Here is a 72,089-nt window from a genome sequence, read left to right as displayed (position 1 = left end):
ATGCACGCGTCAGCACAGTGTGCGCGTCCGCGCGCCTAAGCTGCATGCCAACTCTGGTATAAAAACCAGAGAGTTATGCTAACTCTGTGCCAGAGGCATGTCTGTGCTTGCGCGAACGCGTGAAGGACGCGCTCACGTCCCTTGATCTCTCTTTATTCGCGCGTCAGCGCACTATGCGCGCATGCGCAGGTTGTGCGAATCAGCTTTAAAGCTTCGCACCCTGCCTCTTTCTCTCCCTTCTATCTTCTTTCTTTACTCCTTCTTCTTCTTTCTCCATCACCTCTCTTACCCTCCTCTCTCATACTCCACCACCATTGTCTCCGGTTACTCACCGACAACCACCACCTTCTCCGGTGGCACTAAATCTCTTCCATCTCTTTCTTATCTTCAACAAGAATATCACCATTGTTCTTTTACATTTCTCAAGGTTCTACCTCTTCCCTATGTCATCCATTGTTTTCTCTGCATTATTTCTTTTTCTAGTTAGATTTTTCTTGTTGACTTGCTTAGTTTCTCTTCTAGTTGCTTGTTATACTACTTGCTTTTTACTTGTTTGCTTTTCTTCTTTTTGTTTTGCCATGGATGTTGAATTTGAACTTTGATTACTTTGATGGATCTTCTTGATTGATATTGTTATCTTTGTGATGATGTTGTGTGATGATTACTGCTTCATTTTGGACTTCTAATTGGTTGAGCATCTCTTAAAATGTTCATTGCTTGTTAATTGCACGCCAAGTGTTCGAAAAAATGCACATATGCCATTTTGGGTTATAATCATATATCTTCAATTTAGTGCTTCCTCCTCATTCACTTGCTCTCTTCTAAGTGCATTGAACACATTCTACTTGTTACTTGCCAATTAGATACCCATTGAATATGACTTGCTCTTTGTTTTGGATGCTTGAGATCATTCCTCTCATGCCATATCGCATGCTTTACTTTCTCATGCATCCCATGCCAAATGTTGTGACCCATGCTTATATGATTACTTTGTTACACTATCTCTTTTGGGCACACATTCCACTTACATGTTTATTAAGTTGATACTTTGGGTTTGACAATTTCCTTCTTTCCCTTCCCTTTCAGAATGGCCACTGATAAACGAAATTTTAGCTTACCCTAGGGAAATCTAGCTTTAGTGCACTCCAAGTCAATTAGCAATTTCCAATTCCAAATCAACAATTGACATAAGCTATTCAACTCTTTCTCATGATCCAAACCCTATGCCAAGTAAGAAACTTTTACTCCATAACTAGTGTTGGCATTTTATCAAACAATTGATGAGCAAGGATGAAAGGCATAGTAAGAATGAGAAGAAATTAGAATTAAAAGTGTTTCAACACAAGAAATTAACAACAATCAACAAAGAACAACAATGGAAATGAACTTCTCAAGAAATTGATAGAATCCAAAACTACAAAGTGGAATCTAGGATCTATGAGAATTGAGCAATTACAAGCACTAATTGAGATTAGAGAAGAAGATTTATAACATGAACAAAGTAAATTGAGAATTGCAATAGATCTCACCAAAGAGTGATTGAGAATTCAGAAATGGAAGAAGATGAACCCTAATGAGAGCTTGGAATTTTCTCTCTCTACCCCCAAGAGTGTAACTACCAATAGAAAAAATATCTAGAACAATCTAAAATGAACCAAAAGTCCTTTAACCCTTCAACCCCTGGTCTTCTTAAGCTCTTCCTGCCAAGGCACTTCCCCAAGATGGGATCTCCAACTGTCTCCACTCCCAGATCACGTGACTTCTAAAATAAAATCATATTCGTGCATCAGCGCACACGCGCAAAGCACGTGTGCGCGCCACTGGGGTATCTTGCAATGCGAGCGGAGGCGCAACGTACGCGTGCGCGCCCATGGGGATTATGGCCTAGCCGCTACACATGCCGGCTCGTGGCTTGGCTTCTGGCTTTGACTTCTAGCTGCGCAATCCACGCGGGCGCGCCAAGTGCGCGCACGCGCCCTTGCTGAAGTTCCCAAAGCTCAATTTCTCATGCTCCTTTCCTTTGTGCCCATTCTCCTTCTCTCTTCCGGTTCATCCCTGCCCTATACTCTGAAACCACTTAACACACAGGTCACGGCATCGAATGGCACCAAGAGAAGATTAGAAATATATCTAATTTAGTGCAAAATAAGCATGTTTTCATTCATGAGGCAAAAATTAGGAAAGGAACACAAAAGCTTGTATTTTCATATGAAAAGTGTGTGGAATCATTGATAAAACCACTGAAATCAATACAGGATAAACCCTCAAAATGGGGTTTATCAGCCACCGAGAAAGGCAAGGAGATAGCTTCAAGGAAACCAGCCGCAAAGAGGGCACCCCCAAAGTCACGCTCTAAGGCGCACTCTTCATTATGAGCCAAACCTCTATCTAAAAAGGCGAAAGCAGCCGCTCCTATTGATGATAATGAAAAGAGCAAACCAGAAAAAGACACTTCAAGGTTCCCCAACCGCTTCTGTGAACTTATGTTCCCCTTCATGGTTGAGAGGAACTATCATGCTGAGCATCTACTTGCTCCACCGAATAAATTTGCTCCTTACATTCTACCCCGCATTGAATAGCGAGGATGGGAGTTTCTTCTGAGAAAACCACAAGAGGTCAACCTCTCATGGGTGGTAGAGTTCTACACTAATTACCATCTTCCCTCTCTTTAATTGGTATATGTGCGCCGGAAGCAAGTCTCGGTGTCAAAAGAGGCTATTCAGCAAGTGCTTAATGTCCTACCGGTACCAAGTGGCATGGTTGTACCAAGAGGTCTTATGTCAGCGGGAGAAGTTTGGATTTAATTGGAACTCAATCCTCCAAGTCATTGCTGAACCAGAAGCATCTTGGACCCATGGTCAACTGCGGATGCGACCCAAGTGTATTGATGCACATTACCTCACTGTGGAAGCTAGGGCTTGGGCTCAGATCCTATTTCACTATGTCCTACCTAGCACCCATAAGTCATCCTTCATGGCAGATCTCGCCTTGCTTGTTTGGTGTGTTCTCACTGGGAGACCGGTGAACATTCCGCTTCTTGCCAAGCAAGCGATGGGTCAAATCCACGACCGGGGCAATTTGCCATTTCCAGCTTTGGTATCTAATTTAGTTGCTGCTGCGGGTGTTCCCTGGGAGGCCATGGATGTGAAAGCTATAATTCCGGCTAAGGGCGATGTGGTCCCTACTGGAAAATATTTACACCTTCCCATGAACAACCCAGGCCTTGGCATAGCTCCACCGCCTATTGTTCCTCCCATCTCATCATCACCACCACAGCAAAGATCCACTCATCAAAGGATAGAAGATCTACACCGGAAGATTGATAGATATGAGCGGCACAACCAACGCCGATACACTCACATCAAGAAGCTTCTGTGTTGTGATACCCTTAGCATGGAAGAACCTGAAATATCCACATCTACCTCCAACCCAAGTGATGAGTGCTCTGAGGAAGAGGATAGTGAAGGTTCCAGTTCCGACCATCCCTTGCGCATTCTTAGTAGCACGGAGGACCGTGCTAAATTTTAAGTGTGGGGAGGTCGTTCGACCGATCTCCATGGGTAACACTCCCTTCTTTTCAATACCCATGGATTTAATTCTTGCTTAGTAGTTAGTACATTGCATGTGTAGTTAGTTTGCGTGTAAATATTCCTTGCATGATAGTTAGTCTCTATAGAGTTGCTTGGTCAAATAATAACTTCTTTTCCAAGAAATTGTATTTTGGGGTATCCTACCCTACCAAAAATTTTTTTTGTGATGAACTTGCTTTAAGAATGTATTTTGGAACATAGTGATTGAGTTAAGAACGCAAGCATGTAAGTTTTGAGCCTATTGTATGGTTACATCTGTTAACCATTAATTCCCATTCTTGTGTGCATTATTCTCTCTCTATGATTGCAATCCTTGCTTTGTCTGATTCTATATGTCCATTACTTCGTATATGAATGCATTTAAATGATTGAGGCCATCATTTCAATAGTCACTCTTCCCAAACGGCCTTAACACTTTTATTTACCATTGCTAACCAATTTTGAGCCTATGATAAACCCCCTTGTTTCTAAAAAGAGCACATCAACAACCCTAAGCGAAAAACAATGAATGTCCTTATATTTGGATCCTTGATTAGCTTAGGAGAGTTAGGATATGTGTCATGTAATTGGGAGGGTATACATGGGGACTTGGGTAGATATAAAGGTGTATTGTAATTAAGAATTCTAGGATTTGGAAACATACTCATGTAGTGCATGATTGAACCATATGCATTGAACTTTTTGTACATGAACCCCAAGAAAAAGGGGACAAAAAAAAAGAGGAGAAAAAGGAAATTCCATATGTGTATGTATGAAGGTCTATGAAAAAGAAAAGAAAAGAAAGAATATATATATATATGAAGGGAAAAAAAAGAAGAAGAAGAAAGACAATAAAAAGGGACAAAAAAAATGCCCTAAGACAAAGTAGTGAAAACAATGCATATGGAATATGAATTGGAAGGAATGCATAAGTGTGCAAAAAGTGAGACTCAAGGGTAGCTAGGTAATGTATCATAGTTATATAGGTTGTTTTGTGTGTCTAGTGAGATTCTAGGTTAATCAAGGACTCAAATTTTAAGCTCACTTGACCATATGCATCCTTACCCTTACCCTAGCCACGTTACAACCCATAGATAAGACCTCATGATACTTGTAAGCATGCATTAAGTAATTGTCGATTGTTAGATGAAAGACAAATCTTGGAAAGCATGAATAGGAGAGGATTGAGTGATGAACCCTATACACTTTAGCGCATAGAGCGGATACACATCCGGTAAGGGTTCGATGCTCAACTCCTTATTCCCGGCTTTCACAAGCATTTGTTAGCAAGCCATATGCACTTCATAATGATATTCAATTTGGTAGGATTCATGAATTACATCATTTTTACCCCATATACTCACATGTGTTCTTGGAAGATGGATTCACCCTTGACCAAGTAGATAGACAAGTTTACATTAGTCGCATACATTCGCTTAGATAGTTTGCATTTTGTAAACCCTTTCTCACCATGAACTTTGGTCTTTTTATTTTAAGCATGAGGATATGCTTGGTTTAAGTGTGGGGAGATTTGATAAACCCCGATTTTGTGGTTTATCTTGTGCCTATTTTGGGGTTTTTTATTAACATTTCTCACACTTATTCATAAGAAATGCATGGTTTTGTGTTCACTTTCCAATGTTGCTCCATTGTAGAAAACATGCTTATTTTGCCTTAGAATTGCTATATTTTGATTCTCTTTATTGCCATTCGATGCCGTGACGTATTTGTTTAGTGATTTCAGAATTAGTAGGGTAAGAATGACCTAGAAGAGAGAAGGCAAGCATGCACAAGAGGAAGGAACATGAAGAATTGGATTTCGGGAATTGTAGTATCCGCGCGCACGCGCATATCACGCACAAGCGTGGAGGAGGATGGCTGGAAGTGGCGTGCAAGGATGGACGCATCCGCGCATGCCAAAAAATTTCCACTGACGCACACGTGCAACTGGCGCGCTAGCGTGGATCACAAAATCAATCGGCGCAGGCGCACACATGGCGCACACGCGCGGGAAGCTGCACGTGACCTCATTAAAAGAAATCGTGTCTGGTGATTTCTGAGGCTGAATGGGCCTAAATTCAGGCTGCTTCTGCATGGAAAAGACCCAAGGATGCTAGGGAGAAAGGGAGGATCAATCATTTTACACTAAAATACAATTTTTCTAGTTTTTTAGGTTCTTTGTTCTCTAGAGGAAGAAACCCTTGTTCTTCTCTAGATCTAGCTTTAATTTGATCTTCCCTTGTTAATTCTGGATTGGGTTTTGTTAATTGCTACTCTTGTTGCTTATTGAATTTCTTAGTATATTTTCACTTATATCTTGTGTTAGTTTATGAGTTTTGTTAATTGTCACTTTAAACCCAATTCATGAATGTTATGAATCTTGACTTGTTGATGTTTGATTGATGATTTTTGATGTGTGGAGAACGATCCAACACCAAACTCACCGGCAAGTGTACCGGGTCGCATCAAGTAATAATAACTCACATGAGTGAGGTCGATCCCACAGGGATTGAAGGATTGAGCAATTTTAGTTTAGTGGGTGATTTAGTCAAGCGAATCAAGTTTTGGTTGAGTGATTTGTGTTTAACAGAAAGTAAATGACAGTAAATGTGCAGTAAATTGAAGAACAGAATTGTAAATTTGCAGAATCTTAAAGAGCAAGAAAGTAAATGACTGAAACTTAAAGTGCAAGAAACTTAAATTGCAGTAACTTAAATGACAAGAAAGATAAATGGCTTGAATATAAAAGGGAACTGAGGAATGGGATTGCAAGATCTAAACAAAGAGGAAGTAAAGTGCAACAATTAAGGTAGCAGAATTTGAATTAGGAGCAATGGGAATTTAAACAGCAAAGAAATTAAATGCAGCAGAGGTTCCAAGAGGAACCAAGTAAAATTTGGGTCTCAGGTCTCAAGAGACTAGGTAGCAGAGCCTAGATCTCTATTTTCCTTCCTAGATCCAAGTAAACAAAGCGATTGACAGAAAATTAAAGAAGAAATAATAGATGAACAGAATTTGAATTGAATTATGTAGAAAACAAAGTGCAAAGAGCTTGAATGGGAATTGGGACAGAATTTCCCCAATTTCACACACCCAATACTCAGAGACAAAAGAGTAAAACTGCTAAGGCAAGAATGAGGGAGAAGAGAGATCAATTCCCTCCCCAATTCTCAGAAATCTCCAAAGGAAAACTCAAAGTGAAAATTTCAAAGTAAAGATCAAAGTGAAATTGGCAAAAAAAAGGGTTTTAATTACATCAAACTAACTACTATTTATACACTTTCTATTCTTGGATTTTGGGATTTGGATGGGCTTTTGATTTGGTGAAGAAATGAATTAAAATGGGAATTTAATTTGATTTTTCGGCCCATTAGATTCACTCCCAGGAGGCTGCCCTGCCCTTGTGGAGGGCAGGGCAGAAAAATGAAGCTTGGTGCGGCCATGGTGCGCCAAGGAAGAAATTTGGTGCGCGCGTTGGTCGAGTCTGGCGCGGCAATGGTGCGCATGAGGCTGCCCTGCCCGCGCCAAGGGCAGGGCAGAAAAGTTGATGCGCCAAACATGAGGAGTGCGCGCGCTTGGTGCTGCCAGAAAGAAATTTGGTGCGCCAGGGACGAGCGTGATGCGCCAGGAATGCCAAACGCTGCCCTGCCCGCGCCAAGGGCAGGGCAGGAACGGTTTGGTGCTGCCAGGGGATGTTGGTGCGCGCGGTTGGTGCTGCCAAGGGAAATTTGGTGCGCGCGTTTCGCTTCTTGGTGCGCCAAGTCCATGCACCATTTCAAATGCTGCCCTGCCCGCGCCAAGGGCAGGGCAAGGTTCCCACTCTTCATGGCCCGTGTTCGAACCTGGTGGCTAGCAAACACGCTACTTTTTCTTTTGATTTCTTGGCACGCTAGTGGGTCTTAGAGCTTGGCTTCCTCATGGTTCTTTGTTCGAACCTTGTGGCTTGCATAGTTGATATTTTTACATTGATTTTCTTCCTCATGGAGCCCGATCCTGCCCTCCACAAGGGCAGGGCAATGTTCTCTTCTCTTGGCTCCAAGGCACCATTTTGTGCTCTGCCCTTGGAGTGGGCAGGGCAAGGTTGCCTTTTCTTGTTTGGTCACCTAATGTTGCCCTCCTAGAGGGCATTCTGCCCTTGAGGAGGGCAATGTTGCTTCCCCCACCTCAATGCGGCACGCTTCTCTCCTCCTTGGCCACGCTTTCCTTTTCTTGCGTCACGCTTTTTAGGCCACGCTTTTCATTTTCTTTTCTTTTCTTCACCTAAAATAAACCAAACAACCACTCAAAGTATCACTAAATTCAAGAGGCTTATAAATCAATTAAAATTCAATTAAAATGAGCTCAAACCTCAATGATTAACATTAAATTCATGGTGGTTGCTTGATTTAAAGAAGTTATGCATTTTCACTCCAAATCACTTACTTAGGATGCAAGAAAGTGCATAAATGCTAACAAAACAAGTGAAATTAGCTTGAAAAATGGGTATATGATGACTTGTCATCACAACACCAAACTTAAACCTTGCTTGTCCCCAAGCAAGCATCAAAACTAAGAGTAAATGAAATGAACAAGAAAAGAATACACATCCTTATTATGCAGATAGCAGAACTTCAATTTATGGGGCATTTATGCAGACAATGATACTCACTTATTGTTGCTGCTACATAATACATATCTTTCTTCAAAGGCTTGCTAAACTTGCTGTTATAAGACTCACCTTTTGATTCCTCCCTTGCTAACTTTTCTTGGTTTACAATGTTTTAACAAGCTTTTTATTCTTTTAGAGGTTGGGTGTCAAATGCTGCAGCATAGCCTTTGGCTTTATTTTCTTTTCTTTTGCTCAACATCTTTCCACCACAGACACTTAGCTCACTAATTCTTCCTAGGATCATTGATGCCCAGCATCTCTTTGGATCACTAAGTGCTTTGTTTCTAAGTTGCTCTTTATTGTGGATTTTCAATTGGCCATCCCAAATCAGTTGATCTAAGTGACCGGGTTTCAAAAGACCCCTTAGAATTTACTCATCCAAGCAGATCTCAGTACAAGAACACCACAGGCATTTGTCCTAAGGTTCAAGCCATTGGTGTCCAACCTTTATTCTTTGTTTTTCTTGCCATTTTGGCTTTTTCTTTCCCTTTTCTTTCTGTTTTTGTTACCAAGGGTTGTTTCATTTCTTGATAGGAGTTTTTATAACAGTAAGCTAACTCACAATTGAATGAGAATGATATTATGCAACACTTATTTCATGAGTCATGCATTTAATCTAACACATATGCCACCACCAACTTCCATTCATACTTATGCAACATTGGATATTTTACTTTTCAATTCAAACCAAACTCTTTTATTTAAGCATATGGGAAACAAAGCAATATTTAAAGCTAAGTGATGGATACAAGCATTATGCAGACTTGGCATTTTTAACAAACAATTTCACTTGTAGCTAAATGAACACTTTAGCAAGAAATACACTGGCTTCCAGATTCGAAACATCACACAGCAGCCAGGATTAAGTTTAGATACAACCTTTGAAGTTGCAGCCTTTTGAATTTTCTTTCTGCTGTGTTCCCTTTTGAGTCAAAATGCATAGTGTCTTCAATTGTTGATTCATGTCCTGCACAATCCTCAAAGTTGCTTGCTTCTCAAGCCTTTAATTATGTGGTCAGTAAGCATAATACTGAGTGTGGCTCCTGGATTGATTTTGGTGTGTGAACACCAAACTTAATTGTTTTGCCAATGTCCCAGATGTAACAAGTTAACCATATTTGAAACCATATGTTCTTGCTAAAGGTTAATGGAATAAAAGCTAGAAAATAATTCAACAGTTGAATAATGTGTTTGATTACTTGGAGCTAGAATCATGCAAGAGGTGAGAATGTATTAAATGATCTTTTTGGTGGAACACCAAACTTAGAAGTTTTCATTCTCCCTCAAATTGTTTTGGTGTGCAACATTGATCTCACCTCCATGCAAGATGCAGTACGTCAAGAGAGCTCGTTTGATTGTGACCCAAGAGGCATTTCCAGTAGGAAGAATAGATCTCCTCACTATTTCAAACCATCCTTTAGCCACTGGAGTCAGATTTATCCTCCTTATGTGACTTGGAATCCCCTTTGAATCTCTTTCCCAATCTGTATTTTCCATGCATATCCCTTGCAGAATTTCGTCAGGATTATTTTCCCTTTGCAATCTAGCCTCATAACTAAGCTCTGGATAGGTTATGGTTCTCAACTTGAGAGCTCTTGTGATGGCAGCTGGGCTAAAACTCACTTCAACCCCTCTGACATAGCTTGTGTAAGGAGCACTATTTTTGTTTTCTTTTGCAGCATTTGCATAGAACTCCCTAATCATTACTGCACTGATGTCAGTCAGAGGAGCACACAAGAGTTCCCACCTTCTTTCGTTAGTGATTTGCCTCATAATGGGGTATTCTCCTTCCCTCAAATCAAAGCCTTTCTCATAGATGACATTCTTTGCCTTCATGAACCTATGATATCTCCCTTCATGGAATTAGGATCTAAATTTGGTTGCATCAAAGGTTGAAGGTTCGGTTATCATAGGCTCTTTTCCCGGCCTTCTTTGTGAGCTTGATGAGGCCATTGAGATTAAAGTGAAAAGAAGGAAGAAGTGAGAGTAGAAGAAAAATGTGTTGTGTTTGGGGTGGACTTTGGTTCGGTTTTGATGTGTGAGACAAGGGAATTATGTTGGTTTTGGAAGTGGAACAGAGTGTGGTTTCATATGAAAGTGGCTTGAATGGGAATGTGTATGCCTTGTTGGTGCAACGGCTATTTATAGGCCATGTTTCCAAGCTTTTCAACAAAACCACAATGAATGAATGAAGAAGGAACCGTTAGTGTTCATGAAGGGCTGAGATTGAGTTGGTCATCTCAAGGACTCATGGAATGGACGGTCTGCATGCATGGTTGAGGCTTGACGAGGATCCTCCTCCCATTGGCTGCATGCACTTCGGTGTCCAATGTTGCATGCATGCAAATTTTGTTCCCCATGAGCACGTTCTCCTAGGCACATGTGACCTCCCTCACATAGCTCCTCCTAGCCGTGACCCTTCCTTGAGTTTTGTCTTAATCTTTTTCTCCTGCAAGAATCAAGATAGCTAGCCTTAGATCATTAATATGGCCGTTGGCAATTAATTCGTATTTAATAGGAAAAGAATTATTTTGTTTTGTTTATTATTATTTAAAATAAATTTTTTTGGTCAATTATGCCCCTTAATTAAAGATGTTAAAAGTTGGTGAACACCAAACTTATCCTTTATTTAGGGGATGGCTTAGCAATTGCAAACCAATCTCACAATTGATGTATTTTTTTTTTTAAAAAAATATTGATGTATGACCCCTTGTCTATATGGTTTTGAGTTCATGATTGGGAAATAATCCTCTGAACATTGTTGCACATGCAGACACCAAACTTAGTGTTTGGTCATATGCTTCATTAAAAGAATTATGCATATGTTCTAAAAGACAATCCTCTTTTTTGAACAATGAACGTGGGTGTACCTTAAGGTACACCAAACTTAGAAGTTTGCCATGTGCTTCAAAATGATATATGCATTTACCAGGCATGAAAATTCAAGATCATATTCAGAGGGATCATAGCTTATTAAGTAAGAGAAAACAGAAATCTTAAACCATGGGTTGCCTCCCATGAAGCGCTCTTTATTGTCATTAGCTTGACATTAACCTCCCTTTAAGGTGGTTGATGTTGGTGATGTCTCAATTTGTCACCTCTCACTGTCAGCTTTCTCTGTGTGCTTTGATGCTCAATTTCCATATGCTCAAGAGACAGTATTTGGTTGACAGTGTAATAATCTTTTGCTCCTTGCTGTTGGTATACTAGTTGCACCTTATCACCCTTAGAGAATCCTTCAGTTGGGATTTTCTTGTTCTTCCACCCTTTGTGAGCCTTTTTCTTATTCTTCACCTTTTTCTTGCTTGTTGATCTTCCTTTCTTGACAGTTACTTGAGTTGTGATGCCTTCCTTCTTGCTGATCACCCCTGCTTCCTTGTGAATCCCTTTTTCTTCTTGCATCTGTTTGTTTTTCTGTTCCACTTCCTTTTCAGTGGATTGTTTTGGAGGGAGATCATTACTCATTTTGCCTGTTTCTTCATCCTTTTGTTCTTCTGGAAAGACTTTTAGGATGATGCTCTCCTCATGCATCCTGAGGGTTAACTCTCCTTGCTCTATGTCCACAATGGCTCTAGCAGTGGCCAAAAATGGTCGACCAAGTATTATGGAGTCATTTCCATTTTCTGAAGAATCCAGGATCACAAAGTCTGCCGGATAGATGAACTTGCCAACCTTAACTAAAAGGTTCTCAATCAGCCCCTTAGGATAGACTATTGATTGATCCACCAATTCCAAAGTCATCTCTGTTGGTTTTACCTCCTCTATGCCAAGCTTTTTCACTAGAGAATATGGAATTAGATTTATGCTTGCTCCTAGATCGCACATCCCTTTGTTAATGAATAGGTTCCCAATAGTGCATGGTAAGAAGAAACCTCCAGGGTCTTCAAGCTTGGGAGGGAGTCCCTTTTTAATGAGTGCACTACATTCCTCACTAAGCATTACAGTTTCCTTCTCATTCCAATCTCTCTTCTTGTTAATGAGCTCCTTTAGAAACTTAGCATACAGGGGCATTTGCTCCAAAGCCTCTTCCAAAGGTATGTTAATCTCCAACTTCTTGAAAGTCTCAAGAAACTTGTGGAAGTGCTGGTCCTTTGTTTCCTTGTGAAATCTCTGTGGATAAGGTAGTGGTGGTGTTGAGCTCTTCTCCACTTGATGCTGTTTTGGAATTGGTTCTTCCATGATTTTCTTTCCTTTCTTCAAATTCTGTGGCTCACTGTCTTCCTCTGTGAGCTTTTCTGGAGCACTCTTGCTTATTGTGTCTTTGTTGATGGCTTCATCATTCTTTGTTGGCTCAGTGTCATTCTCCATAAGCTTATTTGTTGCTCCTTGGCTACCATCTGTTAACACTCTTCCACTTCTTAGTTGCACCACCTTGCATTCTTCCTTTGGGTTGGGAATGGTGTCACTAGGTAGTGAACTTGATGGCTTCTCAACAGATATCTTCTTAGAGATTTGCCCAATCTGCCTCTCTAGGTTCTTCATGGTAGCTTCTTGATTCTTGTTTGTCAATTCCTGGCTCTTCATTAGTTTCTCCATGAGTAGCTCTAGATTGGTGATTCTCTGTGAATCTTGTGAGATGGGTTGGTTTTGGGGTGTTGAGGGATGATGATAAGTGTTTTGGTTAGTTGGTTGGCTATTAGGTGGGTATTGGTTAGAATTTGGGTAGTTGTTTTGTGGTTTTCTGTATGTATTTTGGTTAGTGTTTGGCTGGGGGTTATGGTTTGTGTTTTTCCAATTGTTTTGGCTTGTGTTTCTTTGCCATGGTTGTTGGTTTTGATTATGGTTGTCTCCCCATCTGAGGTTGGGATGGTTCTTCCAAGATGGATTGTAGGTATCTCCATAGACTTCATTTGTTCCAGGATTTTGGTTGTGCATGTATTGAACTTGCTCTTGTTGTTGCTCCTCTTGAGTTTCTTCATTTTGTACCCAAGTGGTTGGAGGTTGGCTTGTGGTGCTCACTGCTGCCAATTGCAAGCCATCAATTCTCTTAGCCATTTGCTCAAATTGTTGTTGAATCTGTTGCTGCATCATCTTGTTTTGAGCTAAGATTGAATCAACTCCTTCCAACTCCATGACTCCTCTTCTCTGTGATGGTTGGCGTTGTCTTTGATGAGCAAAGAAATATTGGTTGTTGGCCACCATATCAATGAGGTTTCGAGCTTCTTCTGTGGTTTTCATGAGTTGTAGAGAGCCTTCGGCAGAGTGATCAAGAGCTTCTTGAGCTTTAAGAGTGAATCCCTCATAGAAGTTTTGCAACTTATCCCACTCAGTGAACATCTCTGGTGGACATTTCCTCAATAGAACCTTATATCTTTCCCATGCTTCATATAAGCTCTCGGCCTCCATTTGAGTGAATGTTTGAACCTCTGTCTTCAACCTTAGGACTCTTTGAGGTGGATAGAATTTGGCAAGGAACTTGCTCACCAAGTCATCCCAAGTGTTGATGCTTTCTTTTGGAAAGGTCTCTAGCCATTGAGTTGCTTTATCCCTGAGAGAGAATGGGAAGAGAAGCAACTTATAGCTATCAGGAGGTACACCATTTGTCTTCACTGTGTCACAAATTCTCAAGAAAGTAGACAAATGTTGGTTTGGATCCTCCAAAGGCCCTCCTCCAAAAGAACAATTGTTTTGCACCAGAGTGATGAGTTGTGGCTTGAGTTCAAAGTTGTTTGCATTGACATTGGGGGGAAGAATGCTACTCCCACAATGCCTAGCATTTGCAAATGTGTATGAGGCCAAGACTCTTCTCTGTTGGTTATTGTTGGCTCCTCCTCCTGGTTGACTGGTATCTCCTTCCATATCTTGGAATTCCTCCTCAGATTCTTCTTCTTCTCCAACAATGTTCTTCCCTCTTTCAGCTCTTCTTATTCTCCGAAGAGTTCTTGGATCAATTTCAGAGATGATAGGAGAGGATCTCCCTATACCTGACATACAAACACACAGCAATAAACACACAAACCCAGAAAGCCAATGAAACTTCAATCTATAGCTAGAATGAAGGTTTAGTTAGTTTAAGCAAAGATTCAAACAGTTAGTGTGTTAGTAAGAGTTAGAATAACAGAAAAGAAAAAGTGCTTAATCTAGACCTCCACTTCACTTAATCATTGTCAATCTATTTCAATCCCCGGCAACGGCGCCAAAAACTTGATGTGTGGAGAACGATCCAACACGAAACTCACCGGCAAGTGTACCGGGTCGCATCAAGTAATAATAACTCACATGAGTGAGGTCGATCCCACAGGGATTGAAGGATTGAGCAATTTTAGTTTAGTGGGTGATTTAGTCAAGCGAATCAAGTTTTGGTTGAGTGATTTGTGTTTAACAGAAAGTAAATGACAGTAAATGTGCAGTAAATTGAAGAACAGAATTGTAAATTTGCAGAATCTTAAAGAGCAAGAAAGTAAATGACTGAAACTTAAAGTGCAAGAAACTTAAATTGCAGTAACTTAAATGACAAGAAAGATAAATGGCTTGAATATAAAAGGGAACTGAGGAATGGGATTGCAAGATCTAAACAAAGAGGAAGTAAAGTGCAACAATTAAGGTAGCAGAATTTGAATTAGGAGCAATGGGAATTTAAACAGCAAAGAAATTAAATGCAGCAGAGGTTCCAAGAGGAACCAAGTAAAATTTGGGTCTCAGGTCTCAAGAGACTAGGTAGCAGAGCCTAGATCTCTATTTGCCTTCCTAGATCCAAGTAAACAAAGCGATTGACAGAAAATTAAAGAAGAAATAATAGATGAACAGAATTTGAATTGAATTATGTAGAAAACAAAGTGCAAAGAGCTTGAATGGGAATTGGGACAGAATTTCCCCAATTTCACACACCCAATACTCAGAGACAAAAGAGTAAAACTGCTAAGGCAAGAATGAGGGAGAAGAGAGATCAATTCCCTCCCCAATTCTCAGAAATCTCCAAAGGAAAACTCAAAGTGAAAATTTCAAAGTAAAGATCAAAGTGAAATTGGCAAAAAAAAGGGTTTTAATTACATCAAACTAACTACTATTTATACACTTTCTATTCTTGGATTTTGGGATTTGGATGGGCTTTTGATTTGGTGAAGAAATGAATTAAAATGGGAATTTAATTTGATTTTTCGGCCCATTAGATTCACTCCCAGGAGGCTGCCCTGCCCTTGTGGAGGGCAGGGCAGAAAAATGAAGCTTGGTGCGGCCATGGTGCGCCAAGGAAGAAATTTGGTGCGCGCGTTGGTCGAGTCTGGCGCGGCAATGGTGCGCATGAGGCTGCCCTGCCCGCGCCAAGGGCAGGGCAGAAAAGTTGATGCGCCAAACATGAGGAGTGCGCGCGCTTGGTGCTGCCAGAAAGAAATTTGGTGCGCCAGGGACGAGCGTGATGCGCCAGGAATGCCAAATGCTGCCCTGCCCGCACCAAGGGCAGGGCAGGAACGGTTTGGTGCTGCCAGGGGATGTTGGTGCGCGCGGTTGGTGCTGCCAAGGGAAATTTGGTGCGCGCGTTTCGCTTCTTGGTGCGCCAAGTCCATGCACCATTTCAAATGCTGCCCTGCCCGCGCCAAGGGCAGGGCAAGGTTCCCACTCTTCATGGCCCGTGTTCGAACCTGGTGGCTTGCAAACACGCTACTTTTTCTTTTGATTTCTTGGCACGCTAGTGGGTCTTAGAGCTTGGCTTCCTCATGGTTCTTTGTTCGAACCTTGTGGCTTGCATAGTTGATATTTTTACATTGATTTTCTTCCTCATGGAGCCCGATCCTGCCCTCCACAAGGGCAGGGCAATGTTCTCTTCTCTTGGCTCCAAGGCACTATTTTGTGCTCTGCCCTTGGAGTGGGCAGGGCAAGGTTGCCTTTTCTTGTTTGGTCACCTAATGTTGCCCTCCTAGAGGGCATTCTGCCCTTGAGGAGGGCAATGTTGCTTCCCCCACCTCAATGCGGCACGCTTCTCTCCTCCTTGGCCACGCTTTCCTTTTCTTGCGTCACGCTTCTTATGTAACGACCCAACTTCTAGAACGTCATGATCGTACCAAAAGTAAGGCGTTACCAACCGGCTTTCCTTTATTAACTATTTAGTATTCAAAATCCAACCCTTCAATACCCCTCAAAACCAATTCCAAATCAACCACCTACCAAGCTCATTAGCATTACAATATACCAAATAATAGCTCAACAGCAACAAATCCAACATAACCCATTAAAATTCAGTAATTCCCAACAATACGTCATCAAACTATTCCCAATCTACATAATCAATCGATATCACCAATCAACAATTCCAAATCACAATCTCAACCGTTTCAATCACAATTTCAGCCACAATTCAATATTCACACAACCCATCAATGTCACTATCAATAATTCCGATTTACACTTCACAAGCACAACTTAGCATTCATATCATCAATTAATCACTCAGCAACAATTAAGACTATTAGCAATTTACTCAATAAACCTTGCGGGCATTCTTAAATTGAAATCATTTTAAACCCCCTACCTCGATTTATCGAAATCCACAGAATTTTGGGATGCAGCAACCATCAATTTCTAACCCGCAGCAGTAAAACTCTTGCAGCTAGCTACAGCATAACAGCAGCAGCATCAACGACCTCAACACCAATTGTGATTTCTCAGGAGATAAATTGACAACTAGAACAAAGCCATATGCTACTATAATTAGGACAGAGTATAACGGATGAACAAAATGATAGAAGAGTAAGGAAGAAAAGGTTACAGGTTTAAGAAACAGAAAATTGGCATTGGGACTGGAACAAAGAGGATGATGCTGGCCAGATTGAAAGATGGTGGCAGCAAATTGTTTTCTCTGATAGCCAGCTCCAACCACGGCAGCTCCAACGGATATGGCACGACAAGGTACATCAAAGGCAGAGACATGGTTGACCCAAAGTAACAAAGCCACGGTGATGGCGGCTCCGGCAGCTAGGACGCGACCTAGTCCGTCACCAACAGCAGTAGCGACCACGAACCCCAGTCACGGCGACGACACCAGCGGCGATCCCCACCAACATCGCCTCTTCTTTTCCTGGCAACGAGCCCATAACAGAGCTCCCTTTCCGCTTTCAAATTCGCGCTCCTCTCCCCTGTTCTGTTCAACGTCAGTGACAACCTACCAGAGACAATAGCGATCCTCCTTCCTCTCTTCTTACTCTGTTCCATCACACTCTCTCCCTGTTCTCCGTTTCCCCCCTCGAGCTCCCCCTGTTCCCTTTCTTTCCTTTCTGTGTTTGTGTTTATTTGTGAAATTAGGGTATCAATTAGGAATTTAGTGAAATTAGGATTTTATAAAGAAATAAGGATAGATATGAATAGATATTTTGATAAAATTGAAGAATAGAGTAATTTTAAAATCAAATATACTCTCTTAAAAATATATAAGAACATTATTTATCAACATATTGCTAAGTTCAATTAATTATTTATAGTGTAAATTATAAAATAAGCATATTAATCACATTTTTATAAAATATAGTTTAAACTCAATACCAATTATTCAAATTAAATGATATAACTTTTTATTATTTTTCTATCACCGAAACTTTAATTTCAATTTACAAAATATCTAATTATAATAAAATTACTTAAACTTTAAGTATTTATAAATATCAATCTAATCATTTCTAATAAAATAATTTCTAGGAGTTCAAATTAATAACATAATTCATTCAAAATAGGATTTATTTAAATTAAATTATACAATGCTTTCTCATTTTTCAATTACCAAAATTATAATTTCAATTATACCAAATATCTAGTAAAGATTATATAAGAATTCTAATTAATTTAAACTCCAATTATGATGAAACTCCATTTAATTACCTTTAGTAAAATAATTTCCTTAAAATAAATCACAAATAACTAATTATTTGATTTTCAGAAACTAGGGTTGTTACATTCTACCCACCTTAGAAAAATTTTCGTCCTCGAAAATTGCTAGAATAAAATAAGTTCAAACTAAAATCAAAGAAAACAGAATATACGAACCGAAGTATAGGCATTGTCAAGGATGGATATTCAAGGAGTTACATAAGCAATCAGATTCATAGGCAAGCAAAGGTATACAAGAATGACAAAGTATGGTTGGGAAACAAGCAAATCACATTCTAAGAAGGAAATTCAAACATGAGAATTCCAATGAAAGCAACGAAGAAAAAGATAGCACGAGTTCATGTGGCACGAATAAAGATTATACGTCGAATCGAAGCTAACTTCATAACCTCTAACGCTCCTAAACCCCGTGAATCGCATTACCTATTCTTCTATTTCGTCTATGATAATCTATTAGTGTTCCCATACACATAAATCATTAGTATTAAGTTGGCCAGACCTAATACCATGAGGCATGCAATGGTAAACCAACAGTGTTAATCATCAGACAGTCATGCAAATAAAACACAAACTCTTGTTATCAGAACAAGTCACAAAGCATGACAGACACTCAGAGTATGCAGTGAAGCATAGTCAGTCCATTTCCAAGGCTCTAACAGGAACGAACTGCTCTGATACCATATTGTAACGACCCAACTTCTAGAACGTCATGATCGTACCAAAAGTAAGGCGTTACCAACCGGCTTTCCTTTATTAACTATTTAGTATTCAAAATCCAACCCTTCAATACCCCTCAAAACCAATTCCAAATCAACCACCTACCAAGCTCATTAGCATTACAATATACCAAATAATAGCTCAACAGCAACAAATCCAACATAACCCATTAAAATTCAGTAATTCCCAACAATACGTCATCAAACTATTCCCAATCTACATAATCAATCGATATCACCAATCAACAATTCCAAATCACAATCTCAACCGTTTCAATCACAATTTCAGCCACAATTCAATATTCACACAACCCATCAATGTCACTATCAATAATTCCGATTTACACTTCACAAGCACAACTTAGCATTCATATCATCAATTAATCACTCAGCAACAATTAAGACTATTAGCAATTTACTCAATAAACCTTGCGGGCATTCTTAAATTGAAATCATTTTAAACCCCCTACCTCGATTTATCGAAATCCACAGAATTTTGGGATGCAGCAACCATCAATTTCTAACCCGCAGCAGTAAAACTCTTGCAGCTAGCTACAGCATAACAGCAGCAGCATCAACGACCTCAACACCAATTGTGATTTCTCAGGAGATAAATTGACAACTAGAACAAAGCCATATGCTACTATAATTAGGACAGAGTATAACGGATGAACAAAATGATAGAAGAGTAAGGAAGAAAAGGTTACAGGTTTAAGAAACAGAAAATTGGCATTGGGACTGGAACAAAGAGGATGATGCTGGCCAGATTGAAAGATGGTGGCAGCAAATTGTTTTCTCTGATAGCCAGCTCCAACCACGGCAGCTCCAACGGATATGGCACGACAAGGTACATCAAAGGCAGAGACATGGTTGACCCAAAGTAACAAAGCCACGGTGATGGCGGCTCCGGCAGCTAGGACGCGACCTAGTCCGTCACCAACAGCAGTAGCGACCACGAACCCCAGTCACGGCGACGACACCAGCGGCGATCCCCACCAACATCGCCTCTTCTTTTCCTGGCAACGAGCCCATAACAGAGCTCCCTTTCCGCTTTCAAATTCGCGCTCCTCTCCCCTGTTCTGTTCAACGTCAGTGACAACCTACCAGAGACAATAGCGATCCTCCTTCCTCTCTTCTTACTCTGTTCCATCACACTCTCTCCCTGTTCTCCGTTTCCCCCCTCGAGCTCCCCCTGTTCCCTTTCTTTCCTTTCTGTGTTTGTGTTTATTTGTGAAATTAGGGTATCAATTAGGAATTTAGTGAAATTAGGATTTTATAAAGAAATAAGGATAGATATGAATAGATATTTTGATAAAATTGAAGAATAGAGTAATTTTAAAATCAAATATACTCTCTTAAAAATATATAAGAACATTATTTATCAACATATTGCTAAGTTCAATTAATTATTTATAGTGTAAATTATAAAATAAGCATATTAATCACATTTTTATAAAATATAGTTTAAACTCAATACCAATTATTCAAATTAAATGATATAACTTTTTATTATTTTTCTATCACCGAAACTTTAATTTCAATTTACAAAATATCTAATTATAATAAAATTACTTAAACTTTAAGTATTTATAAATATCAATCTAATCATTTCTAATAAAATAATTTCTAGGAGTTCAAATTAATAACATAATTCATTCAAAATAGGATTTATTTAAATTAAATTATACAATGCTTTCTCATTTTTCAATTACCAAAATTATAATTTCAATTATACCAAATATCTAGTAAAGATTATATAAGAATTCTAATTAATTTAAACTCCAATTATGATGAAACTCCATTTAATTACCTTTAGTAAAATAATTTCCTTAAAATAAATCACAAATAACTAATTATTTGATTTTCAGAAACTAGGGTTGTTACATCTTAGGCCACGCTTTTCATTTTCTTTTCTTTTCTTCACCTAAAATAAACCAAACAACCACTCAAAGTATCACTAAATTCAAGAGGCTTATAAATCAATTAAAATTCAATTAAAATGAGCTCAAACCTCAATGATTAACATTAAATTCATGGTGGTTGCTTGATTTAAAGAAGTTATGCATTTTCACTCCAAATCACTTACTTAGGATGCAAGAAAGTGCATAAATGCTAACAAAACAAGTGAAATTAGCTTGAAAAATGGGTATATGATGACTTGTCATCAATTTTCATGCTACATTGTGTTGTTTGAGCTATTGTAAGTTGATATTTGTTAGTGGGTATTTGTTAATTTCAATTCAATTGCAATTTAAACATGTCTTTTGTTAATGCTTACCAAGTGTTTGATGAATTGTTTACTTTGATTATGGAGTAGTTCCTTTTACTCTTGGTTTAGGCCAAGGGAATTGGGTAAACTTGAGTCATTGGGTCTAATGAAATTGATGATTTGAGAGTCCTTAGTGGTCAATTTGATACCCATTAACACTATCCTACTACTAGGTTAATTAGTAGTGAGGTGAGGCCTTATGGGTTGATGTTGACCAAACCATTTGACGTACTTCAAGTTTGGAAGTAGACTTAATGAGTTCGGCTCCTCATAATTGTCAAGATATGGTTGTTAGACAAGGATAGTGACCCCAATTCCCATGTCTAACCAAGAGTTGCTTTTATCATTCATATTTGAAAACCAATTTCTCAATTGTCTTGCTTAGTTGTAGCTATTGTTTAGTCAAGAGTAGAATTAGATTGAATATTATTTCCTTAGTTTGAAATCATTCACATCTTGCTCATTGTTTGAATTAGTTTCTTGCATTTTAGATTGTTTGTTTGCTAAGATTCTCAATTTACTTCCTTGTTAATGAATCACAACCCCGGATTTCCAACCAATGTTGAAGCACATGTTTGCCCATTCTTCGTGAGACGACCCGAGGTTTAAATACTTCGGTTATTTTCATTGGGGTTGAACTTGTGACAACCAATTCCACTCTAAATTTGATCCGCGAGAATTATTGTTAGTAGAGCTATACTTACAACACAACTTCCATTGAGAAAATCTCTTCCAATACGGTTCCCGCGTGCCTATCAGTATTCCGAGTAGGATCTGGGAAGGAATGACTATGAAGAGCTTCAAACTTGTGAATGTTGGGCGTAGTGATAGTGTACAAAAGGATAGAGAGATCCTATGATACTAGCAAGAACTGACAGATGATTAGCCATGCGGTAGCTGTGCCTGGTATTTTTCATCCGAGACGAGAAATCCAACAGTTGATTAGCCGTACAGAAACTGTAGAGGACCATTTTCACTGAGAGGATCATACAGCTTGCCATGGAAGGGAGTGCGCATGATTGGATGGAGGCAATAGGAAAGCAGAGGTTCAAAAGCAACAAAGCATCTCCAAACGCTTATCTGAAATTCCCACCAATGAGTTACATAAGTATCTCTATCTTATTTTATGTTATTTATCTTTTATTTACTAAAACTTCATAACCATTTGAATCTGCCCGACTGAGATCAACAAGATGACCAAAGCTTGCTTCAAGCCGACAATCTCTGAGGGATCGACCCTTACTCACGTAAGGTATTACTTGGACGACCCAGTGCACTTGCTGGTTAGTTGTATCGGAGTTGTGAATAACAATTTAGTGCGACCAAGTTTTTGGCGCCATTGCCAAGTAACGAACAATTCCGCGCAGCACTCCTGCAAGAGTTTGATATAGAAATTAAAGGCAGAAAAGGGACAAAAAATCAGGTGGCTGATCACTTGTCCCGGAATGAGCCAGTAGCAGGGACTTCTTCTCCTTCCACTGACATATCCGAATCCTTTCCAGATGAGCAGCTCTATGCCATTCAGACAGTACCTTGGTTTGCAAACATTACAAACTACAAGGCTATATAGTTCATTCCCAAGGAATTTACCAGGCAGCAAACCCAAAAACTCATGCATGATGCAAAATATTACCTATGGGATGAGCTATATCTCTTTATGAGATGCTTGGATGGAATAATCCGACGCTGTGTGTCTGAAGAAGAGGCACAGAGAATTCTATGGCATTGCCATGGCTCTGACTTTGGAGGACACATTGGAGGTGAGCGGACAGCCACTAAGGTACTCCAACGTGGCTTTTACTGGCCTACTCTCTTTAAGGATTCTAGAGAGTTCGTTCATAACTGTGATAGTTGCCAGAGGGCTGGCAATCTTCCTCATGGTCATAGCATGCCTCAGCAAAGAATCTTAGAGATTGAGTTATTTGATGTATGAGGCATAGATTTCATGGGACCATTCCCGTTTCATACTCAAACACCTACATACTTGTGGCAGTAGATTATGTGTCTAAATGAGTTGAAGCAATAGCAACACCCACTAATGTCACAAAAGTAGTAACGAAGTTCCTCTAGAAGAACACCTTTAGCAGATTTGGTGCTCCTAAGACACTAATTAGTGATGGAGGTACTCATTTCTGCAATAGACAGCAGGATTCTATCTTAAGCCGTTACGGAGTTCGCCATAAAGTGGCAACACCGTATCATCCCCAAACGAATGGGCAAGCTGAAGTCTCGAATAGAGAACTAAAGCGAATCCTAGATAGGATAGTAAGTGCCTCTAGAAAGGATTGGACTAGAAAGCTTGATAATGCTCTGTGGGCATACAGAACAGCTTTCAAAACCCACATTAGAACTTCACCATATCAGTTAGTATATAGGAAGTCATGTCATTTGCCAGTGGAACTAGAACACAAAGCCTATTGGGCTACTAGATTTCTCAACCTTGATACCAAAGCAGCAAGGGAAAATGGCTACTCCAACTAAATGAGTTGGAAGAATTCCGCTTAGAAGCATTTGAAAATGCAAAGATCTATAAGAAAAAGGCAAAAAGGTGGCATGACAGGAAGCTAGCTTCCAGAGTCTTTGAACCAGGACAGAAAGTCCTACTCTTCAACTAAAAGCTCAGATTATTCCCTAGGAAACTCAAATTCTGCTGGAAGGGACCGTATGTGATTACAAAAGTATCACCCTACGGACACATAGAACTTCAAGGAAAAGATCCTGAAACCAAGTTCACTGTCAACGGACAGAGGGTCAAACATTACCTTGAAGGAGATATAGAGCCAGGAGGCTCAACACTGTTACTAAGTTGAGTACAGTGAAGTCCAGCTAAAGACATTAAAGAAGCGCTTGTTGGGAGGCAACCCAACCTTACTCAACCATATTTTCTTTTTTTTCTTTCAGTTGTCAGAGTCATGATCATGTGCATCAGTCAAGAGACATAATTCATAGCAGTGAAAACAAAACACTCTGGATGGAGTGTCAAAGTTGAATGCCAGTGAGGAAGCCCTCCGTGGGCATTCAATGGCCTAAGAGGGAAGCATTGCTGGCGTTGCACGCCAGCCAAGGAGCAGCCCCTAAGCGTTCAAACGCCAATGTAGAGAAGCAGGGAATCTGGAATTTCCTAGCCTCTCAGGACCAAGAGGTCCCACAGAAGCTCCACCTACCCCACCTTCTTCTTCCCTATTGATCATATTTTCTCGAGGGCGAGCAAAACTCTTAAGTTTGGTGTTGCAAAAGCTCTACTTTGTGAATTCTACCATTCTTAAGTATAGAAGAAAAGGATGGAGCAAACTAGAGAGCATGCACATAAGCCTATGCAGCCGCCTCAACAAAGACAAAGGAGTGACATGGAAGAAATCAAGCACTAAATGGGATCCTCAAGGAGGAGCACTGGCCACCATCATTCAGGTGGATTCGTTCTCTTTATCTCTTTTTCTGTTATTTTTCTATTTGTTGTCTGTTTATTTATCTGTTCTCTTGTTCTAGTTACATGATCATTTGCATTGATGTCTTTAAGTTGTAAAAAGGTCCATATATCTCTCACCTTACTTAAATAAAAAATTTTTTAATTGAAAAGAATTGAGAGATGCATGAATTTGAAGTTTAAAATAAGATTAGTTTAATTAGTTTGATGTGGTGTCATTGACTTTTGTTTTCTGAATGTATGATTAAACAGTGCATATTTGAAGTTGAAATTTATGAATGTTGGCTCTTGAAAGAATGATGATGATAGTGAAATATTAATGATAATCTGAAAATCTAAAAATTGATTATTAAAGTAAGAAAAAATAGCAAAAAGAAAAAGAAAAAGCTTGCATGCAAAAAAAAGAAAAAAGAGAAGAGTAGCGAAAAAATAAAAAGAAAAAAAATAAAAAGCAAGGAGAAAAAGCCAATAACCCTTTAAAGCAAAAGGCAAGGGTAAAAAGGGCCCAAGGCTTTGAGCATCAGTGGTTAGGAGGGCCCAAAGGAATAAAATCCTGGCCTAAGCGGCTAAACCAAGCTGTCCCTAATCATGTGCTTGTAGCGTGAAGGTGTCATGTGAAAAGCTTGAGACTGAGTGGTTAAAGTCGTGGTCTAAAGCAAAAAGAATGTGCTTAAGAACTCTGGACACCTCTTTCTGGGGACTCTAACAAAGCTGAGTCACAATCTAAAAAGGTTCACCCAGTTAAAGTGTCTGTGGCATGAATGTATCTGGTGGTAATACTGGAAAATAGAGTGCTTAGGGTCACGGCCAAGACTCCGAAAGCTATGTTCAATGATCAAAATAAGCTTAACTAAGAAAGTCAATAATATCATCTGGATTCTAAGTTCCTAAGGATGCCAACATCTTTGAGTTTCAATGGATAGTAAGATGCAAAAACTATTCAGAAGCAAAAAGCTACTAAGCGCCGCTCATCTGATTTTCACTAAGCTTCATTTGAAACTTAGAAATTTATTGTATCTTAATTTTCTTTTTATCCTACTGTGTTTTAGTTGCTTGGGGACAAGCAACAGTTTAAGTTTGGTATTGTGATAAGCGGATATTTTATACGCTTTTTGACATTATTTTCATATTGTTTTTAGTAGTTTTTATTTAGTTTTTATAGGTTTCAGTGTTAAATTCAAATTTTTTTATTCTACTATGAGTTTTTGTGTTTTTGGGCAATTTCAGGTATTTTCTGGATGAAATTGAGGAGCTGGAGCAGAAGTCTGATTCAGAGACAGAGAAAGCACTGCAGATGCTGTCCAAATCTGACCTGCTTGCATTCGGAAGAGCTTTTCTGAAGCTATAGAAACCCAAATGGAGCGCTCTCAATGGCTATGAAAAGCTGACTTCCAGATCTTTCTATACATGGTTTCGAAATAGAAGGCCCAAAATTGGCGTTCAACGCCAGCTTTCTGCCCCCTTTCTGGCGTCCAGCGTCCAAGGAGCAGAGCCTAATGTCCAAACGTCCAGAGAGGACTCCCTAGCTGGCGTTCCACATGCACGAGACCTCATAGCACGTGGATCTCATCAAGCTCAGCCCAAACACTCACCAAGTGGGCCCTAGAAGTGGATTTTAGCACTAAAAAGACTAATTTACACTTACTAGTCATTAGTTTAGTATTTAAGGGATTTAATTCATGTTATACGTACATTATTCAGCATTACTTTTAGTTTTCATTGTGTTTTTACTTCAGTATGAGTTTCTAAATCTCCTAGGTTGAGGGGAGGAGCCCTGCTGAGTCATATGAATTAATAAAAGTACTATTGTTTCTCTTCGATCCGTGTTTGATTAATTCTAAGATGTATATTCGTACTTCATCATGGTGAATAGGATGATCTAACCAATTAGCTCTGTTCATCACATTAAGATGAACGTACCTAACAAACACCCGCGTCTACTTGGGTTAGAATGCGTCTTTCACCGGGCAAGGATGACCAACAGCTTGAATATAGATCTCTCAGACAACTAATCCACGACTTCGTTGGGGACTTCTCGAGACATCAATTCAGCCAATTTCCAGGGAGATTAGGGTCTCTATGGTAGAGGCTAGAATCCAAAGATGCAGCATTCTCTAATACGGAAGATCCGACCTTGTTTGTGGCATTTTGAGTAGGATTATAAAAGAGAATGGACTGTACGCGCTTCACCCTCAAGTAGAGATGGATCCACACTAAACCTGGGCTTCAGATCCAAAGGAATATTGGTAGCCGCTCAAACCAGTGTCAATCACATACAGCCTGCCATTTGAAGAAATCACTCACAAGCAAAGAGAGCAGTAGTACCAGAGTTAATTCAGAAAGGCAAAACAACTCCAATTCTCAACTCTATTCCTATCAGTATTTTCTATTCCCAGCATATAATTCCTAATAGCTAATCCAATTGGTTTTATCCAAGCATTTATGACATATAATCAATCAACATACAATCAACAAACTTCTGATTCCGCCTGACTAAGACCTGCAAGACAACCATATCTTGCTTCAAGCCACAATCCTCGTGGGATCGACCTTGACTCACTTAGGTATTACTTAGATAACACAGTGCACTTGCTGGTACAACAGTACAAAGGTGTGGGGATTCATGCTACCACCAGCTATTGAGCAAGAAAAATAGTGGAGAGTGTCATGGGATCAAGATGGGTTATAGAAATTCAAGGGCAGGATCATTGTGCCGGATGTTGGGACTTTACGGCAAGATATCTTAAAGGAAGCACACAAAAGCGGATTCTCTATTCACCCGTGGAGTACTAAGATATACCATGATTTGAAAGAGATGTTTTGGTGGCCGGGTATGAAAAATGATGTGGCTGAATATGTTTCAAAATGTTGAACCTGTCAGAAAGTAAAGATCGAACACCAGAGACCTTTCGGGACGTTGCAACCTTTAGAGGTTCTGCAATAGAAATGAGAAAGCATTGCGATGGACTTTGTGTCAGGATTGCCAAGGACTAGGGCCGATTTTGATGCTGTCTGGGTGATTGTGGACCGACTGACGAAGTCAGCTCACTTTTTATCCATTCGAATGAATTACACCCTTGAGGAGCTTGCACAGTTATACATAAAGGAGATTGTGAGACTTCATGGTGTGCCCACTACTATAATTTCTGATAGAGATCCTCGTTTCACTTTAAGGTTCTGGGGTGCATCTCAGAAAGCTTTTGGAACTCGATTAAGCTTGAGTACAACTTACCATCCTCAGATAGATGGTCAATCCGAGAGGACGATCCAAACCCTAGAAGATATGTTGCGAGCTTGTGTTTTGGACCTACTGGCGAGCTGGGATCGGTATATGCTGCTAGTGGAGTTTGCATACAATAACAGCCACCATGCGAGCATCGAAATGGCTCTATATGAGGCTCTGTATGGAAGAAAATGTCAATCTTCACTATGATGGTATGAAGCTGGGGAGAAAAGCTTGTTGGGACCGGAGATGATAGCTGAGAAAACTGAACAAGTCAAGAAAATTCGAGGTAGGATGCTCACTGCGCAGAGTCATCAAAAGAGTTATGCCGATCAGAGGCGGAAGCCCTTGGAATTTGAGGAAGGAGACCATGTTTTCCTTAAGGTTACTCCAATGACAGGAGTAGGTAGGGCTATTAAAGCGAAGAAGCTGAATCCTCGGTACATCGGTCCGTTTCAGATCCTAGAGAGGGTTGGACCGATGGCGTATCGGATGGCTCTACCACCCCACCTTTTAAACCTGCACGATGTATTTCATGTGTCGCAGCTTCGGAAGTATACTCCTGATGCTAGCCATGTGTTAAAACTTGAATCGGTTCAGTTAAAAGAAGATTTGACGCTTTCGGTGACTCTGGTCAGAATTGACGATACGTGTATCAAACAGTTGTATGAAAAAGAGGTTTCGTTAGTCAAAGTTGCATGGAGTCGAGCTGGTGTTGAGGATCACATTTGGAAACTTGAGTCGGAGATGCGAATTGACTAGCTACCCGCACCTATTCTTAGGTAACTGAATTCGAATTTTGTGGGCAAAATTCCCATTTAGGTGGGTAGAATGTAAAACCCGGTTAATTAATGACTAATTAACCCATAAATTAAAATTTATTCTAGAAAATTAGAAATGTGATTTTTATGGCTTAATATGATAGAGAAAATTAAGACGAGAATTTTGACACCAATTTTAAAGAAATTGGCCCAATATTGGACCGAACAGGTCAAACCGGGCCAACCAGACCCAGACCCATATTGGCCCCTTGGCCAACCAAGCTCAACCTAAAACCCTTATTCAGCACTCTCTCTCCTCTCTTAAACCTCAAAAGGGGGAAGAACACTCTTCCAAAGTTCTAACCCTTACTTGATCTTCAAATCACCATAACTTTTGATCCGGAGCTCTGATTGTCACGTCGTTTGTGGCCATGCATTCACCGCATCGAGCTCTACAAAACCCACAACTTTATTCTTAAGGTAATCTACGATTTCCTCTCTAAAATTCTAGCCTTAATTTCGAAATTTTGGGTGAAAAATATTGAGATTTGTGAGCTTTTGATGTTATAAGATCCCACTAGCTTGAAAGATAGGCTTAATCTTATCTCCTTGATCCTTGGGTGTGGTAAGATTCTCAACCCTAGTAGAATTTATTGGGTTATGATGTTTGGGTATTGAGTGGGTATGTTTGAATGTGGTGTTTTGGTTTAGAAAGTGTATATATGTGTGTTGGAGCTTGATTGAAATTTTGGAAAGCTTGGAAAAGGGCTTTTGTGTGCTAAAAATCTGTTCTTGGAGGTGGTGAAGCCTTGGGAGCTTGTGAAAAAGTGATTTGGAGGTGCTCCAGGTTGAGCGGGGAATTGGCTAAGGTATGGTCTCGGTTTCCTGTATCTAAAATGTAATGTGGTGTGAAAACTTAGGCTAGAGACCCTAAGATAGGATTTGAACTATTGATGCTGTTGATTAGTTGAGATGAATTGTGTGGTTATGTATGTGATTAGTGGATTTTGATGTTTTGATGGTATGATGCATGAGAAATATGCATGTTTTGATATAGGCTTAATGATTGGTTGAGATTGAATTGTGGGTGGAACCATGTTAATGGTGAGGATGATATTGATTGTATATTTTGATGGTTGATGGAAAGGGTATTGTTGGAAATTGGGATGAGGAAAGATATATGACATGATATTGTGCTTGAAATTGAGTTATTTAATTGAGATTGGTTAAAATAGTGGATTGGTGGGTTGTGAATTTGATAAAAATGTTAACATATGAGTTGAGGAAGCTTGAGGTTGATTTTTGGTAAGTTTTGGTTGGTTTTGAAAAGGGTTGAAATTGGTTTGTTTTGAAAATGGAATTTTGTGGGTTTGTATGAAAGTGTGGTTTTTTGGTCTACTTTGATAGAGCATAATTTGGTCTCCAAATCTCCGATTTGTGTCAAACTTGTTTAAAAATAAAATTGGATCCGATATGTTTATGCCATTCAAAGAATGGATGGAAAATTATTTGAAAGAAAAAAGTTATGCCCGTCGAAAGTTTGAGGTTTGAAAATGTAATTCTGCAGCTTATTTTAAACTTAGTAAAATTTTTGGCAAATCATACTCCCACGCGCACACGTCACTCTCCATTTTTACTCCCCCACGCGTGTGCTTGGCCGACGCGTACGCGTCGCTGTACTGATGCAAGTGCCCAGTAGAAAATCTAGAGAGGTGCGCTGGTACTGTGATGGTCTTGTGCAAGGAGCACAAAACGCACACACGTATACACGTGGCTGACGCGCACGCGTCACTCTACCTTTCTACCTTCCATGCGTGCGCATGGGCGACGCGCACGCATGACCCCATTTTCACTAAAAACTTATTTTTGAATTTTCAAAGCCGAATTTCAGACTTCCAAGCCTCCATTCTCACCTTTTATCTCCTAAATTCTTATAGTATGCCTAGCGAAGGGAAGAGGCTAGGAAATGTGGTAACTTGTGGATGAAGTAAATGGAGAATTAATGATGAATTATGATTGAAGACAATTGTATGGGGTGTTGATGATGATGGTGGAAGTGCTTTATATGCCATGAGCCGAAGGTCTGTAATTGTTAATAAGTTGTGCCTGGTTATGCGTTGTATTATGAGCCGAATGGCTGAGTTATTGCTGAATTATGGCTGAGCTATTATTGAATTATGGCTGGGTATGATTGCATATATGCTTATTGAATGAAATGTGAATATTGCACTTCCACTATCTGAGATACGAGTCTCCATGGTCAAAGCAGTGACTAGCCACCACGTGCTCCAGGTGGAGACTCGATACTCTGCTGACCCTATGCCGTAAGTGTGGCCGGACACTGTGAAAGTTCCGGATGAGCTCGCCCCCGTGGATAAACACCAGTAGGTGCTGTGTATATGTATTGATAATTATGATTGAGAATAACTCGAGTTGAGGATGCACCACAGAGGGACAGTCCAATAGTTAGCTACCAGGACTTGTCGGGTTGGCTTTATAACCGACATATGAGACTCATTAGCCACTAGGACAGGCATACATTATATGCATTATATGTGAATTGTTTGGAATGCCTAATTGACGGCATATTACTTACTAATTGCCTAACTGCCATATCTGCTTCCTATTTGTGCATTTCCTTGTTGATATAATTATGTTTGAGATATCAAATTACTGATGGCGGTTGGGAGGTTCAAAGGATTTGGAAAGAAAAGTGTTAGTTAGACTGAAGATCTTTAGCTAGTTGCCTATTTCATTAATGGTTTAGTCTATTTATAAGCCTTGATTATCTGTTTGAAGTTCTAGGATTACCTTCGGCTTTTCCAGGACATTACATGTTAGATATGTGGGCACTGTTACCATACTGAGAACCTTCGATTCTCACCCGTGCGGATTTTGTGGTTTTCATATGCAAGACGTGAGACTCCTCGCTGAGGCATGCTGGAGACTTCTGGATTAGCAAATATCCTTAGCTCTCGGGACTTTATTTTGGTTTTATGTACTTACTTAGATACTTATTATCTCCACTATATACATATGTACTATTTTGACACCTTTTAGAGGTTGTTTTAGAGAACAGGTTATGTAGCTTGTCTTTTGGGTTTCTTTTGGGTTCCTTACTTTATATATGTATACTTCTATGCTCGGACGGTTATCTTCACAAACCAGGTCTTGAGTTTTGATATCCGTATTTTTGGCACTCTCTTGTTTATATACTTGTGTTAGCTTATCCTTTATCCGTTTCGTTACGTTATCGATCGGAGTGCCGTGCTTTTCAACTTAACAATTTTGTTTTATCTCTTTTTCTTTAAAGGCTCCTAGTTATAAACATTTTTCATACTACTATATATACTAAACTTTATTTTTAGAGGTCGTAATACCTCGCCACCTCTGTTTTATGACTTAAGTATAAGGCTTTGTGTGGTAGGGTGTTACAAAAAGTATTATATGGAATGAATGATTATTTAACTTGAGATGGATTGTGAAGGAAGTGTTGTGTATGTTATGAGCCGAATGGTATTTGATAATGAATTATGGCTGGTTATGGATTATGTTATGAGTCAGATGACTGTGATAAATATTGAATTATGGCTGGGTATGTATATGTACATAGTTATTGATTAACAATGTGATTTGATGCACTTCCAAATATCTGAGATACGAGTTTTCCTGGGTAAAAGTAGTGGCTAGCCACCATGTGCTCCAGGTTGAGACTTGATACTCTGCTGACCCTATGTCGTAAATGTGGCCGGACATTGTGAAAGTTCCAGATGAGCTCGCCCCCGTGGATAAACACCAGTGTGGGTATTGTATGATTATGATTATGATTGTGAATTACTCGAGTTGGGGATGCACGACAGTGGGACAGTCCAATGGTTAGCTACCAGGACTTGTCGGGTTGGCTTTATAACCGACAGATGAGACTCATCAGCCACTAGGACAGGCATGCATCATATACATCTATATGACATTGTTTGGGTGTGCATATTGTACTTGGTTTGTCTATGTGAATAATTATGTTTAATTGCTAACTGCTCTACTTGAAGTAACTACTTGATTGTGTTTGAACCTTCTTACTTGTGTTTTTGACTAAAAATTGGTTGGATTGTGGTGGATTGACTGTTGGTTGAATTGTTTGGGCCTAGGGCCGTGATTTATTATGAGATGGCCCGAAGGCCGTATTTGGTTTGTGTTTTTGGTTTAGAAAAGTATGAAAAACTAAACTGGTTCAGCATAGACTTAATGAACCTATGCTTGGAATAACTTGGTCATTCATACTGTCTAGGAAAAATGTTTAAAAAGGCTTTTGGATTTTTGAAGAATTAACAGTTTTATCTTTCAGAAAGGATTTCAAATTTTTTATATTAAATATTTGGTTTTGAAAAGATGCATAAGATGGTTATTAATCACTGTAACGGTTTTATTTTCATGTATCCTATTACAGTAATTCTCTAACCCCATAGTGAGAACCAGCAAGGACGATGTTCTCACTCCCCTACATGTCTTTTCTTTTTCAGGTTATGGACGACGAAGTTCGGAAGACCTTATTTCTTTTCTGTTTAGACGATATTTTTGTATTGTTTTATTATTTATGTTTCTCTCGCCTTTAACTTTGCAAGTTCTATAAGAGGGATAGGATTTTGATATGAAATGCTTGTAAATTAATAATATATATATATATATATATATGTATTCCTTGTAAATATTATAATTTGTATTGTGTGTATGGATGTATGTTTTGAAAAATTCGGTTTAAGTTTTAAACAGGCTCATATTTTAGTTAAATATTTTAACAGTCGTCGTAATACCAAAGCTATCAGAATGGCGGAGCCAGAAGCGTAACATTTTGATAGTTAGGGTGTTACACCAGTTGGTCCAAATGCAAAGTTGTTCAAATCAAGATGTACTATTCTAGTTCGTGATGTAAAGAATGAACCACTAAAGGTTAAAGAATGGGCTGATATCAAAATAGAGAACAAAGTAAAGATGTTTAACCTAGTTTTAGTAATATTCATGTTCTCCTTATTATCTTTTCACTTGCTTTTTTTATTTTTATGTCTATAAACTCAAACTAATAGTATATGTTATGTTCTTTTAAGACATACTTCAAAGTTGAAGGTCGAAAGCATTTAGTATGGGCTCAAATGAATTCTTCTTATCGGAGTTATCGACATCTACTAAAGAAAAGGTATTTTGAACCTTATAATAACCCTAAAATTGCTCGAGCTAATATACCATTGGAAATAGAAAAAGAGGATTGGGATTACCTTGTAAATATTTGGATTGATGCAGGCTGGCAGGTTTGTGCTTCACATGACATAATAATTGTTAATTGACTAAAATTTAACTAGCCTCTTTTATCATATGTTATGACATATTTTGTTAATTATTAAAAAATGCGTCAACAAAACAAGATGAATCGAGCTGCAAATAATATTATCCATACCACTAGTGCTAAGGGAGCCCAACAAAGAGTTGAAGAGGCGGTATCCAAATTTTACTAATTTATAGACTTAATTTGGAGATAATTATTAGTTGCTATATTTATAAAATATGTTATTTGTGGCTACAGTTTGAGCAAACAAAACAAGAAATTGACCGTCTTCGTCTTTGGAAGCTTATGCATACCCATGCTAATGGACAATCTTACAATAAAGAAACTCAAGAAAAATTTGTAAGATATATTATCACATGTTGTGAGTTTTGATTATTACTTTGATAACTTCTCAAAATTATTTCTTCCTTCTTTGATAACTTATGTAATTGTTTAAATAAGTTCTACAAAAGATAAAATCAATAAAAAAAATTAGTTGTGCTTTGTCAGAAGTACTAGTATTAGGAGCTATTTCTGCTTTAGATTTTGTTCTAAAAGTCTTGAAAAGTTGTGATTGTTTCGTACTTAGTTTAATATTTCATGTTTTGGTGATTGGTTAACTATTAAGTCAAACTTTAATAAATAGCATTTAGAAGTCAGAAACTTCTATAATCATCTTGAAATTTCTGAATTTTTATGTTAGGAGATTTATATAAAACTGGTTTAATGCAAATATTATTTATTATGATAAGCTTTTGTTGTGTCATTTTAATTAGGCATTAATTTAGTTCTGTTATGCAATGAAGGAATTGGATTAATTAAGCATTAATTTTTACAATAAGCATTTTATATTCATGTTTACATATATTCTTATTGATTTTATTAGGTTGATTTGATCCTTTTTAGGATTTACTTAAGGAATTATCATCTCAAGTAAATGAAGGAACATTAGAGATTAATGAACCTGAGGTGTTGGTGGAAGTACTTGGACTTGAACGACATGGACGAGTTCGTGGTTATGGGACTGGCGTGACACCTACACATTTATGGGGTTCTAGATCATTTATATTTTTTGATCTCCAAACAAAGTTTCAATGTGCAAAAAAAAAAAAATTGAAGACTCTAAAATAGAAGTGGAAGATTTGAAGAAAAAAGTAGATCATATGGTAGGAATACTTGAGCAACTATTGGATGGAAGGTTGCCTATAGTTCAAAGTGATAACAATCCTATTTCACTTGATTAATGGCTTAAGACTTTGATGAGTTTATGAGTGTGATTCATATAACACCATACAAAAAAGAACATTAATATGATATTATGATATTGAGTATTGGTTTTGGTACTTGGTGTTAATTGTTGTTGATATACTTGTTAAATACTAAATAAGGAATGCTATTTGTACTAGTTTAATTTTAAATCATGATCAATGATCAAAATTGCAAAGTTCTTGTTTGATTTTATACTATGATTATGTATGATAAAATGAAAGCATATTCATATCATAGTGGTAGAATTTTTGTTTTGTCTATTGTTATAGTAATTTTTATTTAAAAAATTAATAATAGGTGAAACCTTAACTTTTATAATAATGAATGTAAAAAAAAAATATGATTGAGTTTTTTTTCATGGTAAAAAGTTGTCAAAAAATGTCTATGATATAGTATATTTCAAGGTTAATAATTGTAAAAAAATTTTGTTGAAAATTTTGTATGGTCAATAAGTATCAAAATAAATAGTATTTTTGACGGTTAATAAGTATTACAAAAAATATATTCTCAAAATTTTCTAACATTATTTTTTACGGCCAATATTTATCAAAATAAAATTAAGCTTTTGTTAAAAAAACTATTTTTGACAAAATTTTTATTAACATATTTCTATAGTTAAAATAGTGTCCAAATTTTTTTTTTTTACGAATTTTAATTTTTTTTACACATATAACTCTAAAAAATAATTTATGTTATTGTAGTGGCATTTTGTTTGTGTTTTTACTTTTTATTTTTATAATTTTATAAAAAAACATGAGACATAAAAAATTATATTATTTAAAATATATTATTTTTTATTATTTTATGTGAAAAAAATTTACTTGATAAAGAGTAATCATAAATGAGACTCGCGTTAATAGAATTAAGAAATATTAACATTTAAGATTATGGAAAAAAACAAGAAATATTTGTCTAAAAATTAACTTACTTTTTTAAATTTTAGGAAGAAAAATAATTCAAGTGTATATTTTTGAGATTAATTAATGCTACTTATATATTAAAATTAGCTACCAAAGTCAGTTACCAATATAAAATACATATTGAAATATAAATATATATTAAAAATAAATTAAAACACATATATATTTATATACAAATACATTAGTGGCTGATTTTAGTGACTAATTTTAATATACAAATAGTATTTTTGTTTGATTATATATACTCAAACTGTCGTCTGGTTGGAAAATAAGTTTTCCGAAAGGTGAGTTTTGTCACTTAACTGTTAACTCTTCTTTAACTTTTCAACAAGACGATTTGGAAAATTTTAACCTATCATATACGTTAGCTGAAAATCACCCCAAAAAATTCACAAGCATCTTCATCAATCATCATGGTAAAGATGTTACCCTTTATCATTAGAAAAATGTACTATCAACCATAACGTGCATAATGCGGAACTTATGTCAATGACACTCATATATATACGTTCATGTAGGCTGCGTTTGTTTTTGAGAATAGGACAGAGTAAGATATTAAAAATAGGATAGGATAAGACATTGATGAACAAAGATATAAAATTTTGTATTTTTGTATTCTATTTGGTGATAAACTAGAATAAATTATGAAAATCTAATTTATTTTCTTTTTTTTTTCATTCAAAAAATTTGAAATGAAAAATATAATAATAAAAAAATATAATTATAAAAAATTAACAAAAATAATAAAAAAAAGAATGAAAAATGAGTTGTGTCCTTTGTTAGTGTCTATGTGTCCTTCTTGTCAAGATAGACACAAAATATACTAATTCAGTGTTTCTGGACACACTATTTTTCTTTTCTGTCAAACATAATTTTATATTTCTGTGTCTATATCTTAGTGTCCTGTCTCAAACACAGCCGTAACGAAGGTTAAGACACACTTTTCTATCAAAAACATCAATTTACATGTCCATTTATTTCAGTCTGTAATGTAGCCTCTAATGCAGCAGGTACCTACGCATCTTTCTACTGATGGATGGCACCTTAATATTTATGTTATCATTAGTGATCGATGATGATGTTGAATCTTCAGCTTGGTATCAAATATGTGTCACAGAATTTAATTTGATCGAACTTCAACCATTTATGTTTGTGTCAATCACGAAATTTAATTAAATAGAAAAATTACATCTAAATCTAAATATTTAGACACAGCACAAATTTAGAAATATTATTATAGAGCTAATAATATATATATAATATTAAAATAAAATTTATACAAATAAATTATATAATATAAGATATATTATAAAAATATATTTATAAAGAATATATTTTGAAATATAAAAATATGTGTGTTCTTTTTATTAATGAAATGGAATACGTCAATTTTTCATATCATAAAATTCATCGATAATAAAATTTGTGTCAAATCTTTTAACGATCTTTTTTTAATGTAAATCAAAAGATAATTTGTAAAAAATTTATCTTTCATTTTATTTTCGAGTCTATTTTTCGTAATATTTATAGCTGAAAAATATCTCTCAGTTGTAGCAGTTAAAACAGAAAGCAGAGTTAATACCAAATGAGTCAACCCATCAAATGATACGTTATTAAAGACTTTTCTATCTTCATTAATCCTTGACATAACTCGTAAATTATATATGCACAAGTTACTTAATTCAATATGATTAGGAACATCAAGTTTATAATATTAAACTTATATTTTAATGTGAAATTTTTCTTAGTCACTGAACTCATTTAAATAAAATCATTCTACTATTTAATAACTTATTTTTTAAATATTAAAGATTATTAATATTTGAATTGCACTTTTATTTATATCAGACTAAATACTAAATATATTTTTTAAATAAAAAATAAAATTATATAATATATAATAATTTTATATATTTAATAACTTATTATTATTATTTTAAAAAATCTGGGAAGCTAAGGCCTCCCCTTACGTCCCTATTTAGATATATACGATATTTTTTTTTAAATATTACAGAAATATTGATATTTCGGTGTATGATTTTAGCCATTGATCTCAAACTATATAATGTATAATTTTAATCATAAATATATTTTATTTTGATATTAATAACTAAAATTATTAATACACCAATATTCTTAAATTACTCAAAATGTTTTCTATACAATATATGTTTTTTATTTATTTAATTTCTTGGGTACGCTTTAAATGTTTAGATTTGGGAAAGGCTCTCCCCAATCTTGAGTCGTGAAGAAGTTCATTGACTAATGACCACTATATATGTACGAAGATATAACTAAACACCATTATTAGCCAATAGCGAACATAAAGAATTCGGTTAAACAACTATGTTGATAACTTGATATACACTACATATTTTAGGTTAGAGTTAGACAATGTTTGTTCACGATATTTTGTTATTTATAAAATTATACACCATTTTTTCTTAAAATTTAAGTTTTATATATATATATATATATATATATATATATGATTATATGACGATACACTATATATTTACATTTTTCATAAAATATAACAATATTGGTGGTTTTCCTTATAAATACTAGTATATTAATAGGTATTAATATACTTATTAATATATCTTTTTATAAATTAAAAGTGAATAATAATAATAATAATAATAATAATAATAATAATAATAATAATAATAATAATAATAAGTTTGAGATACAATGATAATAAATATATTACACAAATTAAAAAGTACACGGTTCAATTCCAGGAGTTAACGACATTTTTGTATAGAAGAGAATTTTTGAGAAAGAAAATTTTTATACCAACTCTGATCTCTTTCTTTCTCTCTCTTATTCCTACTATATATATATATATATATATATATATATATATATATATATATATTAGTCTCTATAATTTTACTAATTTATAATTAGATTTTTAATTATATATATTAGATAAAAAATTGTAATTAAAATTTTACTAGTTATTATAAGGTTTAATTATTCTATTGGTCTCTATAGTTTTTTCAAATTTTTAATTAGGTCCCTATACTTTTTTTCCTTTCAATTAGGTCCTTAAACCAATTTTTTTTTGTTTTAATTAGGTCCCTCTTAACAACAAATATTACAAAAACCGTTAAAAAAAAGTAAATTTACCATTATACCCATAATTATTCTTTACGAATTGAATAATCTATTCTCAAGTTCTAATTCTCTTCGCCTTTCCTCTTCTTTCTCCTCCACTGTTTTCCTCATACCTTGTGAACATGGATACAAACCAACTATCTTTAGAAATCTCTAACTAACAAGCAAAGCGAGAAAAACATAAGAATATTGTCTACATCGTTCACAAGCTCAAACAGAAATATGCACCTCCATGAGTGAAATTAGTATGTATAGTTAAAAGCTCAAAATCACCCAACAGATAGTAAAAAGTAGCTCAAATAACTCAAAAGTCAGATTTAACTTTTTAGAATGAAATTACTTGTTGTAGTAGAAGTTTCAAGAACTAAAAACATTGAAAAATATGTACTACAAATTTTAGTAATTCCATAAACACAACATCAATCTGATTACAAAATCATCGTCAGTTATGCTTACAAAACCATCTGATTATAAAATAATATCAATCTTGGAAGAAAATCCAGCTTGAGCCTCGTCAACAGCATTATCCAAAATTTCATAAAACTAAGATACACTCTGATTCAGTCAGTGAAAACATGAAATTCAATTTTGAAATTAGATGAAAGGGGGAATGGAGGAAGCAAAAACGACGGGAAATTGGAGGAATTCTATAGGGTGAGGCAACATTGGAGAATGTAGAAACGACGGTGGTGGCTACCGGTGGCAGGAACGACAAAAACAAAGTCAACGACCACGACAGAGGCATACCGGAGTCGGCAACGGCAGCAGCGGCTTCGCAGGCATCGGAGGCAGTGGAAATGACTTCATCGGTGGCAGCAATGGCGGTCGAGGATGAACGACAGCTTCCAAAACCATGGAGGAGGACATCTACGACAAGCAGAAGGATGGATAGAGTGCACGAAGAGATCTTGAGAAATCATGTTTAGCTTTGGAAATGGGGGATTCAGAGAGAGAGAGAGAGAGAGAGAGATAAAGAGAAAGGGTGGAGAGGGCTATATTGTCATTTTGAAAAAAGAAAAGGATTATTTTATAAATTCGATAGTATCTTTAATTTTGGAACAGAATATTCTATTAATCTAAACGGTTTTATCACGGTAGGAACTTAATTAAAAAATTTAAATTAATTCAAGGATCTAATTAAAAGGAAAAAAATATAGGGATTTAATTGAAAATTTGACAAAACTATAGGAACCAACAGAATAATTAAACCTTATTATAAAATATTCCATAATTTATTCTATATTAAATACAAAAATCATTATTATAAAAAAATTATATTTCTTTAAAAAATAATTAAAAATACCTGATTCAAAACTTTTATTTAATATAAAAACTCAATCACAAAACTTTTAAATTAATAAAATCTAAAAGAGACTCTTACTTAAAAGACATATTAAAAATAAAATTATTTATATTATCTTCTCCTATTAACTTAAATTTTTAGGAAACTAATACCATAATCATTAGTAGTGATTAGTGGTCTTACTAAAATATTTGGATTGGTGAAATTCTAGTTTTTCAAAAGTAATTTATTATTAAAGCTAGCTAGCTAGTGTTTTAAAAGTAATTTCTCAAAGGCTATATATTAGCTATGTCTAATCAAATAAAAAAGAAATAAATTTTAATAAACACAAATTATAAAAATTATATTTGATAAAATACCTTTTAATATTTAAAATAATTTTAATAAATAAAAATGCAATAAAAAATAAGAATAAATATTAGATATTCATTAATATAAGATTATAATATTAGATAAACTTGTTAAATTTGCAAATCACAAACTAATGTGAAAAAGTATCCGTGAACATCTTCACAGATGCTATCAAAATGAAGATGTTTTCAAAAGCACACATAATTTTTTAAAATTAAAAGTGCAAGTACATAATTTTTTTATCAAATACAAAAATGAAGTATTAGTATTTTTCAAAGTATATATAAGCATATTTTTTAAAATTTTTATCAAATCGAACCTTGATTAAGAAGTTATTAATTAATTATTTGAAGATAGAAAAAGAGAAAGAACTTGTTTGAGTGTCATTAATTTATTAAAAAATAATTTTATTTTTTAAATGTATTTGACAAATTTTTAATAATAAATATAAAAATACTAAAAAATTCAAAAATATCTTTTAAAATACTACCATTTTTATATTTTTAAAAAAATCTTTTTACTTGAATAAATGTATCTTTCAACTAATAAATAAATAAAAAATATTTTATATTATTATATACAAACATAATTATTAAACAAAAAGATTTTTCATATGAAATATTTAAATATTAAATTACTTTTACTTTTTTAATTTTTTTAAAAAAGATCACTTAAAAAACATTTTCTTAAAAACTCATCTAATAAATATGTCTAAAGTGTGAAAGAGGAAAAGAGATTAAAAGGAATGGTTGATTATTATTTTTTATATATATATTGTGTGTTTGGGTATTGTTGTTGTGCCCACCACCTAGTGCTTTTAATCCTTCTTAATCGAGATTATCTCGGGCAAACTGTGATTGTTTCTCAAACCTGTATTTGATTATGACTATTAATTATTACTGTCAACATTGTCGCTTTACTTTGATTATGACTATTAATTAATTAAAAAGGTACTTCATCATGCATTCTTGTACAACAAATGTACAAAAATGTACATAACTACACAATTATTCCTCCACAATCCACATTATAATATAAATTAGTAATTAACGGAAATATTTAGTAAAAAAATTAGTTAAAAACTATTTTATTTAATATTTATTAATTGTGGTTAGAATTGATAAATATCAAATAAAATAAATTTAGACTGTTTTTTTCATCCTAACATTATCAATAATTAATGAAGCCTAAGTTATCTTTTTAATGTTAGAACAAATTTTTTTTTCCCACGAAATTTTATCATTACGTTCGTACAGTTTATTTCTAATATATATATTTTCAATCTGTTAATACCAAATATTGCTAAAATTATGTCATTAAATAAAGTTATTTGCTATTGTAAGAATTATTAATTTCTATAATTTTGTTAATACAAGTTGACGGTGAACTTTGGTTAATAATAATAATACATCAAATTACGCTATATTTCTTAGGCAACATCTGTTACAAAGAATAAAAATAAGAAATTGAAATTTAAGTAAATTACATAAACAATTTTATATGGGATAATATTATATTTTTACACTTATTTTATACAAATTAAAAGAGAGTACTTTGCAAAATAACTTCCATGGTTATTTCTATAATGAATTAGTAATAACATATACATTTAATTTGTCGATAGTATTTCTGGCTCGTACTCTTTTTTATTGTTATAAATTAGTAGAATATTATTCTAATATTTACATTTAAATGAAGTCTTAATTTAGTTTTTAAAATTTAAAATATCTTTTTTTGTCTAAAATATTTCAAATGAACCAAATGTTATCACAATATTAAATCCAAAAGAAATACTTAGCATTCTTATTAACGGAGTGACAACGTAATTAATTAGTTAAATAAGTATGAATTAATCTCTACATATAAGTGATTTTGTTATATAAGTCTTACAAGTCTTTTAATTGATATTACGCTCAAACGCGTTTGTCATGCACATACATTTCACGCGTCTCTAACAGATTTTTAATTTTTGAAAGGATTTTGTTTCCTTTTTCGAATTTCTTGCCTTCTCTTTCTCTTTCTTCATTTACGTGTTTTTCTCTCTCTATTCTCTTTTTTGTTATTCTCGATTTTCATTGATTTTTGACATCAAGTTCCAAAATCGTTTTTGAAGATAATGGATAATTCAACTTCAGATTGTCAGATGAACTAGTGCGTGAACTTTACCTGTGAAATTTGCTATTAATTCTTCCTTGTTTGAATTGAATCTAATGTACTAGTTCTGATTAGAATTAATATAATCTTGTCCAATTTATCTCAGACGTTCGGGTGTAGATCAGGAATATTTTGGTGTATTTTTATAAAGTTTGGGTGTATTTACAATTTATGACTTTTCATCTGACAGAGGGTGAATTGTCTTATTCTTTTAGTTGAATTGTTTTAGTTTCTATTTAGTTATGATCCATGAATCTGGTTTTTGTTATTTTTTATGATGGTTTTATAGTTGTATTTGCATTCTATAGTTTATGCTTGTTTTAGTATGGTGTATTTTGGGTGTATTTTGTAGCCCTTTTGTGGTGTATTTTGGGTGTGTTTTGCAGCCCTTGCTGACTTTGGTGGCTGATTTTAGTGTACACGTAACATAACTCATTTTCGTATCTGCAGCAAATTTGGGTGTAAAAACGAAGATATTTGGGTGTAAAACGAAGATATTTGGGTGTATTTTTATTCTGATGAGTTCTGCATAATTCAGAACTCTTTCTCTTCCTCCTCCTCATCTTCTGCTGCTTCTTCTTCTTCATCTTCTTATTTCATATTCTCATAATTCTTTTTTGGAGAAAAAAATCAAACAAAGAAGCAAAAAATACATAATGTTGCAAAATTAAAAGAAGAAGGAGGAGAAACACGACGATGACGATGAAACACGCGAAGAAAAAGATGGAGAAACACAAAGAAAGAGGAGAAGAAGAAAGAAGAAGAGGAAGAGGAGGAGAAACGCGAAAAAAAATGACAGTTGTGGTTTTCATCGAAGAAGAAGAAGAATAGTCGTTTATAATGGTGAGTAGCGCGCTTTAGAAATAGGAAGTGGTTGAGTAACGTGTATGTATTTACTCTTGAATGTGGGAGTGTAATGCGCGTATGTTTTATTGGACTTATACCAACTTGTAAAATTTGTAAGTTAAAAAAACTTGCATGTGTAGCATACCTGAATAAGTATTATCAACTTATCTATTGTTAGTTCACCTATTATCACTATTTGGCTATTGTCAATTTACTTATGCATTAAGTAAATTATAATATCTTCCAACATAAATATTATTAGCATTTTCTCTTATTTCTAAAATTAAAAACATTAAAATTCATACATATTAAAATTGAAATTACTTACTTAATAATATCTTTACTAGACACGCATTCACGATACGAAATATTTCATTCATATTTAAGGGTCTAATAATATATATTTAGGTTATTTAAAACCTTTAAAGTTAAAAATAAGATATGTTAAATGTCAAAAATAAACTGAAAATCAATTTAAATTAATCGAGTGATCAATTGTCTTATTTTTCAAAAGAGATAACTGAAAGAGAAATAAAGAGGGAAAAGAGAGAATAGAGAAAAATGTTGTAATATCGTTAGTATTTGACGCTACCAATCTTTAAAATTGATGAATATGCTTTTATAGCTGCTGTTGATCTTATACTTGAGCGCAAAGATGACGGAGGGAGAATGAGAGGAAAAGAAGCCGCTGTGAATAGTGTTATTGAAAAAATGAGAAGAAAGAATAAAGATTTAAGTTTTAAAGTACTAATCTATCATATCCTATTCTATCCTACCCAAGTCCACAAATTTAGCAGTGCGAGGTGGCAATTTTTTTTTTTTAATTTTGGCGGGTTTAAAATCTCAGCATAACCCACTTTTTGTTAGCAATTTTGGCAGGTTGACTTGATATATTCATCTTGCTTTATCATTCCTATAGTAGATCGTTTAAATAGAGCTCAGATCCACAGTAAATTAGTCTTTAACCTACTAAATTAGAAATATCATAAAAAAATTAAAGAAATAAAATTGAGACTAAGATTCAAACATAAGAGCTAAAATATTATTTTATTGTTTTATAACTATAGAATTTAACTCACATATGTCTTAAAGCTAAATATTAAGTTTAGCATTTTTTTAACAAAATTAAAGTTTTTAATATAATTGTTGTACATTTATCAAAGTAAAATATTTAAAAATTTTACTGTAATAACCTTCACATGTTTTTTAAGAATAATAAAAACAGGTAAAAATATATATTAACTAAATCTATGATTATATATTATAGTAAATTCCATATATGAAATATCTAAGATGAAATTAAAGAAAAAATATTATAAATATTAAGTGTAAATAATATATTTACAAATATCATTCTTATGACTTTTTTTCTTCAAAAAAATAATATTAATATTATTTTGCATCTATGAATATTAAAAAAAAAACAAATTATTACTATTATTTTCTAAAATTCTAAGGATTTTATTTTATTTATATCAAATGGGTAATAATTATTGATGTTTTTTTAATAAGAAAATAAAGTTCTCATTCATAAAAAAAGCCAAATGGTATTTATAGATTATAGCAAAAATATAAAATTTATATCTAACAAAGAAAATAATTATTCTCTATGTTGAAGTATTAATTGATAGGAGACGTAAAATTCGATTTCAAAAAATTTTAATGGACAGAAAGAGAAACAAATTTGGTGGAACTCACATACAGTTGTCTTTATGTGAAGCTGCTAATAATTGAGAACCGTTAGATGATCTGACATGTTTGACTAAATTATTATCTAATGGCTCTCGACTTTCAACTTCACAAAAAGATAATTACACGTTAGTGTTCACTAAAAATCTAACTCTCTTGCATTTCTAAGCCCTTCTCAATTCAACCTCAATACATGAACAACATTGCCATTGTTATGCTTAACCAGAATCCCGTTTATAAAAATTTAATTTTTAGCTGCTTTCTCGTAATCTAAATACTAAAAGATTCAACTTTTTTTACATCTGCTGCATGGAATTAAATCCTTGTATTTTGCAAGATAATCAATGCTTCACTTTCAAGAAGGGAGCTTTTCTCAAAAGACTAATCATTTGCTTGTCTCATTAGAAATCCCGTCGACAATTAATGGAGGTGTGACCCAAACTGGTCAACAAACCGGCAGAAGCTCGCCGATTGTGGCATCGACTTCAGGTGCAACACAATGGGCAGAAAGGCGGCTAGATCTACTAATGAAATAGAGGCGGTGAAACCAAGGCTTTCCCTCCCTCTCCATGGGTAAATTGGCTATGGTGCCTAGGAGTGGGTAAGAGCGGATCGAGTCCATATCTACTACAAAAAAAAATACTGGGTGCTGCCGGATTTACCGTTGTATTTAACATTGCAAAGCAGTGGCAGATTTATTAGTGATAACCATGTCGAATTTGTAAGGTTTTTTAATGACCGACAAATTCTATTTTTTGACGATAAATCCGCTAGTAATTTTTGGAGGAAAAATAGATTAAATTGGCGTGTCCTTTACCGTCGGATTTACCGTCGAATTAATTCGATGGTAACTCAATTTAATGAAATGATGCGTTTTGGTGACCTTCAATGGTGTATCGACAGAATTTTTCGATAGTAAATCCGACGGTAAATATGGCGTAAATTAAAATCCTCACCACCATAACCATCATTCCCCTCTCTCTCTCTCTCTCTCTCTCTCTCTCTCTCTCTCTAATACCAGTTGCCTGCCGCTGAGGCCACTGCCGTCGCCACCCCATCTCCGTTAACCCCCATTGCCGATGCCTCCTTTTTCTCCTTCTTTCCCTCTCTCTCAAAGCCGCTGCAGTCCTTTCCTCCTTCTCCTTTCACCCTTCTCAGCCCATAACCTCCAGCTCCCTACTTCGGCAGCCCACGGCTGCCACCTCTAGTGCTGGTAACAACCCGATGCCGTCTCCTTCCTCCCTCCTTTTTCATTACTTTCTACACCCTACATTCAAGGTTCTTTGTTTGAATTCTTTTTTCAAATCCTGCTAGTTAGTTTTAGTTCAATAGATTGGTTTATTAAAATCATCCTTAACGTTACAAAACATTATAAAATCATTTTTTTGTCCATAAACAATATTTTTCAGGCAATTTTATTCTTAAACAAAAATAAAAAATATTAAAAAAAAATAAATCCCACCCCACCCCTTACCCCCACCCTCCCACCTAAAACTGAAAAACAAAAAAAGAAAACAAAAGACACAGAATAAAAGAAGAGAGAAACTCTCACCCTCTCACCTAAAACAGAAAAACAAAAAAAGAAAACAAAAGATACAGAATAAAAGAAGAGAGAAATTGAGAGGAAGAAGAAAGAAAAGGAAAGGAAGAAGAGGGAGGTGACAGCGGGAAAAAGTGCGGCCATCGCCATCGCCATCGCCGTCGCTGGTGTCGTGACTAGAGAGAGAGAGAGAGAGAGAGAGAGAGAGAGAGAGAGAGAGAGAGAGAGAGAGAGAGAGAGAGAGAGAGAGAGAGAGAGGAGGTGACGGCAGGGAAGAGTGACGGCGAAGAGCTGCTCTGTCGATGTCGATCTCCATCACCATCGTCGAGCTTCTGGTGGTGAGGGACTCTGCTCTTCCCCCTCGCTCGATCTGTCCTCTCTTCAGCCACAACTACAACGGCGACAACAGTAGATTTCTGTGCCGTCGCTTCTTCCTCCTCTTTCCTTCAACCGCGATGGCGACGGACGACAGCAACACCACCCCTCTTCTCTTAGTTTTCCTCTTCTCCATTTTTTCTCTCTTCTCTCTTCTCTCTTCTCTCTTTTCTGCGTTCTCTTTCTTGCGTTTGAAGGATTGGAATTTTGAATTTTCTATCTTGAAATTTGAATATGGTATTGTTGTTAATTGATTTTTGAATCTGAATATATTATTGTTGTTGATTCTGTATTAGCTTTGTTTGATTTTTTTTGAAATTAAAAAAATAGTTGGTGTTGTTGTGATGGATTTTTGAATCTAAATATATTGTTCTTGTTGATTTTGTGTTGGCTTTGTTTGATTTTTTTGAAATTAAAAAAAAAATAGTTGGTTGTTGTTGTTGAAGATTTGAGTGGAGAGAGTGGAGTAAGGAGGAGGCTGAGGTAAACAGTGGAGTGAGGAGGGTAAAGGGAAAAGATGATGATGAAGGGCATTTTAGTCTAAAATTTTAAAAAATGATGATTTTATAACGTTTTGTAACCTTAAGAATAATTTTAATAATAAAAAAGGTTGGAGACAAATTTGATTTTCACCTCAGACTTTAGGGACGAAAAAAATATTTAATCCTAATTAAAATTTGTGAAAAATTTATTTGTCAAAGTTTTAAAAGATCAAAAATTTATTTATTCTTTTTTAAGAATTTATTTTAAATTTAAACGAAAATCAAACAGAAAAATTAAATAAAAAAAGAACAGCAGAAAATAAAATATGTAAGGAAAGGAAGTTTTATTATTTTTTTCTTTTGCATGTTTGTGCAGATATTGCTCCATTTTTAATCGTTTTTTTCCTTATTTAGGCATATCTATAACACCCAAATCTCATAATCTTATCTGTGTGATACTGTTATCATGTATGACAATTATTTCAGACTGTCTTCCCTTTTTCTTCCTATTTTTCCCTCACATTTTTAATATTTTATTAAGGTAGGTTGACAATTCTTATTAGTAGCATTTTTTTAATATTATTTATTTATTAGTAGTATTATTTGAGTTTAACGTCACTTTGTTGTGACTCCACTATCACAATTTAACGCCGTCAATGGGTGGATCGCACGACGACATGCGGATAAGAATGGTTTCAGTTAAACAAAAAATAAAACCGCCGTTAAAAAAGAACCCGAAAAACCGTTCTATAAATATAACCAGAAAACCAACGAAGAAAAACACATCAGAGAAAGGGGAAACAGGGAAAAAAAAAACGGATTTTGATAACATCCCCTAAAGCAAGCGAATATTGATACATAAAGTTTGGATTTTGTTTGTATTTGGCACCATCACAGTTCACCGCAACAAAACAAAACACAAGAAGAAGCAACACAGCCACAAAGAGAGAGAAAGAGAAGAAAGAGAATAAGAAGAAGGAGAAGGAGAAGGAAGAGGAGAAGAGTCCTTCACTTCTTTTGAGATCTTGTGAGATCAAGTCCACAACTTTGAGCCAGGTTTCTCTCTTTGATTTTTCTTTTTTGTCATTTTTTTATTATTGCAATGTAGGTGTTTGATCTTTTGCCTCAACCAGCTTATTTAGCATTTTTAGCTATGTGCTAATTTGGAGATCTCTGATATTTTCATTTATCTTTTTCTTCTGTGTTTGTTTTTATGATTTTTGATATCAGCATGTTTTGATCTCTTCTGAGTTCAGATTCGTTGTTTCTTTTTCCTATTTTTTTTTTGTTTTTTGTGCTTACCAAACAGTGCTAGCTTCAGGGAACCCACCTTCTTTTAAGGGTATAAGCGCCAAATTTTAGTCTTTTTTTTTTCCTTCTCTTATTTTTAGTTCAAAATTTTGGTGTGTGGGTAGTGGGTCAAAAGGGGAATTCAATCTTGCTAGTGCTTTTGCTTTTTGCACATTCTTTCTCTTTTTTGCCATATTCTGTGAGTTCACAAATTTTGACCTGTTTATGCTATTTTTGTGGTTGATTTTTTTTTCTTTTTTGGGTTGTGGGTTTAGGATAGCTTCCCCTTGATCTTAACAAGGTTAAATTTTGAGCTTTTTCTTTTGATTCAAGTGTTTTCTGGAGCTCAATAAAATGTTGGATTTTGTTGTATGAATTAAGCCTTTTGAATCTCTATTTATATTCCATCTAAACGTTAGTTTTTTTTTATACACTTTATTATTCTACATTATACGTGTAGATGTTTTTTCTATTTCTCTGCTTTTATATTTAGATAATGTTGATGTGGTTTCTTAATTTTTATTGGCTCCTTATGTGAAATTTTTTGGCGATTTAAGAACTGCAGTTATTCTGTAGAATCTTAGCTTCAAGTGGCCCTTTTACCCTTTTCTCTTTCTCTTGGTTTGCGTCATAACAGATTCAGACCTAAAGTTTATTCTTTCTCTAAGAATAGAAAAATCAGTTCAAGGGTTATTTCATGGTTGTTGACTGATTGCTTAAATGGCTAAAATCACACAAAATAAAAATAAACTTCTGTTAACTGAAGTTGGATTTTTTTTCTTTGGACTGGGTAGTCCCTGGATCTGTGAAGACTCTTATCTTACCCCATTTTTTTTATTCTTCCTTTCATTTTCCCCATCAGTAAGTTTAGTCGGTCTACTATGGAGGAAAGCTCACCGATTGCAATGATAGTTTTTATTTTCCCTTTAACAATACTTGAATACAGGTCCACCTAGTGGGATATAGTTTTGTTGTGTTGTTGTTCTTGTGGTGCTCAAATATGAGACATTGTTTAAGAGGAACAAGTGTCAAATTAGCTGTTTCTAAATTGGTTTAGAAGGTGTTGTACTAGATTGAACCAAAAGTTAAGAAGTTTTATTTCTTTTATAGCAAATAGCAATCTATATTTTTTCTCCATGATTTCTTATTTTTTCAAGCTAATAATCATGCACATTCATGCAGTATCATGGGGAGAGAAGTTTCAGGAATACAATTTGTCGACAAGAAGCCAAATGGTGTTTCACCATCTTCAGACGGCAGTACAAATGACAAAGTGCGCATTGCCCCTAGAATCTCAATATCTAAGGTTCAAGCAAAGGATAATGGGGTAAAAGAACATACTGAAGCTAATTCTTTTGATCAGAAATATCATGAGAAGGATGTTTTGAATGCTAATGCCACAAATGGAGATGTTGACTTGCCTGAGGAGATTGAAAAGTCTGAAATACAGACGACTGGTGAGAACAAAATGTCAATCCCACCTACTGCAAAGCTATCAGATCTGGACAATGAAAAGCATGGATCCTACACGGATATTGTTGAAACTGAAGCTGCCTCAAATGGTTTGAATTCACCACCAAATGCTAACACCATGCACTCGCCTGTCTCATCAAAGAATTCGCAGGTAATCAAAATGGTTAATGGTCTTGCTTGTTGTGCCATTGCTTTTTGAAATTGACGTTTGAACCACATAAATAGGTAAATATTATGAGAACAACCTAGTGGTGCATGAAGACATTAGAGAGTAAAACAACTAGAATATTATTTTTTTACTACATTCTTGTTTTGGAAGTGGTGTCTTTCTCTGACTAAATTTATTTTCCTTTCTTTTGCCATTTAAACACATAACCTCATTAACCAAATTACCAAATCCAAATGGTGATAACTTATTGCCACTGATTAAACAATTGGATGCATACATAGGCTAAGGAGATATTAGGTTTAATATGCACTATATTAATTTCAAATTCAACCAATCTTCAGAATCACATAATATTATGCCAGCTAAATTCATAATGGGATTTTGTATGGAAATGTTCCTCAATAGGTTTAGATTTTATGTTAACAGACTTTCTATTTATATGCTTTGTTTGCAGACCCAATAAAAAAATGTTATTATTGTGTGTGTGTGTGTGTGGTCACTGACATTAAAAAATGTTTCCTTCTCTTCTCAGACAAATTCAACATTTTCATCAATTAAGCCCTTGCCACATGATCATAAGAAGTATCACGATGATGAAGACAATTGGTCTATTGCTTCCTCGTATCCTCTAAACTAGATCATTTGGTGATTTTTTATTTTTACTTTTCTGATTATAGCAAGTTAAGATATTATAAATAAGGTCCTTAGAATCTGCCGCACTTCTTTTTTTTTTTTTAATTTAAATAAGAAACTATTTGGATTTTTGTACCTGGTAAATAGTCGGTTTTAGCTGCATATGACTTGACATGGCTGTAATTCTGTTGTTTGTTCCCTAACCACAAGCATTAGTGTTATATCAATGCGCACTGCTAGATCTAAGGTGACTGTTGGTTCTGCACCTACATTTAGAAGCTCGCAGCGTGCAGAGAAACGGAGGGAGGTATTGATTTGCCATCAAGTTAATTCTGATGTAATATTAGTGAAACAGATGGAATTCCAAGTTAATGTTATGATTTTAATTTTTCCTATCCAGTTTTATATGAAGTTGGAGGAGAAGCAGCGAGCTCTTCAAGAAGAAAAAAGCCAGTATGAGGCAAGGCTAAAGGTACACTGGTCTTTACTTTTTTCACTTTGTTATTTTGTTTTCATTTCTCTCTGCTTTTTTTTAACACTCTTCTTTTCTTCTCTTACTAGGAAATTCTTATCCTTTGACCCTTTTCTTTTGCCCATGCTAGATACATGGATCGTTTAATGTTACTGTTTCCATGTTATGTTTTGTATGTTAACTGATTAAATAACTTCGATTCTGTTTAATAATCTCTAATAGGAAGAGCAAGAAGCAGCAATCAAGCAGTTGAGGAAGAACTTGGTGATTAAGGCAAATCCAGTTCCAAGTTTCTATTATGAGGGGCCTCCACCTAAGACTGAACTCAAGAAGGTATTCTTCGTTCTTTTGCGCATGTTGTTCCCTACCTTTCAGGATGAATAAGAAACTGCCACTAAAAATATCTGATATATCATGCAAAATTGCATTGGAGCATAAATATTTAAATTTGGTTATGTTGTTCTTCGTACTATCTTGTATAATCATTTGAGACAGACAACAAAAATACGAAATTTCTTTGTTACTTAGGGTCTGGTTGCTAGTTTTGATTATGGGTGGGAGGAAGAAAGGGGGAAGGGACTGGCTACCGTTCTTTTTTGTCTCTTTCCGTCCAAAATTAAACTCACTTACCCTTACAAATTCCTTTTCTGATCTTTCCAATCAGAAGAGAAAAAAAGGCTAAATTTGTAAATATCCTATTGATAAAAATTTATCTATTCTGTTCCCTTTGACGGCAGCTGCCTCTGACTCGCCCGAAGTCACCGAAACTGAACCGCAGAAGGAGCTTTGGTGATGCTGTGAATTCATCCCCTGAAGTATGCAGTCGAGGAGCACGCCACAGCACAGGAAGTCACATGAAAGCTGGAACGAACAGCCCTCTCACTCCAAAGACCAAGGATCAACACATTCGCCACAACAGCTTCGGTGCAAGCAAAGCCAAAGAAAGATCAAAAGTGGTCAAGGAAAAGGCAACACCAGCAGCAGCAACAGCTCCCCCCAAGGTTACCCCCGAGCCGGCAGTGACAGCTCCGCCTAAGATCATCTCTGAGCAGGCAAATGCCGACATATCGGTCCAATCATGATGATGAGCTTCAAAAGGGTTTCAACTGACCACCCAGTTGAGAGGAAAATAGCCTTCATTTTCCTTGGTAGAGATGTTTGCAAAGAGATGTGGTCCTATTTTCTTTTCATCCGGACTGACTGATTTCTTTTTTGTGGTTTGTTTTAACTTGCTGTTGTATATGTTTTGTAAGTTATATTGGTACACACGCATCATCATCATGCCATATATAATGATAGAGTTATTGATGTCATTATGTCTGTACCAAAATGTTGATTATGTTCCCCAGACTAGTCCCCGGGAGAAACGTTACATTAAATATAATATATCTTTGTGTAGGGCTAGATTTAGGGATGTTATTATACGGTTTTAGTATTTTATTATCTGGGTGCCAAATCATGTGTCCTGGTGGGTGTATAACAGAAGCTGTTTAAGGGGAGGGGAATTTATTGTATGGATCATGTAATTTTTGTCAAAAAATATGGACTTTTTCCTCTTTTGTTTTCATAATTGACTTGCATTTTGTTGACATTCTTTTTGTTTAAATTTCATTGGGATGTATGTCTTTGAATTGAAAAACTTTTAAATATTGTTTTTATATCTTTTAGTGGGTGTTTGTTTCAAGAAATTTTAATGTATTTTTGAAAATTGTCAACTATATTCGTTTGGCGTTTTAAAATTTAATTATAATGCATTGTCATGCAAACTGCAAAGTAGTTTTATATGCAAACTGCAAAGTAGTTTTATATGTACAATCATATGATGTTCTATTAGTAAATAATTTTTTTTACATAAATTATGTGAATGCTAATCCAAAAAAATGGATATTGATTGTACGACTATGTAAAATATTTTATATGTCAATATATCAAAATTAAATGAATAAAAGCTAAAGTATAAAATCACTGTTATATCCTATGATACACGGACACGAGACACGACACGGGATACGCCGACACGCAAATTTTAAAATTTTATACGACACGGGGACACGCATACATATAAAATATAAAGTATCTTTTAGATAAATCGTAATGATATTTTGATATTTTATTGATATTAAAATATAAATTAATTTTTTTATTATTTTTAATGTCTTATTTTAATTATATCAAGTATTTAAAATATTTTAATTATAATAAATAATAATATATACTATATCTAAATTTATTCTAAAAATATATTTTAAGAATAAGACTGGACACGCTGATACATGATGGTATTTATGTGTGTTCAAATGTGTCCGGAGAAAAATTTTTTATTTTTTATTAAGACACGGTTTGGACACAGCAGACACGCGTGTCGGACAAGTGTCAGTGAGTGTCGTGTCTAAAATGTGTCCGACATGTGGACACGGCAACTTAACGAAGTGTCCGTACTTCATAGGTTATATCCTTTAATTATTATATTGCTTGTCAAAGTTTCATCGTTTTATTGATATTAAGATTATTTATTTATTTTAGAAATTAAAAATCTATTTTAAAAGATATATATAATAAAACAAATGTATCTAATTTATTAGTGAGAATACAAAAATTACTTTCCTACCATTTGTAGCACTAAAGAAAAGTGTTTTTTTTTTTAATTCTTAAATAATATTTTTGGGCATAATATTCCGGAGAATATAATTTCTTAGAACTTATTTCACGTTCACTAACATATTTAGAAAACTCTTTCGGGAGAGTATCGATTTTTAAAAAAATAATTTGTTGTCAGAGGTAATAAAAAAAGTAGCAGATTATAGGTTTTAATTTTTTTTATTTTGTTTCTCTTTTTGTAAAAAGAATATATGTATCCTTTTAAAAAAAAATAATTAACCTCATTAGTAAGTTATATTTAAATAAATAATATAAAATATAATAAAATAAAAATTAAAACTTATTTAGCTAACAGGAAAGACACTATTCTTTACTTGACAAAAAGTGTTTAATATAAAAATAACACTTTTTTTTTTGTTTTGGTGGCATCATTGATTAGTAACTATGAAATACGAATATTTTGCTGAGTTGTTATGTTCACGTATCAAATATATTTTGAACACGATACTTATCGACATGTGTATTTGTTGTGTCCAATCGTGTCTTAATAAAAAATAAAATATTATTCTTTGGATACACTTGGAGACATCTAAATACTATCACGTGTCCAACCTTATTCTTAATATATATTCTTAAAATGAATTTAGAAAAATATATATTATTATTTTACTAAAATAAAAAATATTTTAAATACTTTATATCATTAAATAAAGACATTAAAAATAGTTAAACAATTATTTTATATTTTAATATCAATAAAATATCAAAATATTTTTGTAATATATATATATATATATATATATATATATATATATATATATATATATGTCGTGTTGTATATCCGTGCATTATAGATGATAAGGACGACCACACTTTTTTCTTGAATTTAAATTGTGACTTCCTTTTTGGGATAAGCAAAGTAGTAAATAGAAAAACTGACAAGTGTCAACCAATAACAGCAACTCCATCTTGTCAGGAGCGTTTCAAAATAGATCGTTGGCACCAACTAACCTTTGTCAGCATTTCAGCATGAGTTTATATATATCGAAAAGAAAATCTGTTTTACCAATGAAATACGCAGTTTACCAACTACCAACTATGATACACATACATATGTTTTGTAAAAAATCTGTTTCTTTCTTTGCAGTGCAGATGGAAATAACACGCGCTATTCTCAGTCGGTTGAAACCAACACGTGTTTTATCTCTCTCTCTCAAAATTTTTCGATTCGACCGTCTTCTACCCAAATTAAAAAATTCGAAGTGGTAACTACCAAAATGAATCTCGTAAATATGTCTGTGTATGTCTCTCTCAAACTATACTCTGATTTTTACTCCATTTTCATGTTCATCGAACCTGAGTCTCCATCGTTCTTCCATTTTTTCCATTTTCACTCATTCACTTCCATTTTACATCGTTTCTCCCGTTCTGACATTCTCTACCGATTTGTCATCCCTCGAAGAGTCTCCAAGTTACTCCCCAGTTACCGACGATTGGAGGAAGGGATAGAGTTCAGGCTTTTTTACCTAAATGCGCATTTAAAAAACATTAATTCCCAAAATGCGCATGGCTGGAAATCTTTCTGTAAATACGCATTGCCATTTTGTGGCCTCTGCCTGTGAAATGGAAATGAACTCCATTTCAATTATGGTGCCCACGAAATGGGCATTCCATGTCATGCTAACCACACATGAAATGGATATCCCATTTCCATGAAGGCAGCAGCGAAATGGAAGGAGGAACTCACGGCAGGCATCAGCGAAATGGGTGTACGGCTGAGTTAAGAATCCATGTCTCCTGTACTGCCCACGAAATGTCACAAATTTGTGTGTACTGCACACGAATTGGGACAACGGCTAGGCTTTAAAAATCCTTCGCCAGCAGAAGTAAACCCACATTTCTCACTCTCACTTCTTCTACCCTTCTTTCTTCTCCGAAAATTCCACTCTCATAGGAGCTACTTTCACTAATTTTTGGGTGTCATAATGGCATCTGAATATATTTATGTGGTCATATATCCCAATGGTGAAATTTCGTATACTGGTGAGAGAGTGACCTTTATGTGTGACGACCCACTTTGGATAATGATTTCTCCACAGTCGTGTCTGCAACAACTTAAAAATATGATTTTGATGAACACTGGGCTGATTGGAAAAAAAGAGATCAGTACGCTCATTAACAGGATGCCCGTTGCTGTAGCTAATTCGTTTACATATCAGAAGATGCATATTAAATCTGACCAGCATGTGTCGATGATGTTTTCATATCATCGTAGCATCGGAAGCATCTATTCGATGGAACTTTGCGTGAAGCTCCAAGATGTGAGGGGCCGCTCATCTAGTTCGAATAACGTGGAGGAAATGCGAAATTTCGGTGCTGGTGAAGGCATTCCATTTTTGGACATAGGTAGGGGTCGTAGTCCGTCCTTTAATGCCTTCGTGGCCCCCGCCAGAATACAGAAATACCTGACCGACGTCCCTTCCCGAATGTCCATGTTGCATATCCGGAAGGAATGGCCGACGGGTTGGCTGACTCATCTGAGGAAGACGAGATTGAGAATGATAGTGGAGAGGAAGCAGAGGTTGTTCCAGAAACCCAACCGGTTCAGGGCGAAAGGGTCATCCCAAGTGTTGTTGAACCGATCAATGTTGCAAGGGTTGGAGCTCTTTCCAGCGGCACCCCCGACCATTACCTGCACCTCAGTCTTGGTCCAATGAACTCGACAAATGCAGAGGACATACCCAGTAACTATGGTTTGACAGGTGAAATGGAGCTAGAGGTTGGCCTGAAATTCCTGACTAAGGATGCAGCAATGCTTGCTGTTAAGAACTACAACATACGTCGAAGTGCGAAATTTAAAGTAGTGGAGTCAGATCATACCAGGTATGTTTGTCGATGCAAACTTTTTGGTGACCAATGTTCCTGGATGGTGAGGGTTGCGAAGACGAGGGCGTCCAGATTTTGGGAAGTTCGAAAATACCAAGGGCCTCACACTTGTTTGGCGTCCGAGACTTCGCAAGATCATGCTCAACTGGATTCAAATGTCATATGCCAGCACATATTCCCCATGGTTCAAGCAGACGCAACGATTTGCATAAAAGTGTTGCAGGGGTCCGTGGAGTCGGCATATGGATACAAGGTGTCTTACAAAAAGGTTTGGCTAGCGAAGCAAAAGGCAATAGCGAGAATCTATGGAGACTGGGATGATTCTTATAACCAGTTACAGAGATACTTCAATGCGTTGCAAACCTTTGTTCCAGGTAAGTCTATCTATCGGATTGCATACTAGTTTTGTAATAGTTTTCATGCTCTTACGAATTTGCCATTTCGTCATAGGGACAATTGTTGACCTACAAATCCGACCATACTACGTGGGCAACACCCTCGATCGTGAAAACGTCATGTTTCATCAAGTATTCTGGTCATTCCCATCGTGTGTCGAGGCATTCAAGCACTGCAAACCTCTAGTTTCGGTTGATGGAACACACCTGTATGGTAAGTACACGGGTACCTTGTTGATGGGAATAGCACAGGACGGAAACAACAACATTCTTCCCATAGCTTTTGCGCTAGTGGAACGGGAGAACACAGATGCATGGTACTTCTTTCTGACCAACTTAAGGAGACATGTGGCTACGCAACTGGTGCACGAAATTGTGATCATCAATGGCGCCATCAACATGGTACGCTCAATTGCAATCTCAACTCTTTATCACAACTTCACACAACTGACCAGCAAGTGCACTGGGTCGTCCAAGTAATAAACCTTACGCAAGTAAGGATCGATCCCACGGAGATTGTTGGTATGAAGCAAGCTATGGTCATCTTGTAAATCTCAGTCAGGCGGATTCAAATGGTTATGGATGATTTATGAATAAAGAATAAAATAAAGATAGAGATACTTATGTAATTCATTGGTGAGAATTTCAGATAAGCGTATGGAGATGCTTTGTCCCTTCCGTCTCTCTGCTTTCCTACTGTCTTCATCAAATCCTTCTTACTCCTTTCCATGGCAAGCTGTATGTTGGGCATCACCGTTGTCAGTGGCTACAGTCCCGTCTTCTCAGTGAAAATGTTCAACGCGCTCTGTTACAGCACGACTAATCATCTGTAGGTTCTCAATCAGGTTGGAATAGAATCTAGTGATTCTTTTGCGTCTGTCACTAACGTCCAGCCTTCAGGAGTTTAAAGTTCGTCACAGTCATTCAATCCTTGAATCCTACTCGGAATACCACAGACAAGGTTTAGACTTTCCGGATTCTCAAGAATGCCGCCATCAATTCTAGCGTATACCACGAAGATTCTGATTAAGGAATCCAAGAGATATCCACTCGATCTAAGGTAGAACGGAGGTGGTTGTCAGGCACACGTTCATAGGTGAGAATGATGATGAGTGTCACGGATCATCACATTCATCAAGTTGAGGAACAAGTGATATCTTAGAACAAGAATAAGCCGAATTGAATAGAAGAACAATAGTAATTGCATTAATACTCGAGGTACAGCAGAGCTCCACACCTTAATCTATGGAGTGTAGAAACTCCACCGTTGAAAATACATAAGAACAAGGTCTAGGCATGGCCGAATGGCCAGCCCCCATAATCTAAGAACTAGACATCCAAAGATGATCAAAAGATCTAAAGTGATCCAAAGATGTATAATACAATAGCAAAAGGTCCTATTTGTAGAGAACTAGTAGTTTAGGGTTTACAAAGATGAGTAAATGACATAAAAATCCACTTTCGGGCCCACTTGGTGTGTGCTTGGGCTGAGCATTGAAGCTTTCATGTGTAGAGACTTTTCTTGGAGTTAAACGCCAGCTTTTGTGCCAGTTTGGACGTTTAACTCCCATTCTTGTGCCAGTTCCGGCGTTAAACGCCAGAATTCTTGAGCTGACTTGGAATGCCTGTTTGGGCCATCAAATCTCGGGCAAAGTATGGACTATTATATATTTCTGGAAAGCCTAGGATGTCTACTTTCCAACGCAATTAAGAGCGCGTCAATTAGACTTCTGTAGCTCTAGAAAATCCACTTCGAGTGTAGGGAGGTCAGAATCCAACAGCATCTGCAGTCCTTTTTCAGCCTCTGAATTAGATTTTTGCTCAGGTCCCTCAATTTCAGCCAGAAAATACCTGAAAACACAGAAAAACACACAAACTCATAGTAAAGTCCAGAAAAGTGAATTTTAACTAAAAACTAATAAAAATATAATAAAAACTAACTAAAACATACTAAAAACATACTAAAAACAATGCCAAAAAGCGTATAAATTATCTGCTCATCACAACACCAAACTTAAATTGTTGCTTGCCCCCAAGCAACTAAAAATCAAATAAGATAAAGAGAAGAGAATATGCAATGAATTCCAAAAACATCTATGAAGATCAGTATTAATTAGATGAGCGGGGCTTTTAGCTTTTTGCCTCTGAACAGTTTTGGCATCTCACTCTATCCTTTGAAATTTAGAATGATTGGCTTCTATAGGAACTCAGAATCCAAATAGTGTTATTGATTCTCCTAGTTAAGTATGATGATTCTTGAACACAGCTACTCTATGAGTCTTGGCCGTGGCCCAAGGCACTCTGTCTTCCAGTATTACCATCGGATACATACATGCCACAGACACATAACTGGGTGAACCTTTTCAGATTGTGACTCAGATTTGCTAGAGTCCCCAATTAGAGGTGTCCAGGGTTCTTAAGCACACTCTTTTTGCCTTGGATCACGACTTTATTATTTTTTTCTTTTTCTTTTTTTTCGTTTTTTTCTCTCTTTTTTTTTGTATTCACTGCTTTTTCTTGCTTCAAGAATCAATTATATGATTTTTTAGATCATCAAATAGCATTTCTCCTTTTCCATCATTCTTTCAAGAGCCAACATTCATGAACAACAAATTCAAAAGACATATGCACTGTTCAAGCATACATTCAGAAGTCAAAGTATTGCCACCACATCAAAATAATTAATCTGTTATAAAATTCAAAATTCATGCAATTCTTCTCTTTTTTAATTAAGAACATTTTTCATTTAAGAAAGGTGATGGATTCATAGGACATTCATAACTTTAATGCATAGACACTAAGACACTAATGATCATAAGACACAAACATAAATAAACATAAGCATAAAAATTCAAAAAACAGAAAAATAAAGAACAAGGAGATTAAAGAACGGGTCCACCTTAGTGATGGCGGCTTGTTCTTCCTCTTGAAGATCTTATGGAGTGCTTGAGCTCCTCAATGTCTCTTCCTTGCCTTTGTTGCTCCTCTCTCATGATTCTTTGATCTTCTCTAATTTCATGGAGGAGGATGGAATGTTCTTGGTGCTCCACCCTTAGTTGTCCCATGTTGGAACTCAATTTTCCTAGGGAGGTGTTGATTTGCTCCCAATAGTTTTGTGGAGGAAAGTGCATCCCTTGAGGCATCTCAGGGATTTCATGATGAGTGGGATCTCTTGTTTGCTCCATCCTTTTCTTAGTGATGGGCTTGTCCTCATCAATGAGGATGTCCCCCTCTATGTCAATTCCAACTGAATAACAGAGGTGACAAATGAGATGAGGAAAGGCTAACCTTGCTAAGGTAGAGGACTTGTCCGCCACCTTATAAAGTTCTTGGGCTATAACCTCATGAACTTCTACTTCCTCTCCAATCATGATGCTATGAATCATGATAGCCCGGTCTATAGTAACTTCGGACCGGTTGCTAGTGGGAATGATTGAGCGTTGGATAAACTCCAACCATCCCCTAGCCATGGGCTTGAGGTCATGCCTTCTCAGTTGAACCGGCTTCCCTCTTGAATCTCTCTTCCATTGAGCGCCCTCTTCACAAATGTCTATGAGGACTTGGTCCAACCTTTGATCAAAGTTGACCCTTCTAGTGTAAGGGTGTTCATCTCCTTGCATCATGGGCAAGTTGAATGTCAACCTTACATTTTCCGGACTAAAATCTAAGCATTTCCCCCGAACCATTGTAAGCCAATTCTTTGGGTTCGGGTTCACACTTTGATCATGGTTCTTGGTGATCCATGCATTGGCATAGAACTCTTGAACCATTAAGATTCCGACTTGTTGAATGGGGTTGGTAAGAACTTCCCAACCTCTTCTTTGAATCTCATGTCGGATCTCCGGATATTCACTCTTTTTGAGTTTGAAAGGGACCTCGGGGATCACCTTCTTCATGGCCACAACTTCATAGAAGTGGTCTTGATGCACCCTTGAGATGAATCTCTCCATCTCCCATGACTCGGAGGTGGAAGCTTTTGCCTTCCCTTTCCTCTTTCTAGAGGTTTCTACGGCCTTAGATGCCATAAATGGTTATGGAAAAACAAAAATCAATGCTTTTACCACACCAAACTTAGAAGGTTTGCTCGTTCTCGAGCAAAAGAAGAAAAAAGAGAGTAGAAGAAGAAGAAATAGAGGAGATGGAGGGGGCTTTGTGTTTCGGCTAAGGGGGAAGAAGTAGTGTTTAAGTTGTGTGGAAATGAAGGGGTGAAGATGGGTTTATATAGGGGTAGAGAGAGGGGTAGGGTTCGGTCATGTATGGGTGGGTTTGGGAGGGAAAGTGGTTTGAATTTGAATGGTAAGGTAGGTGGGGTTTTATGAAGGATGGATGTGAGTGGTGAAGAGAATGGTAGGATTTGATAGGTGAGGGGTTTTTTTTGGGGAAGAGGTGTTGAGGTGATTGGTGAATGGGTGAAGAAGAGAGAGAGAGAGTGGTGGGGTAGGTGGGGATCCTTTGGGGTCCACAGATCCTGAGGTGTCAAGGATAATTCATCCCTGCACCAAGTGGTGAGCAAAATTGCTCTTTCTGCCAATCCTGGCGTTAAATGCCGGGCTGGTGCCCATTTCTGGCATTTAATGCCAGTTTGATGCCCATTCCTGGTGTTAAACGCCAGTCTGGTGCCCCTTTCTGGCGTTAAACGCCCAGAATGATGCCACACTGGGCGTTAAACGCCTATTTGCTACCCTTACTGGCGTTTAAACGCCAGCAAGCTTTTCCTCCAGGGTGTGCTGTTTTTCTTTCTATTTTTCATTCTATTTTTGCTTTTTCAATTGATTTTGTGACTTTCCATGATCATCAACGTATAGAAAACATAAAATAACAAAGGAAAAATAAATAAATATAACATTGGGTTGCTTCCCAACAAGTGCTTTTTTAATGTCAGTAGCTTGACAGTGGGCTCTCATGGAGCCTCACAGATGTTCAGAGCAATGTTGGAACCTCCCAACACCAAACTTAGAGTTTGAATGTGGGGGTTCAACACCAAACTTAGAATTTGGTTGTGGCCTCCCAACACCAAACTTAGAGTTTGACTATGGGGGCTCTGTTTGACTCTGTTTTGAGAGAAGCTCTTCATGCTTCCTCTCCATGGTAACAGAGGGATATCCTTGAGCCTTAAACACGAAGGATTTTTCATTCACTTGAATGATCAATTCTCCTCTGTCAACATCAATCACAGCCTTTGCTGTGGCTAGGAAGGGTCTGCCAAGGATGATGGATTCATCCATGCACTTCCCAGTCTCTAGGACTATGAAATCAGCAGGGATGTAATGGTCTTCAATCTATACCAGAACATCCTCTACAAGTCCATAAGCTTGTTTTCTTGAATTATCTGCCATCTCTAGTGAGATTCTTGCAGCTTGCACCTCAAAGATCCCTAGCTTCTCTATTACAGAGAGAGGCATGAGGTTTATGCTTGACCCTAGGTCACACAGAGCCTTCTCGAAGGTCATGGTGCTTAATGTACAAGGTACTGAGAACTTCCCAGGGTCTTGTCTCTTTTGAGGTAATTTCTGTCTAGTCAAGTTATTTAGTTCTTTGGTGAGCAAAGAGGGTTCATCCTCCCAAGTCTCATTACCAAATAACTTGTCATTTAGCTTCATGATTGCTCCAAGGTACTTAGCAACTTGCTCTTCAGTGACATCTTCGTCCTCTTCAGAGGAAGAATACTCATCAGAGCTCATGAATGGCAGAAGTAAATCCAATGGAATCTCTATGGTCTCATAATGAGCCTCAGATTCCCATGGTTCCTTATTAGGGAACTCATTGGAGGCCAGTGGACGTCCATTGAGGCCTTCCTCAGTGGCGATCACTGCCTCTTCCTCCTCTCCAAGTTTGGTCATGTGGGTCATGTTAATGGCCTTGCATTCTCTTTTTGGATTCTCTTCTGTATTGCTTGGAAGAGTACTAGGAGGGAGTTTAGTAATTTTCTTGCTCAGCTGTCCCACTTGTGCCTCCAAATTCCTAATGGATGACCTTGTTTCAGTCATGAAACTTTGAGTGGTTTTGATTAGATCAGAGACTATAGTTGCTAAGTCAGAGTGGCTCTGCTTAGAATTCTCTGTCTGTTGCTGAGAAGATGATGGAAAAGGCTTGCCATTGCCAAACCTGTTTCTTCCACCATTATTGTTGTTGAAACCTTGTTAAGGTCTCTGTTGATCCTTCCGTGAGAGATTTGGATGATTTTTCCATGAAGGATTATAGGTGTTTCCATAGAGTTCTCCCATGTAATTAACCTCTTCCATTGATGGATTCTCAGGATCATAAGCTTCTTCTTCAGATGAAGCGTCCTTAGTACTGCCTGGTGCAGCTTGCATTCCAGACAGACTTTGAGAAATCATATTGACTTGCTGAGTCAATATTTTGTTCTGAGCCAGTATGGCATTCAGAGTATCAATCTTAAGAACTCCTTTCTTCTGATTCGTCCCATTGTTCATAGGATTCCTTTTAGAAGTGTACATGAATTGGTTATTTGCAACCATTTCAATGAGTTCTTGAACTTCTGCAGGCGTCTTCTTCAGATGAAGAGATCCTCCAGCAGAGCTGTCCAATGACATCTTGGACAGTTCAGACAGACCATCATAGAAGATACCTATGATGCTCCACTCAGAAAGCATGTCAGAGGGACACTTTCTGATTAATTGTTTGTATCTTTCCCTAGCTTCATAGAGGGATTCACTTTCCTTCTGTCTGAAGGTTTGGACTTCCACTCTAAGCTTACTCAATTTTTGAGGTGGAAAGAACTTTGCCAAGAAGTCATTGACTAGCTTTTCCCAAGAGTTCAGGCTTTCTTTAGGTTGTGAGTCCAACCATATCCTAGCTCTGTCTCTTACAGTAAAAGGGAATAGCATAAGTCTGTAGACCTCAGGGTCAACCTCATTGGTCTTGACAGTGTCACAGATTTGCAAGAATTCAGCTAAAAACTGATGAGGATCTTCCAATGGAAGTCCATGAAACTTGCAATTCTGTTGCATTAGAGAAACTAATTGAGGCTTAAGCTCAAAGTTGTTTGCTCCAATGGCAGGGATAGAGATGCTTCTCCCATAGAAGTCGGGAGTAGGTGCAGTAAAGTCACCTAGCACCTTCCTTGCATTGTTGGCATTGTTGTTGTTTTCGGCTGCCATGGGTTCTTCTTCTTTGAAGATTTCTGTTAGGTCCTCTACAGAGAGTTGTGCTTTAGCTTCTCTTAGCTTTTGCTTCAAGGTCCTTTCAGGTTCAGGGTCAGCCTCAACAAGAATGCTTTTGTCTTTGCTCCTGCTCATATGAAAGAGAAGAGAACAAGGAAATATGGAATCCTCTATGTCACAGTATAGAGATTCCTTGAGGTGTCAGAGGAAAAGAAAAATAGAAGGAAGAGGTAGAAGAATTTGAACTTATCAAGAAAGATAGAGTTCGAATTGTGCATTGAGGAGGAGTGTTAGTCCATAAATAGAAGGATGTGAGAAGAGGGGAAGGATTTTCGAAAATAAATTAAAAAGATTTTAAAAGAAATTTTGAATATTTGATGAATGATTTTCGAAAATCAAAGTTGGAAAAGAAATAAAGTGATTTTTGAAGAAGATTTTTGAAAGTTGAAATCAAAAAGATATGATTGAAAACTTAGTTTTAAAAAGATATGATTGAAAAGATATGATTTGAAAAACAATTTAAAAAAAGATTTGATTTTTAAAATTAATGACCTGCCTAACAAGAAAGATATGATTCAGACATTAAACCTTTCTCAACAGAAAAGGCAACATACTTGAAATGTTGAATCAAATCATTAATTGATAGCAAGTATTTTTGAAAATGGAAAGAAATTGATTTTGAAAATATATGATTGAAAAGATATGATTTGAAAAAGATTTGATTTTGAAAAATTTTGAAAACTTGAAAAAAATTTGAGTTAAAAACAAAATCTTCCCTCTTGTGCCATCTTGGCGTTAAACGCCCAGAATGGTATATGTTCCGAGGGTTACCTGAAACGTGCAGCTCGGTCGTCTGGCAAGGCCCGAGGTGGGGGTCTGTGACCCGAGCTTGGTGTGCTGAACGGCGGGGGGCTGTACCTGCAATGACACTCCGATGCTTAAGTTAGCATGGGTCCAAGCAGATATCAAGTAGAATTAGAGTATGAGTTATACCTGGGTGCTCCAGTGTATTTATAGTAGTTGGCCGTGATCATCCCTGGATAAGATATTCTTATCTTATCTTATCTTTTAGGGAGTTTTATCTTTATCTTTTGTGGAGCCGCCTTTCCTAGGCCTTTTCGGCCTCTAGGTTTTTGGGCTTCGCTCCTTTTGATGGGCCTTCTTCCTTTGTTGGTCCGAGGTCCGACCTCAGGCGTAGGCCTTTGGGACGAGGTCGGACCTTTTGTGGTATAGCCGAGTTAGGAGAGCTCGGTCAGGGTATGAACAGTGCCCCTGCCCGAGTTCGTCCTTTGGAGGGGTCGAGCTCGGGCATAGTAGTTTTGAAATTTGAAAAACGGTCGTTTCAGCATTTATTGCCTGTTACCGTTTCTTCCTCGATTTCCGTGCGGCGCTCTGTGGAGGCATTACATATTTCCCCCTTTCCTCCTTTTTCTTTTGTTTTTCACCACTTTTCTTTCGAGTCCTTTCATCATCTCTCTGTTCTTTTGTGCGCCTTTTCGGAGTTTCTTCTTCGCCGCCGTTCTTGCTCTCTTTGCGTTTGGAGCTCGCCGTCTTCTTTCCTTTCTTTCCAGTTTGTCTTTCACTTTTGCTGTGTACGTGTGCTTCTGTTTCTTTTTCTTCTATGTTTGGGTTGCCCCGGAAAGAGGTGCCGCCACTGTTTGTTTGCATGTTGTGTGGTGGGGGCTCTTTCTCTGATTACTTTGCCTATTTGCTGTATTTTCCCTAAAATAACTTTGTTTTCTTGTTTCTGCTGAAATGGGTTTTTTCTGCCTTTGTGTGATTTTTGCCTTGCTGTTGTATTCTTTCTTTGTAGGCAAGATTTTTTATGTCTCGAAAGGTATTTCAAGCAATGTCGACCAAGATTCCGAGTGGTCTAGGTTGGGTAGATCCTGCTCCTCTAAGGGTCCCGTCTGTTGTAGATTCTGAGTACTTGATTAGGTTCCGTAGGGAGTGTAGTATTTGTGAGAACAGGGAGTCTGAGCGAGATTATGAGCTAGTAGCCCCGGAGTCCGAGGAGAGGGTATGTTTCCCGCCTTTGGAGAGTTCCGAGAAACTTTTCTTCTATGCTTACGATTGTTTCTTTTCTAAGCTAGGTGTCCGACTTCCTTTCACCGACTTAGAATCCGAGGTCCTTTGGTCTTGTAATCTTGCCCCTTCGCAGCTCCATCCTAACTCCTGGGCATTTTTAAAGCTGTTCCAACTTCTGTGTCAGATTTTGGGTGTCTCCCCTTCCGTTTCCCTTTTTTCTTATTTGTTTGTGTTGACGAAGCCGGGGTCGGGTGGAGGGAAGGTGTCTTGGGTTTCCTTTAGGGCAACCGCCGGAAAGAAGTTTTGTACCTTGTATGATGAGTCTTTTCATGATTTTAAGAACTACTATTTCAAGGTCCGGGCTGCTGGAGATGTCCGACCTTTCTTTCTAGATGAGAGTGGGGAGCCTTCTTTTCCTCTTTGCTGGCAGGAGAATGTAGTGTCGGTTAAGTACACTTTCGAGAGTTTAGATGAGGTGGAACAGGCTTTTGTTGGTGTGTTGAGCAGTCTATGGGGTCGGGCGCCTCACTTGGATACGAAGAAAATGTTGGGAGATCCAAGCCTTCTCCGTTCCGAGTTAGGTAGTTCCCGACCTCTCTTTGAGATTTCCTTTTTCGTATTTTGGCTTCGTTATGGTTTTTCTGTTTGTGATAGTCTTTTTCTTTTGTTTCTGCAGAGATGTCTTCTCAGGCTGATTCTATGAAGTTTCTTCGTCGGTCGAAAAAGTCCGCTGCAGCTCAGAATATTGAGGCTGAGGCTTCTGCCCGACCTTCCCCGCAGAAGACTACCGTGGGTGTTCAGACTCGGTCGAAGACCATTCCAACCCCTCAGTTCCGAGCTATAACTCAGGATCCTCCGTCCTCCGGACCCGGTCAGCTTTCCCCGTCCTCGACCTCGGGTCCTCCCCCAAGAAACAGAAGACCTCCCGAGAGCCTGCCGGCTTTAATGACAAGGATTTCGACGCTCTTGGTTGGGTTGAGCAGCACATTCTCCCCGAGACTTTTATTTCTACTGACGATGCGTCCATGGAGCATCACTTTCAGTATATGGCACGGAGCTGTGTTCGGATGGCTAGTCTTCATGCCGCCATTGCTCGGGAGTTCAAGAAAGCTCCCCTTGGGGCGACCAGCTCCCGACTTGAGAAGGCACGGTCCGAGCTTGATAAGATTAGTCAGCTGAAGGACGCTAGGATTACTGAGCTGGAGGAGTCTTTGGAGGGAGAGAAGGCTAGGGCTATTGCGGCTGTGGCGGCGGCGAGGACGTCTGAGGAGATGGCGAGGGTGGCGACGGAGAACTACACTAAGCTGTACGCCGAGCTTGTGGAGACGAAGGAGAAATTGCAGTCTGCTCAGGATGATTTTTATGAGCTGGAGGACAATGTGGCCAAGGGTATGGATGCTATGTTTGTGAATCTGAGGGATCAGGTCCGGGTTCTTGCTCCCGACCTGGATCTGAGCTTGTTTAGTACGGAGAACGTGGTTGTGGAGGGAAAGATCGTTCCTGCTCCGGCCGATGACGAGGCTCCGGTGTCCGACCCCAAGGCTCCAGTGTCCGACCCCGAGGTACCGGTTGTGAACCCGACTTCACCTTTGGCTGAGGATAGGTCCGGTGTGCAGGTTTCGAGTCGGGATGGTGCTGTCGACGCAGTCCCAGTTTCTGTTTTTGATGCGGAGACTGGAAAGTATTCCATTGGTCCTTTGTGATCTTTATTTTTGGTGGTTGGCCCGGCCTGTGGGCTTCTTTGTTTTTTGGATGTGTTCTGCAAACATGTTGGACATCTTTTCTTCTTTAGCTACTCTGTAGCTTTTATTATGCCATGCTTTTGTGTTTTGGCTTTTTCGTTCCGCTTTTATGCCTTTTAGTTGTTTTCGGGTAACAACTTTTTAGCTAGCGTTTTGACTTCTCGTTTTCGCTTTTTTGCTTTTTAGTTGTTCTCGGGTAACAACTTTTAGCTAGCGTTTTGACTTCTCGTTTTCGCTTTTTTGCTTTTTAGTTGTTTTTGGGTAACAACTTTTTAGCTAGCGTTGTGACTTCTTGTCTTCGCTTTTGTGCTTTTTAGTTGTTTTTGGGTAACAACTTTTTAGCTAGCGTTTTGACCTCTCGTTTTCGCTTTTTTGCTTTTTAGTTGTTTTTGGGTAACAACTTTTTAGCTAGCGTTTTGACCTCTCGTTTTCGCTTTTTTGCTTTTTAGTTGTTTTTGGGTAACAACTTTTTAGCTAGCGTTTTGACCTCTCGTTTTCGCTTTTTTGCTTTTTAGTTGTTTTTGGGTAACAACTTTTTAGCTAGCGTTGTGACTTCTCGTTTTCGCTTTTTTGCTTTTTAGTTGTTTTTGGGTAACAACTTTTTAGCTAGCGTTGTGACTTCTCGTTTTCGCTTTTTTGCTTTTTAGTTGTTTTTGGGTAACAACTTTTTAGCTAGCGTTGTGACTTCTCGTTTTCGCTTTTTTGCTTTTTTGTTTTTGGGTAACAACTTTTTAGCTAGCGTTTCTCGAAGTCCTAGTTCTTTGCCGTTTTAAGGCTTCTTTCTTGGGTCCGAGTTTGTTCTCGGACGTCGGGATCCTTGAGTACCTCCTTTAGTCAGGTCCGACTTCGTTCGTTTGGTCGGCCTTTTTAAGTTATTTTTGTAACTTCTTTTCTTATTTGGCTTTTCGAGCCATTTCAGAGTTACTTTTATAACTTCTCACATTAATTTGAACCTCGTCGCTTTATCTTTGCCGACCTTGTATGGCCTTTGGCAAATGATTTTTTGCGTTTTGCCGAGCATAAATTAATGCGCCTTGGTGGGGTACTTTTCTAGGATATGCTTCATCACGAAGAAGAGAAAATAAAGAAATTTGATTAGTATTAAAAAAGAAGAGTATTTACAAAGTGTTTACCCCTTTGACTAGGTCGGGTGTCCTACTTAACCGGGTGTCTCGTTAAAAAACCCTCGTAGGGAAAAAGAGTACACCTCGGGTTAAGTTTTTCTAGCTGTAGTACCGTCTTAGGTTACAGGCGTGCCAGGCTCTGGGCAGCTCATTGCCTTCTAGGTCGGAGATCTTGTAGTAGCCTGTCCCTAAGACTTCTGTTACCTTGTAGGGCCCCTTCCAATTTGCGGCTAGTTTTCCTTCTCCCGACTTTTGTGTTCCGATGTCATTTCGGATTAAAATCAGGTCGTGAGTGGAGAAGCTTCGCTTTATTACCTTTTGGTTGTATCTGAGGGCTGTTTGCCGTTTTAAGGCTTCTTCTCTGATTCGGGTTCTTTCTCGGACTTCGGGGAGGAGGTCGAGTTCTTCCCTTTGTGCCTGAGTGTTGCCTTCTTCGTTGTAGAAGATGGCTCTGGGTGATCCTTCGTCTATTTCGACGGGAATCATTGCTTCCATTCCGTAAGCTAGTCGGAATGGGGATTCTCCCGTTGTAGAGTGTGGGGTTGTCCGATATGCCCATAATACCTGGGGGAGTTCGTCGGCCCATGCCCCTTTGGCCTCTTGGAGTCTTCGTTTTAATCCGGCCAAGATGACTTTATTTGCAGCCTCTGCTTGTCCATTGGCTTGTGGGTGTTCGACCGACGTGAACTGCTGTTTGATTTTAGCTCGGCCACTAAGTTCTGAAAACTTGTGTCTGTGAACTGTGTTCCATTGTCCGTTGTGATGGAGTAGGGGACTCCGAACCTCGTGACAATGTTTTTGTATAGGAATTTACGGCTTTTCTGAGCCGTAATAGTGGCTAAGGGTTCAGCTTCGATCCACTTTGTGAAGTAGTCGACCCCTACTATGAGGTATTTGACTTGCCCCGGTCCTTGTGGGAACGGGCCGAGTAGGTCGAGTCCCCACTTTGCGAAGGGCCATGGTGCAGTGATGCTTATGAGGTCTTCGGGTGGTGCTTTGTGAAAATTGGCATGCTTTTGGCAGGGGGGCATATTTTCACAAACTCCGCTGCGTCTCTTTGCAAGGTCGGCCAGTAGAGTCCGGCTCTGACTATTTTCTTGGATAGGGCCCGAGCTCCGAGATGGTTCCCACATATGCCTTCGTGGACTTCTTCGAGGACGCTCTTTGTTTCTGAGGTCGGGACGCACCTCAGGAGGGGTTTGAGAATCCTCTTCTGTATAATACGTCGTGGATTAGTGTATAATTCTGGGCGTCCTTTGTAAGCCTTTTAGCTTCTCTTCTTTCGGCGGGGAGAGTTCCCGACTTCAGGTAGCTGAGTATGGGGGTCATCCATCCTTGTTGTTGGTCGGATATGTTTAGTATTTCTTCTTCCCTTAACACGGACGGAAATTGTAGAGTTTCTTGGAGGAGACTTCTGTTGTTCCCTCCGGGCTTGGTGCTAGCAAGTTTTGAGAGGGCGTCTGCCCGAGCATTTTGCTCCCGAGGTATGTGCTGGATTTGTATTTCCGGGAAGTGTCGTAATTGCGCCTGTGTTTGGTCCAGGTATTTTTTCATAGTAGGGTCTTTGGCCTGGTAGCTTCCATTTACTTGTGAGGTAACGACCTGGGAGTCACTGAAGATCGTGATTCTCTTGACTCCGACCTCTTCGGCTAGCTTTAGTCCTGCTAGTAGGGCCTCGTATTCAGCTTGGTTGTTTGAGGCCTGGAACTCGAATTTTAGGGATAGCTCTATCCGTGTTCCTTGATCGCTTTCGAGTATAACACCGGCTCCGCTTCCTGTTTTGTTTGAGGACCCGTCGACATACAGATTCCATGAGAGTGGGGTTCCTGGGGTCTCAGTGTATTCCGCGACGAAGTCGGCTAGATATTGAGATCTTACAGCAGTCCGGGCTTCATAGTGGAGGTCGAACTCGGACAGTTCCACCGCCCATCGTAGGATTCGTCCTGCCATGTCTGTCTTCTGTAGGATGTGTCTCATGGGTTGGTTTGTCCGGACTTTGATGGTGTGGGCTTGAAAGTAGGGGCGGAGTCTTCGAGCTGTGAATACTAGTGCATAGGCGAATTTCTCTATTTTCTGATAGTTTAATTCGGCCCCTTGTAGTGCTTTGCTTACGAAGTATATGGGGTGTTGCCCCTGTTCATTTTCTCGTATTAGCGCCGAGGCGACTGCCCGATGTCCGACTGAGAGGTATAGCACGAGCTCTTCCCCTTTTAGAGGTCGGGTTAGGATTGGTGGCCGCCCGAGGAATTCCTTGAATTCTTGGAAGGCCTTTTCGCACTCCGGGGTCCATGAGAAGGGTTTCCCTTTCTTTAGGAGTGAGTAGAGAGGTAGTGACCTTATTGCTGATCCTGCCAAGAATCTTGATA

At 37.1% G+C, this 72,089-nt stretch overlaps 1 protein-coding gene across 3 annotated transcripts; it reads left to right on the top strand.

The window, feature by feature from the left end:
- Window positions 1-48,569: 48,569 nt before the first annotated feature.
- LOC130950461 (protein WVD2-like 2) lies at window positions 48,570-53,415 on the top strand. Of its 3 annotated transcripts, none has more exons than XM_057878952.1 (7): window positions 48,570-48,845; window positions 50,262-50,703; window positions 51,254-51,342; window positions 51,571-51,661; window positions 51,755-51,826; window positions 52,049-52,159; window positions 52,564-53,415. In XM_057878952.1, the coding sequence occupies exons 2-7, from the start codon at window positions 50,266-50,268 to the stop codon at window positions 52,906-52,908; spliced, it is 1,146 nt and encodes a 381-aa protein (XP_057734935.1). In that variant the 5' UTR covers window positions 48,570-48,845; window positions 50,262-50,265; the 3' UTR covers window positions 52,909-53,415. The 3 variants fall into 3 exon arrangements, with proteins under 3 accessions (XP_057734935.1, XP_057734936.1, XP_057734937.1); XM_057878953.1 differs by lacking the exon at window positions 48,570-48,845 and adding an exon at window positions 49,254-49,278; XM_057878954.1 differs by lacking the exon at window positions 48,570-48,845 and adding an exon at window positions 49,357-49,380.
- The last annotated feature ends 18,674 nt before the right edge of the window (window positions 53,416-72,089 follow it).

Source organism: Arachis stenosperma, chromosome 9 (assembly GCF_014773155.1).
Source record: "Arachis stenosperma cultivar V10309 chromosome 9, arast.V10309.gnm1.PFL2, whole genome shotgun sequence".
In the NCBI taxonomy this organism is placed as follows: domain Eukaryota; kingdom Viridiplantae; phylum Streptophyta; class Magnoliopsida; order Fabales; family Fabaceae; genus Arachis; species Arachis stenosperma.
Note: the sequence above shows the minus strand (reverse complement) of the source record. Positions and strands in the feature narration are given on the sequence as shown.

Coding starts and splice junctions, on each gene's coding strand:
- LOC130950461 (XM_057878952.1), top strand. CDS start 50,266: ATGGGGAGAGAAGTTTCAGGAATACAATTTGTCGACAAGAAGCCAAAT. Junction 51,827..52,048: donor AGTATGAGGCAAGGCTAAAG/GTACACTGGTCT, acceptor AATCTCTAATAG/GAAGAGCAAGAAGCAGCAAT. Junction 52,160..52,563: donor CTAAGACTGAACTCAAGAAG/GTATTCTTCGTT, acceptor CTTTGACGGCAG/CTGCCTCTGACTCGCCCGAA.